Here is a 71,629-nt window from a genome sequence, read left to right on the forward strand (position 1 = left end):
CACTACCGCTACAAAGCAGATGATTTCAAAGTGCAGGAAGGTGGTGAGCTAATTCCACTGCAGCATCAAGGGGGGCAAGATGCTGTGGGAGAAACAGGCAGAGCTGAACATCCCACAGCACAAAATCATGCAGGATGTGGAGACTTGGTGGAACTCCACATACCTGATGCTTGAAAGGCTGGTGGAGCAACAGAAGGCCATCCATAAGATGTCCTTTCTTGGGGAGATTGGGATAAGCAGCACCCTGAACAGAGCTGAGTGGGGTACCATCTCCAAGATCTTGGTGATTCTCAAGCCCTTCCTCTAAGTCACCGAGACCCTTAGCACTGGCGATGCCCTCCTCAGCCAGGTGATCCCCCTAGTGAGGGAACTGGAGAACCAAATGGAGAGCTTCCAGGGGATCAGTGTTCCTGGCTGGGGCAGGTCGCTGTCACCAGATGTGCAGGTGCTGGTGAGGCAGCTGAAGGAGGGCATCAGGAGATGGCTGGATCCCTTGCAGTCCAGTATGGTCCACATGCTGGCAGGCATGTAGACATATATATATATATATATATATATATATATATATATATATATATGTATGTATGTATGTATGTATGTATGTATGTATTAAAAAAAGAAAAACTGGGGGTTTTGCTACACATTCAGCATGAATGGAGCCCACGTCAAACAGTACTGCATCACTGCCTGCTGTACCTGCAGCAGAACCACAGCCCAACACTGCCCCGCTCGCCCACTGCTGCCAGTGCTGTGAGGGCCAGGAGGTGGGGCAGACGCATGGTAGCCCCTGCTCAAGTCCCTCCATAAAGCATGTGGCAGGACCCAATCTGGCCCAGCCTAGCATGGCTTGCTAGCCCAGCTTTGCACCGAAGCAAGACGCACAGCTCTAGGAGTTGTGGCTCCTGTGTAAACACACACTACATGTGTGGCCCAGGCCAGATAGGGTCAGGAGGGCTGGCAGGGTGCATTTTCCATGAAGCTCAGCTGGGAACCTGGTGGGGGGGAGGGGGGGGCTGTGGCCCAGCAGGGTGGCTAGGAAACTGGGAGGATGCTGTGGCTCTGTAGGGGGGAGCTAGAGCCCTGCGGGGGGGGGCAGTCCATGTGCTGTGGGGGGACTGCACCCTATGGGGGCCAGGGGACCCATCCCTCCTAAGCACCCCCCCACAAGGTTCTCTCACACCCACAGTCCCCACACTCATCCACATCCCCCCATATCCCTGCACACTGACCCACCCACACACACACCGTCCCCCACACCTCTTTCCACCCCCCTGCTGCAAACCCCACATTCCCCCATCACATAACCATCATGTGAGAAGAAAACCAAAAACACACATCAATACAAATAAATATTTAGAATTTATTTTATTATAATGATAGAGACACTGGTAGGCTTCCAAATTTCTTTAACATTGTAAGTATACCAATAAAGCACTGCCCAACTGATTAGTCTCTATATCTATATCTATATCTATATGTATAGTGGTCTTGTGTTCTAATTGTGGAAGAACATGGATTTTGGGGTATTTTAAAAAATAGATTTGGGATGTTGCTGCAGCAGTCCACCTGGCACAAGCAGCTAGTGTCCCCAGATGCCAATTGGCTGGTCCCCAGAAGCTCCTGTCTATTTGTGTTACCCTAATGCTGTAGGTCCTAAGACCCACTCAGCTAATTCGTGGCCCCTACAGTGTGGGGCCAATGAATGAATAACACAACAAAATGCTTGGGACAAGTAATGGAAGGAATGTTGTGTGGGTCAAAGTGTCAAAATATGAAAATAAATGTGTCTGAGAAGGACACCAAGCAGAGCCCCCCAGGCCGCACCCACCGGTGCATCCAAGGAGCTGGTGGATGCTGTCCACTAGTGCTCTGCTGAGACACATGCTTGGGCAAGTGAAAGGAAAGTGCACCTGAAGTCTCTGTGCACCCTCCTGGCCAGAGCCTCCTTCCTTGTCAAGTATAGGGCCCACTTGACCAGGGCCAGGAGGTTGACCAGGAGGTCCTGGGATTTGGTGGGGCCGTTGATTGGGTGCCCAAAAATAAAAAGGTGGGGTTGAAGTTCAACCAGAACCACAGGCGGAGGTTCTGGAAGTTGGGTTGGAGGGGCTGCAGCCTGGTACATTCGAGAATCATGTGTGCCAGCATCTCCCTCTGCCCTCAGAAGGGTCAGGAGACTGGGGTGTCTGTGAAGCTCACCACATACACACCTGTGGCAATGGCTCCATGGTGGAGTCACCAGCTGAGGTCCCCAGTAGCTCGTGAGATGAAGGTGTAGTATAGGCCCAGCCACTGGGGTGCCTCAGCCATGCCCTTGCTGAGCAAATCCTACCACTTGATGTCTAGGCAGGATGCAAGGGCGGCATGATGGATAGTGTGGCACACAACGGTGTAGAGATGGCAGTGATGGATGGTGGAAAAATGGACCGGTCTGGTATCCTCCAGCTGGCTCAGGTGGTGGAGCTGGTAGTACCGTGAGGCCAGGGGAGACGCCAGCCCCACAACCCCAGAAGCTCCACTGCTTCTATTTGAGCAGCTGCAAGTGCAGATGCCTGCATGTGTGGACACACCCTTAGAGTGGTTTTTGCAGCTCAAAGTTGCATCATTCCAAGGTGGGGTTATCTCTTATCTGCACTACCCAGAGCCTGTTCCATTAAATTATATAATGACACTCCCCACAGATCTGCTGCCCAAATTGAAGTCCTCCGGTGTTCCAGCATCTCTCACACTCAGGCTTGTAGAGCAGAGATAGAAGCCTATTCTGGTTCACCAGCCCCCTTGTGGAAACTCACAGCTACAGGTCCTAGTCTTGCCCCTGCTCACCAGGTTTCTAGTGGCAAGTCACAGCTGTGCAGGTGAAGGACAGTGAGAGAAGGTTTCTAGATTAAGGGTGTGACTGCTCCAAACTCCAAGCTAGCACTTGCACCAATCAACATTTGTGTAGCTCAGAGAATAAGGCATAACAAGGACCTATTCCTTGAGCTATTATTTCTAATGGGCAAACATTGAAATGCCTCTGGGAGCTTATTAACAAGGTCAATGACTTACTACTAATTTATGTAAATCAAATATATCTGCTATAATCTTTGAATTAAGGATCCTGGCAGATCATAGACTTCACAGAGTAAAGCATGATGACAAGCACCTAGGTTTCTGCCCAGAAAGGCAGAACAGATTTCTGTTGCCTTTTGGGATACTAAGCAATTACTGCCTGCATTACTCAGGATCCATAAATCAGATGTTTTCTTTCATTCCACAGACTAGATCATCTTCATCTGGGATGAGGATTCAACATTGTTAAAGGCTATAATGTTAGACTAGAATTTGCAAGGGACCTATGAGCATAGGACTTGAGAAATGTACAGGAAACTTTCATTCATTGAAATGCTGTTTAAGGTTTAAAGATTGTATCATAAAAGCAGGTAGAAGAGAATAAAGCAAAACACCATACTGAAAACTGTCAGAATCTGCAGGATTAAACAGGTGAGTTTACCAGTATGGCTGGCTTTCATTTCATCTTGCACAAATATTTTGTCTGTATGTCCCCACCTATCTTTTGTTGAAATCATATATACAGGAAATTCATAAACTCTAGTCCTGGTAGCAGTAGCTGTAGGAAAGGGCCAAGGTGGGCAAATGAAAAACTAATCAAATATGCCAATATTTTATTAACTGCTCTGTTACTTTTAATGTGAGTTTAATGCTACTGAATTTTTTAAATATATTGATAGTTAAGAAGTCTGAGACAGATTAAAATAGTCTCGGTAGGCATATAACCAGAATTTATTCAGGAGTTGGTGTTCTAAATATTAAGGGGTGCTGTGAATGGTCTTGGTACCAACACCCTAAAAACTTATGTGCTTCCATTCAAACTGCTCACTGAAGGTGTGGATGCAGGAATGTTTGGCTGCCCTGAGGGGACCCTTACTGCTTTGTAGACAAAAGCTAAAAATAATGCATATCAGCAGTTCTAATGTCTACTCAAACCAGTCATGTCACTGGTTGCACTTCTAAGGTAGCTGAATAGCAGGTGGTGAAAACCGGTGATTTGAAACTCATGAGTGGTGTTCACCAATAGCCTCATTTTTAGAGCATTCCCTCAGGATGCAGGGGGTGCATCTACACATGCTATTAGGACAGAGCAATAAACTCTGGCACATATTGCACTTGAGTTCATTGCTCCTGGGCACTGTGCCTTCACATATGCCCAGGACCGCAACACGTTGAGCTGGGTTGGAGCAGCCCTGGCTGGAAGGTGGGGTCAGCCTGCCAGCCTGGGGTTGCTCTGACCTGGCTCAATGTGCTGCAGAGGAGCTCTCTGGGGCACGAGGGTGCTCTAGTGCGGGGCTAGCCAGCAGGCAGCACTGCACTAAAGCACCCTTGTGCCTCAGCCATCCTTGTCAGCATCTACATGTGCATTGCCGCACATTAAAGAAGACTGCCACCGGATAGTACTTGTATTTACAAGTACTCTGTTGTGGAGTTAATTGGTTTTCTGCAGTCTAATAAGGCCACACATGTAGACACTGAGACTTTACTGTGGAGCTAATAAGACAGCTCCACAGTAAACATCTTTTGTAGATGCACCCAGGAAGTCTGAAGTCTAGCCATTCTGGTCCTGAGGAGATTTGAACATACACATTTTCCTTCATAGGTGAATGTCCTAACTGGTAGGCTATAGAAACAATGGAAGAAAAACTGTCTTCAGCTTTGCTGAACAAGTTGGGTGAGTGAGAATGCAATGACTCATGAAGTCAGAAGGGTAAAAAAAAGGAAAGCACCTACTTTGGTAGCCTAGTAGTTACGGTACTCCATCCAGAAAGGGATCTCCTAGGTCTATTACATTGTTATTAGTAAAAAGGAAGTAATAAGTATTGGAGTACAGGTTAGAGCCCAGGACTTCCTTCTCACAGGGGAATCTATAAACATGAGGCTATAGGGTAAAGATTCTTATTTGCTCCTCTTTTGATCCTCATGCTTGTATTTTTTTCTACCCAGTGTTCTACCTTCAGTGGGGGCAAGGGCAGGGAGACTTGTTAAATGTGTTCTGTAGCTGGGTAGTTAAAGCCTGCTTCTAAAATGTGGGAGATGTTGGTTCTAATCTCCCCATGGGAGAGCTCCCTAATAAGCCTTTTCTGTGTGAATGCTAAACCATTAGTCTATTGGTGAAAAAGATTTACACCGCCACAAACAGTTCTGAATTGTGTGTCTTCAGAAAGCTGCTTTCCATTGATCTCAGGTGGCCTGCTAGAAGCAGTGAATTGCAACCAGTCACAGGTGCATAATGGGTATTTCAAGAAGTGTGGGAGTTTAGTTAAGCCCCTATGCTTGTGTACTTCCCATTAGTTACTTCTGAGCATCTCACCCTGTGCACAGCATCTAGATACATAAGCCTAAACTGGTTTAGGCATCTTCCGCATCTCTCTGTTGAGGTTGCTATATACCTAACTAGCTCACATTGAATCACCTTTTTTGGAGTAGTATTGTAATGCTCTAGTGATTGTGATAGCTCAGAGGATATCCAAAATAAAAGTCATATATATTTTGGACCACCTATGTAGTTGTTCCACAGGTTTACTGTGTATATCTTTTCTTGAGTAGCTACCTTTATTTAAAAAAGTGATTTTTTTTTTTTCTTCTGTCTGATGTACCAGCTGCTGGCCAAAAGTAGAGGAATGTTGTGGCTTTTCTAATCTCTCTCTCAACTATACAGTTTCCTCAGCAAAAGATATTAATAAATAAATCCTTCTACTGGGGCAGGTATTTGAAAGTTAGCTAAGGCAGCACCTAAGGTTAGATGTAAAGAAACTGAAAGGACTTGATTTCTATCTTCTTTATGCAGAATAGGTAATATCAACCCAATCTCTCAACAGATACATACCCATTCATGACTTAGCAGGACCCCCACATCTGGATAAGACAGAAAATCAGTGTCTTTGGATAATTCACTTCTCAGTCTCAGTGCCTAGAATAATAACTGGAATTGTGTTTGTGTAACTGGTATATCACTGAAATAGATGGAACCTGGCGAGTCACTTTCTGCCAGGAACTGCACAGCCCAACACAGCTAAATTCTACGAGCTCAGCTCTTCACTGTCTGGTATCTCTGGGAAATACTTAGACTAGTGCCATTGGAAGGACGGGGTAGCTAAAATACCAGCTCAAAGCCTTTCTAACAATCCCTTATTTTCTGGGATACATTTGAAAGGCTGACCATTAGTGTAAATTTGCACTTCTATCTGACACTGTTTAAGTTGCTCCTGTTACAAAGTCCACCATAGATCATTATAATAAAGGAAAAAAAGTTCCACCCAGTTTTACTTCTGTGCATTTGACAGCATTTTTATGTATTCTCAGTTTCTGTATTTCCCCAGTGCAGACATTTAAGTTTTTGTTCACACAAAAGCATTTGATTGTGTTGTAACTTGAATTAGATGCCAGTGAACTTGAGTTAAGTCATATCATTTTAAATGCTAATCTTGACTGTACAAACACTTGTTCCTGACCTTGCAATTTTCAGTGTTTAGATAGAGCTATAATGTTGTTTGTTAACTTCAGTTAACTGGAAATCATTTAATTTGAGCTTCAGGACAAGTTCTTAAGCCTTGATTCCATGCATTTTTTCCCCCAATATATTTAAAGGGGATATTGAAGTTGATGTTTTTTATGTTTTTATTCCAATGTAACCTTCCCTGCTAATATTTTTATTCTGGTAAAAAGAGTGCCTTTATTTTGCTTTTGCATATGTCACTTGGAAAGTGGCTTAGATAAATGACAAAAGTAACACTTGATTATACAAATACTAAATGACTTGGCAGTAACAGCTGTACAGTTAGTGTCTCATGTAAACACAACCACTGTGTTGCCTGCATCCACTTATGCTCCTATCTGGCCCTCTGAGAGTGTCAATAGTGAGGTGAGATTTTAACTGTATCTGTACACCTGTTAAAACTTTTCTGTATAGACCAGGATTTAGCCACCTTCCACTGGTGTTTATGTGGGCCTTTCCCACAGCAAGTAGGCAAAGGAAACATCTAAAAATAAGAGAAAATGATAGTGTGTGTGTGTGTGTGTGTGTGTGCAATTTATAATGTTATAATTAATTTATAATTATAATGTTACAATTAATTTATAATTAATTTAATTTATTGTAATAATTTATTAGTTCTAATTTAATTATTTATGAATAGCTTCACATGCAATGGGTCATTTGAGCAAGTTGTACTAAGTCCCTAAACAAATTTTGGATGTGCATAGGCACTCATTCCATAGATCAATACCAATGTCTGCTTATGCAACCATTGACATTTCATATTTTCATAGTTTCATAGATGTTAGGGTTGGAAGGGACCTATTAAATCATCGAGTCCGGCCCCGTGCCCCAGGCACGAAAGAGTGCTGGGATCAGATGACCCCAGCCAGGTGTCTGTCCAATCTCCTTTTAAATACCTCCAAGGAAGGGGACAGCACCACCTCCCTTGGAAGTGTATTCCATATTTTGGCAACCCTCACTGTAAATAATGTTTTCCTTATGTCCAGTCTAAATTTTCCCTCTTTCAGTTTGTGGCCATTATTTCTAGTTACCCTAATGGGTGCCCTGGTAAATATTGTATCCCCTATTTTTTGCTGACCCCACCCTGATGAGTTTGTAGGCAGCCACTAGATCACCTCTGAGCCTCCTCTTGTGGAGGCTGAAGAGGTTCAGGTCTCCCAATCGGTCCACATAGGGTTTTCTCTGTATGCCTTTAACCAGATGAGTGGCCCTCCTCTGAACCCTCTCCAGGCCATCCACATCCCTCCTGAAGTGCAGTGCCCAAAACTGGACACAGTACTCCAGCTGTGGCCTGCCCAATGCCGCATAGAGGGGAAGTATCACCTCCCTAGACCTGTTTGTGATGCACCTGCTTATGCAGGAAAGGGTGCAATTTGCTTTACTTATTATCTCATTGCACTGGTGACTCATGTTCATTCTGGAGTCGACTTTGACTCTGAGATCCCTTTCCATAGTTGTGCTACTTAGAATGGTACCTCCCAGGCTATAGGAGTGTTGATGACTCTTCCTCCCCAGGTGCAACACATGACACTTATCCTTGTTAAACTGCATCCTATTCTGTTCTGCCCACTTCCCCAGCCTGTCCAAATCAGCCTGGATTCAATCCCTGCCCTCTAGTTTGTTTACCTCCACCATAGTTTGTTGTCATCAGCAGACTTGGACAGGGTGTTTTCTACTCCCTCGTCCAAGTCACTAATGAAGATATTGAATAGTACCAGTCCCAAGACAGAGCCTTGGGGGACTCCTCTGCCTACATTTCTCCAGGTAGCAACTGATGCATCCACCACCACTCTCTGGGTGCATCCCATAAGCCAATTTTCTACCCACTGGACTGTGCAATAATGTACATTGCAACCATTTAGTTTACTTATAAGAATTGGGTGTGACACTGTGTCAAAGGCCTTTTTAAAATCTAAGTAAATAACATCTACCTCTATTCCTTCAGCCCAGCATTTTGTGATCCTGTCATAAAATTAAACCAGGTTAATCAGACAGGATCTGCCTGCTATGAACCCACACTGATTGCCCCTTAGCATTATTTTACTGGCTGGTCCCCCACAAACATGATCCTTAAGAATTTTCTAAAAGGTCTTGCCAAGGATAGGGGTAAGGCTAACTGGCCTATAGTTACCCAATTCCTCCTTTCTCCCCTTCATGAATGCAGATCCTTTTTCATTTACATAGACATATAGGTAATTTGTATATAGAAAACCAGAAGTGGATCCAAGGGGATGCAGCATCATGTCCGCACACCCCCTTCTACCGCTACTATCTTTGGTTGAGCCTGGCACCCCTTGCAACTCTTCAGTCAGAGATCCTGAGCAAGTGGGAGACACTAGGGGGTTGGGCTGAAAGCAGACACAGGAAGATGGGATCAATCTGCAGCCGTTGTTGTCCTGGCCTAACCCAGGTATTGGGGGAGTCCCAGAACTGCTCATGCCCTATTCAAAGCTTGAGGTGCCAAGCTTGACAGGTGATAGTGGCAGTGGTGGGTGGGCTCCCTCTTCCTGCACCTGTTTCCTGCTGCACGCCCCCCCCCCCCACCATATGGTCCCCACTGCCCAGAAAGAGACATAAAAAGAGAAAACCCTAGGCCTGCCATCACCACTTTATGCAGCCAACACTGGCACAGGGGAAGCCTGAAGCTACTCCTTCCCTGCTCCAGTCAGATTATGAGAAGCAGTTGCATGTGTTGCCAGGCTCAGCTGGGGACAGTGGCAGCAGCAGGGGGCAGGTTCCTCCTTCCAAGACCTACTCCTGTCCAATGGGAGAAACCTAGCAGAAGAGTGGGGAGCAGGCACAGAAAGGAGGAGCCCAGCCACCACCACTGTCCCAGCTAAGTCTGAACCCCCACACAACTGCTCCCCAAAACTAACCCTCTTCCAATTAGGTCCAATGAGATGAGAGAAGCAACTATGGAGCTCCCCCACATGCCCACCTCAGTCAGGGACAGTGGCTCTGGTAGGCAGTGCCACTTTTCCTGCACCTCCTTCCTGCCCAACCTGCTAGTATTCCTTCTCTGATGCTGTCCCTCCCCCCACAACTGTTGGTTTTGATCTGAAGGGTGGTACACCACACCTTCCTTTAGTAAATACTATATCTGCCCCTGTGTAAAACTGGACTCGATATCTTGAATTCATGCTTGACTTATGAATGACCATATATATGATGCAGCAGACTCAATACTTGGAAGACCTACTGTGTATCTGCTTAAAGGGTTACCCAATGCTTTGGAAAGTGATGTTGAAACAGGTAACATTATTTATAGAAATGTATTCACTAACAGGTCTCTTGCTGTAAGTAATGAAGTGGGCTTTCAATTTGGGGGTGGAGGGGGAGGAGAAATAAGTGAATAAATGCATATAATGGAAGGAATGTCCGGCATTTCCAAACTAAAGTTTTAAATATTTCACAGGTTGTAGTAGTGTTGTACTATTATAGCTATAATGGTCTTGGACAGTCATTCTAAACGAGGGGATATTTTGAAGGATGTGAGGAGATAAGCATATGTGAGAAGATAAGTGCAGACTCAGGTTCACCCCTGCTTGGCCACTGCCCAGCCCTTACTACCTAGACCCTCCACAAGGAGAAAAGCACTATAATAAATAAATTACTGTTTCAAAGGGGGTGCTGCTTAATTTACAAAAGTTATGGATGGGCGCTGAGTCAAACGGGTGATGCCTCAAATCAAATGAAGGGTGTCAGGTCTGAAAAGGTTGAGGACCCTTGCTCAGGGGAGCATATAAGAAATGAGATGTGTTTGGTAATATCTGTTCTACCTAGTTTTCATCCTTGGTTATACCTGCTTCATTTCCAAACTTGAGAAAGGGCATGTGTTCCCAATAACTTGTCTAACATAAAATAATAGAATCATAGCATCATAGAAAATTAGGGTTGGAAGGGACCTCAGGAGGTTATCTAATCCAACCCCCTGCTCAAAGAAGGACCATCCACAACTAGATAATTTCAGCTAAGGCTTTGTTGAGCCGGGCCTTAAAAACCTCCAAGGATGGAAATTCTATCACCTCTCTAGGTAACCCATTCTAGCTGGCAGGCATCCCCACATCATAGCACCCTCCTGCCCCAACCAGCCCTGGTCACCATTTACACATGTGTTTCAGTACACTAATAACTCAGCTGTAAGATAGTATTTTCCCCATGACTGTAATGCAAAATGCACAATGAACAGTAAAAGTAAGGAATCACTTTTTTTCTTGCTTGATCCTTTCCTATGATTCTTTTCCTCTTGGCTGCTTAGTGGCCAGGTTTAAATTGGAATGTGCTCTCTGACTTAGATCCTAGTGATTGAAGTACCAGCCTGTGATGTGAGAAGTTCATACACCGTAGTCTTTTGTCTCCTGGGCTGGTTCCATAATTATTGGGCAAAAGCAGTGTCTAGTCATGCCTTTTGGTTACCAACAATTTTCAGGGTTTAAACAGCATTTCTGCAAATCCAAGGTGAAGTTGAACTGGAGTACAGATGGATTTGGATGCTTCATACACAGCACTGAATCTCTTCCAGTCCTGCAGAGCTATGAAAATATTAGCTTTGTATCATAAGAATGTAGCTACATACAGGGGTGGATCCAGTGGCAGAGATGCACCCTCTTTTTAATCAAACATACCATGGGAGCATCAGATGGGGACCTTTTTAAATGCCCAAAGCAAGTAAGACTCCCCTTCTCACTTCCCCTGTTTCCTCAGGTACATGAGTATGTATGCTCAGGTACTGGGGAGAATCAGAGCCATTTTTGCACACTTCAGCCAAGATCTACAGAGTCAGGCTGAAAAAAGAACAGCAAAAGCAGCAGACCCTCTTTCCTTTCTGGTCCCCGGAGGTGTTTCCTTTTATCCTGGGAGCAGGTGTGGGAGAAGAGAACCACTCCTGTTGCTGCTGTCTCTGGCTGAACCTTGCTCCATATGAAGCCTGGCTGGAACAAGGCAGAAACATCTCTATAGCCATGCTCCCCCCACCAGCCCTGTATCATCTGGGGACAATGGCAGTGGCAGGTGGGGAAACGAGGAAGGGGAAGGGTTGGAATGTGCAAGCAGCACAGAGGAAAAGAAAAGGGAAGAGGGAAGATCCTTATCTTCTTGAAAGACTTAAGAAAAGTTCCTCACTGCTGCTTTGGCAGTGCAGTCTACCCGCCTTGGTGTATGTGTGGGAGTGGGAGTGGTGGGATGTAGACACTTCTGCAATTCCATGGCTGCATAAGGTATTGAGGAGGGTAAGCATAATTTAGGTTTTATGAAAAGTAAAAAAAGAATTGCTCAGACACCCCAAAATTTGTAAGTGTTACGTGCACATCTTAGCACTAAAATAGAATTCTGTTCATACTTCTTAGCTGTGGCCACCCCCAGGCATTTCTCACAGGGATCTCAATACCATGTATGTGGAATGAAGAACAATTCTGTGATGTGTTGTCTTTCTGCCTAATCTTAGTTGAGCTGTATGGTCATGATCTTTATCCTCTGCTTCTGGCTTGAACTCAGCTAATACAGGCTCACCCAATTTTCACTTATGCTCCTTATGAGGATTCCAGCCCTCAGCAGTACCCTTACAGAATGAAGTGAAAGTGGAAGTGATTCAACGAAGGTAGCTGCCATCCGTTTTGATATGGAAAGTGTGCATCTCATGAATGTGACCTGGCCCCTGGTAGGTCCCATTTCTTTTATTCAGTCTTACCTTTAAATGTTTTCACATTTTCTTGGTGCATGCTCCAAAACAAAATAAAATCCATGGGGGATACTGCAGTGACTGCAATGAAGACTGGATCCACAAGGAAGATGGTTGTGTCCATAACATTAGCCTGTTTGAGAAATATGATTCCTTTCAAAATGACAGAGCTCCTACACGATGGTGCAGTTGTTAAATACTGGGTGCATCTACATGTCACCAGGCGGCAAGGTTGCTGTGGTGCTGTGATTTAGTACTTACTTTATGGAAGTACTAAAGCATGGCACAGTAACCACCCATACTATGCCACTTGGGTGGCACATGGGTAGATTCTCCTCCTAAGTTAGTGTAGTGATGGACTATAAGAAGGAGAAGCACTACCTTACACCAAGAATCTGGCCCTGAAACCTACTGAAAGGGTCAAAAACTTGTTAATTGTCCAGAGCCTTCCTGATCACAACCAATTCAGTCAAACTGCTTTAAATGGATATTAATGCCCAGATGAGTTAAATCCTGGCAACATGTTTAAGGCTTTAAAAATCCCACTGAAAGAGTTGGCACTTTTGCTAAAATTATTTTTTGTAATGCTAACTAGAATTTTACTCATTTTGTCTATACTAAAGCAGCTGAAGATAACCTTTAAGTTCAAGCACACAAAAAAAAAGGATAGACACATATAAATCATAAACTGAAGTAAATTTGATGAACTTAAATTGTTAAAAATGTGCTCCACCAATTAGCATATTAGTATTAAAGAAAGGTGGTCCCAACATTTTGAAGTTTGGGAATACTGATAGACAAGACACTGCAGGCACTTCAATTAGAATGGATCTCAGAGTTGGTTTAGTTGAAGCACCGCCCCTCCTCCCCCCCCCCACACACACACCCCCCAGAAATATGTACAAAAGCGCCCATGCTGCAGTAAAGTCCACATGTAGATGTGCCAATTATGAGGTAATGTAATGAAGTAAGAGTAATCCAACTCATTGGAGTGAGACAAGGCCCTTGTACTCAGGGGGTTTTCTCTCCATGTCTGTTTTTAATCCATTTTCTTCCAAGCACTATATAAAATGAATTCCAAAATTTTCAAAAATGTTCTAGGTATTGTTGGGCAGATTCCTGTTGATTTTGATGGAAACTGAACAACCAGAAAGGTCTCATTGTCATTAGGATTCACAAGTTTGTCTAACATGATTTCAGAAATGAGGCAGTGACTTTACAGTGGTGGTTATTCTTTATATTAAGGTGCAGACAAGGTTAGGTTTAGAGTGAGTGTGCATCTTACCCTACTTCAGCCAGACTTCACAGGTGGGCACCTTGCTCCCACTGCTCACCTGAACTTTCCATTCAGGTCCCTCATCCAGCACACAACTCCATCTGAGTCCCATTTCATACTTTCTGTTGATTTTGGTGACAATCAGGAAATATAAAAGCCAAACTTTCATAGATTCATAGGTGTAGGGTCGGAAGGGACCTTGTAGATCTTCTAGTCTGACGGGACACAGTACTCCAGCTGTGGCCTGACCAGTGTCACATAGAGGGGGAGTATCACCTCCTTGGCCCTGCTTGTGATGCATCTGTGGATGCACAACAAGATACGGTTAGCCCTACTGACCGTGTTCTCATATTGTCAGCCCATGTTCATCTTGGAGTCAATAATGACTCCAAGATCTCTTTTGGCCACCGTGCTTTCGAGAAGGGAGTTCCCCAGCCTGTAGGTATGCTGCTGGTTCCTACTGCCCAAGTGCAGCACCCCACACTTGTCAGTATTGATTTCCATCCCTTTTTCATTTGCCCACCACTGTAACCTGTCCAGGTCCTGCTGTAATCTGTCCTTCCCTTCTAGCGTGCCCACCTCACTCCAAATCTTGGTGTCATCTGTGAATTTAAACAGGCTGCTCTTCACCCCATTGTCCAAATCACTAACAAATAAATTGAACAGTTCGGGCCCAAGGACTAAGCCCTGGGGGACTTCACTGCCCACTTCCCTCCAGGTTGAAAATGACCTGTCCACCACCACTCGCTGAGTATGACCCATCAGCTAATTTGCAATCCATCTGACCGTGTAGGCATCAATGCCACAGTCACCTAGCTTTTTAATGAGAAAGGGGTGGGAGATAGTGTCAAAGGCCTTGCTGAAGTCCAGAAAGACGACATTCACTGCGACACCTGCATCCAATGCTTTTGTGACCTGATCGTAGAAGGCAATCAGGTTGGTCTGACAGGACCTGCCCCAATGAAACCATGCTGGTTGCTCCTGAGCATCATCCCTGCTGCTGGCCCATCACAGATGTGCTCCTTGATAATCTTCTCAAAGAGTTTCCCCAGGATTGAAGTAAGACTAATGGACCTATAGTTGCCTGGGACCTCCCTCTTTCCTTTTTTAAAGATGGAGCTCCATTGGCCCTCTTCCAGTTGTCTGGCACCTGGCCAGAGCACCACAAGTGATAGTAAAGCCATGCCAGGGGCCCTGCAATAACCCCTGCCAATTCCCTCAACACCCTGGGGTGGAGAGCATCTGGACCTGCTGATTTGAACACATCCAGCCCCTCCAGAAGTTCTCTAACATGGTCCTCCCTGACCCTAGGCTTGGCAGAGTTTCTTCTGAGTCCGTTCTGAATCTCAGTAGGGGAGACCCGGTCCCTGCACAAGAAAATAGAGGCAAAGAAATTGTTAAAGAGGTCTGCTTTCTCCTCTGGTACAACCACCAGATAGCTAAGCATATCCTGCAGGGGCCCCACATTACCCAGGGCCTTCTTCTTTCTCCCTATATATTTAAAAAAGAACTTTTTGTTATCTTTGATGTTAGCCCTAGTTCTGTATCTGCCTTAGCTTTCCTAACAGCCCCCCTACAGACCTGAGGAGTGGCGATATACTTCTCTTTGATGATAGCCCCTCCCTTCCACTGAGTGTACGACTCCTTTTTTGCAATCAGGCATTCACGAATGCCCTTGGTGAGCCGGGGGGGGGGACTTTTGGGCACTCTTACCCACTTTGCTTTTTGTTGGGATTGTCACCCCTTGGGCTCTGAGTATCATCTCCTTAAGGACCGACCACTCATCCTGGGCACCCAGTTCCTCAACTCTCCAGGACCCTAGTGCCTCTCCCATTAATCTCCTCAACTCATTGAAGTTGGCCTTCTTGAAGTCTAAGGCTACTGCCTTACTGCAGGCCCTTGACATCCTGTGCTGGATGGTGAATTCCAGCAAGCGATGATCGCTATCACCCAGGTGGTCAAGGACCTGGAGTCCCCTCACCAAGTCTTTGCCTGTGGCCAGGGCCAGGGCCAGCAGAGCATTCCCCCTCATAGGACTGTGCACCTCCTGGGTTAAGTGGAGGTCCTGTATCTCGGCCAGGAACCTCCGTGAGCGGTCAGACCTGGCTGACTGCTCCTCCCAGATGTCTGGGTAATTTAGATCACCCATGACAATTTCATCCCTTGCCTTAAGTGCCTCTGCAAGCTGACCCAAGAATTTGCAGTCCAGCTCTTCCCCTTTGTTGGGAGGTCTGTAGTAGACCCCCACCGTTAAGTCCCTTTCCCCCTGACCTCCCTATATCTTGACCCAGAGCACTTCAGCCTGCCCCTCCTCTGACCCCATCCTGCTGGTTGAGGATGTGTATTGCTCTTTGACGTAGAGCACCACACCCCCACCTTTCCTTCCTATTCTATCCCGCCTGTATGGCCTGTAGCCCCTAATGTTGGCTGCCCAGTTGTGAGATGAATCCCACCAGGTTTCTGTGAGCCCTACTACTTTAGTGGAAATTAGATGTTTTTACTTCTCACAAAATCTATGTAGTTCTGATTGAATGGGATTTTTTGGCTGATTTTTTTTTTCCATTTTGTTTATTTATTTTTTTTACAGAAATGTGTTCAATTGGATGAAACTATAATAGGAATAGAATGGCTTTTCATGTCCAGGATAGAATTTATGATCAGAAAAAGAGCCATCCTAGAACAGTCAGTAGCTCAATGTATAAGTCCCTCACTTGAGTTGGAGCTTAGACATTTAAGCCTTGCTTGACCTGTCTTGAAGATTTAAGTTCTACCTATGTTCCCCTCATTCCATACATATTTGTGAGCCAGTGGGCTACAGAATACATCTTGCCTTGTTCTAATAAGTAATTATTAATTTACCCAAGAGGGAACAAATACAGAAACCGATTGTGACCTAACCTTACCTTCATGTTGGTCAGTATCTACTTCTTAGGTTCATAAAAGTAGAAAAGTAGAACCATTAACACAATTATGAACTAAAGACATTTCTTATTTGGCAGGTGAATTACCACTGTACTACAGAATAACGACCTAAGCAGAACACATGGAGAATATTAACAATGTCACTGAATTCATTCTCTTGGGCCTCTCTCAAAATCAAAAGGTGCAGAAAATATGTTTTGTGCTGTTTTCATTCTTCTATATAATTATTGTGGTGGGAAATATGTTAATTGTTATCACTATAATTAGCAGCTGCCGCCTGACCTCCCCCATGTATTTTTTCCTGAGCTACCTGTCCTTTGTAGATATATGCTATTCTTCTGTCACAGCCCCTAAAATGATTGTAGACCTCCTCACTGAAAAGAAAACCATCTCCTTTGTAGGCTGCATAGCACAGTTGTTTGGAGTCCATTTCTTTGGTTGCACAGAGATCTTCATCCTCACAGTGATGGCGTATGATCGATATATAGCAATCTGCAAACCTCTCCACTATACAACCATTATGACCAGGCACCGGTGTGGCCAGATGGTTGTGGCTTCCTGGCTGGGGGGGTTTATGCATTCCATCATACAGACTGTCCTGACCACCCAGCTCCCTTTCTGTGGGCCTAACAAGATCAATCACTATTTCTGCGATGTGCACCCTTTGCTGCAGTTGGCCTGCACTGATACCTATGTTGTTGGCATCATTGTTGTTGCAAATAGTGGGATGATTGCTTTGGGAAGCTTCTTCCTCTTGGTTGTGTCTTACATTGTTATCTTAGTTTCTCTAAGATCTCGCTCCTCTGAAGGGCGTCTCAAAGCCCTCTCCACTTGCGGGTCTCATATCACTGTAGTGGTTTTATTCTTTGGACCATGCACATTCACCTACATACGCCCTTCCAGCAATTTGTCTGAGGATAAGAGTGTTGCTGTGTTCTACACCATTATCACCCCAATGCTGAATCCATTAATCTACACTCTGAGAAATGAGGAGGTGAAAAGTGCCATGAGAAAACTGTGGAGCAGAAAAGTTGGAGATACAAAGGGTGATATCTAGATTTATGTTAGGTAAACAAGCTAGGAAGGAAGCAGTGGTAATACTCAGCCAGGATTTTAGGAGAATAAGTTGTTTTTGCTTTTAATTATTTAATTCATTTTTAGTAGTTTATTCTCGGTGTAGATCTGAAAAAAATCCAGTTATTGCTCTAATTGTATTTCAATACTAATATTGGTAGGACAGATGAGATGATACTGGAGCATATTTTTTAAGTACCAATTAAACAACTTTCACTATTGACTTGAACACATAAATAATCTTATGATCACTGTTTTAGGTGGACGCAATCTTTGAATTTGTCTAGTGGGTATAAATAATAATAAAAAATGTTTTATGAAACCACAGCAATTAATTACAGCATTGTGCCATGATGGAGATACAATCTCATGCCATTATAATGCTGAAGTTAAAACAACCAAAATAAGGTCAGAATTCCAGATTTATGACACATTATAACTTGCCTAACATCTGACTCCCCAGATAACCTCTCTACTACTTACCAGCTATATATATATTCCCCTTCCCCACCTCCCCTTCCTCCCCCTCCTCCCCCACTACCTGTCTCTCACCTTGTAAAACTGACTACCTTGATTTACATTTTCACTGACTGGCTTTCTTGCATGCATACTGGCCTCTGGATTCTTTATTATTCCATCCAGGAAGAGCACAAGCCAACTGTGGATGCTTCCTCAGCCTAATTAAGGGTATTTGTATCTGAAAGCTTGCAAATAATTTTTTTTCCAACTATTTGAGTTTGTCAAAAAAAGATATTGGATTTACCCAAACAACCTTTGTCTGCCTATATCCTTGGACCAACACAGCTACAACCTATACCCATAAACAGCCCATAGATTTTACATTTCAATTTGGAACACTCTACCATCCTAATGATCTCCACACCAAGGTGCTGAGGGAACTGTCAGGGGTCAGAGAGAGGCTATGGTACCTGAACCTGTTCAGCCTCCACAAGAGAAGGTTGAGAGGGGATCTGGTGGCCATCTATAAACTTACCAGTGGGGACCAGCAGGGAACGGGAGAGTCTCTGTTCCCCTAGGCACTACTAGGAGTAACTAGGAATAATGGCCACAAGTTTATTGAGAGTAGGTTCAGGCTAGACATTAGGCCTGCATGAATAGGCAGCTATTCAATTCAGCTTCGGATCCAGCCGCTTTGGATGCCAGTGATCCAATCTGGAGCTCCAGATCCATTTCGCACTTCGATTAGCCCGAAGCAGCTCTGAAGCTTCGGAGCCGCTTCAGAGATCCAGCCACAGGGTATAATGGGAAATCAATTAAATATCTATAACTTTGTTGTTTTTTGTCTGATTTGAATGCAGAAGTGGTTTGTATTGTATCAGGCCTAAGAGGCAGAAGGCAGAGTGTTTTTTAGGTGAGGAATGTGCCCCCACAGGTAGTTGGATTTTGTCTTTGATAGATTCTGGTGTGCAGTCTGTGGGTGTACTGGAGATAGTTGGCAGGTTTTGGGTTTTGAGCTGTAAGAAGTTGGCTTCAGTTCAGGTGATGAGGTTAGGTGCTTGTTTGAATGTACAAACCACTTTTCAGAGCTGGGCCTATGAACTGCACTTCATCAGCCTCCTAGGCAGTAGGTACAGAAACTCATGGACTCAATATACACAGTGGAGTTCTGGCACACTGCGACCTGCCGGACATCTGACACCCCAGGCACCTCTGCACTTTTACCTGAGCTGCTACATCCCCCTTTCCCCCTCTACCCCCCACCCCAGCCTGTCCCTCACCCCCTGACGCCTCCATTTCCATTTTCACTGACTGGCTTTCTTGCCTGAATTGTGCGCCAGGCCAGCCTCTGGCTTCTTTACTATTCCTTCCATCCGGGACCAACTGCGGGTACTTCCTCAGCCTGACAAAGGGGCTTTCAACCCTAAACCTTTCTACGATATATTTTTTTAAGTACTCCTTTTTTCATAATAAACATATACACATAAAAACTCAAGATAAGCCATAACGCACCATGAGTAACATCATATGTCCAATACAACACAAAATCTTTACGTCTTGCTGTCAATTCCTTTATAAAACATAGGCTCTGTGACATTTCGGTTTGGGTACCTTTGATGCTGCTGCTGATGCTACTGGTGTTGAGCCAGCTAAGTTATTTTACCTGTTGTCATGTAAAGTGGTGGACTGGACCTGAGGCAACAGGGGAGGAGGAGGCCTCAGTGGGGCACACTGCTGTGTTGTGCAGAGGCCCCAGTACCAGGAAGGGTGCACCTTAACACACACACAGTGTCACCCACACACATCATGAGTTTTGCCTGTTAGCTGCCAGAGGAGCAGGGTCCCAGAAGCCAGACTCCCCCAGCGAAACACACATACAGCTGGCAGGCTTCATAGCAGAGCCCAGCACCCAGGCCTACAGTACATTTCACCCCTCTTTGCCCCAAGACAGACGCAGTCGCGCAAGCACCCACCCACATCACAAGGTTTGCCTGTTAGCAGACAAAGGGGCAGAGCCCCAGAAGTCAGACTCCCTTTGCACCTATCTCCATGACAGCTGGCAAGCTTTGTGGCCTCAGCAGGGGCCACCATCCCTGCAGTTTTCAGCCCTCTGTGCCTTAACACATACTGGGTGATCCATGTCATGAGTTTTGCCTGTCAGAAGCTTGAGGTGCAGTTCCCCCCAAACTCCTGCACTTATCTCCTTGAAACTTGGCAGACTTCATGGCCTCAGCAGGGGCCACCACCCCTGCAATTTTCACCCCCTCATGGTGTAACACATGCATGTGACATGAGTTTTGCTATTAAGAAATTTGGGTGCAGTTTCCCCCAAACCCCTTAACCTATCTTCTTGAACCTTGGCAGGCTTCATGCTCTCAGCAGAAGCTACCACCCCTGCAAGTTTCATCCAAATCAGGCTAAAAAGAACAACATTATAGATATTTCATTAATTCCCCATTATACCCTATGGCCGGATCTCCAAAGTGGCTCCAAAGCTTTTCTGAAGCCGTTTAGAAGCCCCGGAACATGCTGCTTTGGCATCCGAAGCATCCAAATCTTCTCCAGATCTGAGGAATGGTCCTAAGCCTCACACAGCCCCACTAAAGATCAGGAAGCACTACTTCATGGTTAGGACGGCTAGGATCTGGAACCAACTTCCAAGGGAAGTGGTGCTCACCCCTACCCTGGGGGTCTTCAAAAGGAGGCTGGATAATCACCTAGCCAGGGTTATTTGACCCCCAGCATTCTCTCCTGCTCACGGCAGGGGTCAGACCTGATGGTATGCTCAGGTCCCTTCCGACCCTACCTACTATGAAACTATTATATACCCTAAAATAAAGGACTAGAACTCAGAGAGACCTAGAGAAATTGGATGATTGGACCAAAAGAAGTCTCATGACATTCAATAAGGATAAGTGCAAAGTCCTTGACTTAGGATCAAACAATGCACCAATACAGGCTGGGGACTAACTGGCTAAGCAGAAACACTGCAGAAAGGGACCTGGGGGTTACAGTGGAAAATAAGTTGAATATAAGCCCACAGTGCGCCCTTGTTGTTAAGAAGGCTAACAGAATATGGGACTGCATTCGAAGGAGCGTTGCCAGCAAATCGTGAAAAGTGATTCTTCCCCTCCATTTCACACTGCTGAGGCCACACCTGGAGAACTGTGTCCAGTTTTGAGACCCCCACTACAGGAAGGATGTGGACAAATTGGAAAGAGTCCAGCAAAGGACCTCTGTGGCTGGGCGGCAGTGCAGGCTCTGGGGCCTGTGCTCAGAGGGGCTGAACAGCCAGGAGCTGCTGCCTAGGGAGTGGGGGAAGGAGGGGGTGGGGATCATGACCAGGCTGCCCACAGGGCACTGAAGCCCTATCCAAGGGTGAGGGTGCCACAAGCCTCCCTTCCTCTTCCCTCCATCCTGCACTGGGGTTGGACACACTCCACCACCATCTGCATGAATCAGAGCCACTGCACTCTGGCCCGGGCAGGACAGGTACAGCTGGGGCCCTCTGGCAGGGCTGGGGGGGCAGGTGCCTGCAAGTCAGGAGTGAGGGTCATTGGGGTGGGGGACTGAGGGTTGGGAGTGCAGGGGCCACTGGCAGTGCCAGAGGCCTGTGGGTCAGGAGTGAGGAGCACCAGTATGAATGGGGAATGGGAGACTGGCTTTGGAGTGATGGGTACCATCAGGGCCCAGGGGGCAGGGTACTGCAGTTTCATGAGTGATAGGCAGGGCTGGGGTCAGTGTGTTGGGAGGGAGAGACAGCTACCAGGCTTGGGGGGGCTGTGGCTTGGGAGTGTGGGGCACCAGGGTGGGGATCTGTGGGTTGGGAGTGCGGGGGGCACTGGCAGCCAGGGGCCTGTGGGTCATGATTGAGGGGCACCAGCAGGGACTGGGGTGGGGAGGTGCAGGTCAGGAGTGAGAGACATTGGGTTGGGAGTGGGGGACTGTTCATGGCAGGCAGACTGTTTGTCTCTGCATATCCATATGCAGAGTGAGTGAGTAGAGTGCACACCAATCTGCATGTGTGTGTGTGTCTGTGTGTGCATGCATGTATGTGTGCATGCATGCATCTGTGTCCATGGCAGGATGTAGACTGTTTGTGTCTGTGTGTCCATGTGCAGAAATTGAGTGACTAGAATGCACACCTGTCTGCATGTGTGTGTGCATGTGTCTGTGTGTGCGTGGATGTGTCTATATTCATAGCAGGAGGGAAACTGGAGTTGTACTGTACTGCTTGTCCTCAGTGTACAGAAATTGTAATGATCTGATACTGTAGATAGTCTTATGTAAAAGTCTTCCTATTACATAGTTATTAGAAAACATTTTTAGGGAGTAAAGGATAGCAATATATGACCACCTTGTCTTAAACATTTTATTCATAATTCTGAAAGAGAATATTTCCTAAGAGGTTGTTTTTTTTTAATTTTTCCAAACTTTTTCATTTTTTTCAATTTTTCAGAAAAAAACAAATAAAGTCCTCAGAAAAAAAATTAACAGGAAAAAAAAGTTTTATTCTGAATTTATCTGGGGTTTTTTCTGGGCCTTCACATCTCTAGTCTGTGGGTGTGTGCATGTGTCTGCATGTGTGTGCATGCATGCCTGCATGTGCATACATGCATCTATGTTCATAGAGAGTGTGTTTGTGTCTGTGTGTCCATGTGCAGAGAGTGAGTAGAGTGTGCACCCGTCTGTGTGTCCATGTGTGTCTGTGTCCGTGTGTGTGTGTGTGTGTGTGTGTGTGTGTGTGTGTGTGTGTGTGCGCGCGCACACGTGCATGTATCTCTGTTCATGGCAGGGAGAGTATGTTTGTGTCTGTGTGTCCATGTGCAGAGAGTGAGTGAGAGCAGAGTGCGTACCCGTCTGTGTGCACACCTATGTGTGTGCCTGTGTGTGTATGTTTGGCCATAGGGAGGCAGGGGGGTGGGCAGGGAGCAGGGAGAAGAGTCGGGCATGTGCCCTCTCACCCTCAACTCAGCATGGTCCCCGCAGCCTTCTTTGCCCACACCAAGAGTGCCCCCCCCACCACCACCACACAGTCCAGCTCCCATAGGGGTAGGGGGCCTCCAATTTTGTTTTTGCCCAGGGCCCCAGTATACATTAATTTGCCTCTGGGCACAGGTCTGGATGCAGATCCGGGGGGGAGAGGTTGGTGCGGGGCTGGACATGGAGCAGTGGGTGTGTGGGGCGGTGCATGGCGCCGGATACATAGTGGGGGGTGGGGTTGCACGTGACCGGATGCAGAGCGGCAGCAGCACTGCATCCAGACATGCACAGTGGGTAGCGGCAGTGGGTGGTGGCAGTGCTTGCCACATGCAAGTTCCCTGCCCACCACCCACCATGTTCCTGTGGTAGTGGCAGTGGTACTCCATCCCTGCCTGCCCCACCATAATTGTTGATGGGTAATTCGCTAGTATCCTAATATATGGCTGACATCTACATATTGTCAAAATGGAAATCATGCACATTTCATTGTGCAGCCAAGCTTTGAAAACGTATCCCATGCTTTGTGAGTCATTGTAATTCACTTTTGGAAGACGCTGTCCAGGCTGAAGAGCACTCAACCATATAAAAATATAACTGTAAGTGGTTGGTGACATGTCTCCTGGAACTAGGCTTTGTTCCCACTGGAATTGTAGTATTCTGTTCTTCCAAAAAAATCACCTGCCACATCTTGGTGTTAATGAGATAGGTACCAAGCTCTTCTGGGTAGAAAGAAGGAGCAATTAATGCTCAGGAGGTCCGCTTATCTTCACAGGGCTCCACCATCCCCATACCCCATACCAGATGTTCCAGGTTTGATGTTACTTGCCTCTTGGACTAAAGGTCTGGTCCTAGTCTTATGGACTCCTTATTTGAAGAGTCCTCCTGTAGGCTGGCTGATTGCCCCATTCTTCCCTGCATGAGTCCCAAGACAGCCGCGTCTTAATTTCACCCTGCCCTTACCTTCAGGATCGGGATGAACTTACCCCTTCTTGGGGTGTAATCTCTTCTGTGTCTCTCTCTTCCCCTAGGATCCCAGATGAGTTATCTCTGTCCCTCAAGACTGGACTCACTGGCAGAGTGGTCCCCTCTGACTCTTTGCCAGTTCTTCCCAGGTAAGTCTAGAAACTGGGGCTTCCCTCTGAGCCCCAAGGTTGGTTCCTCCTTATGTCATCTCTGTGTGTCTTCTCTAGTGTCATCCTACTCTCCCTCTTCTTGAACCAGCCCCAGATGCTTCCTTGGCATCCGTTTAAATTCTCCCTCTTTTCAGCTGTGTTCCCTGTGGCAGCATGTGCTTCACTACCTCCCTGACTCAGCTGTTCTGATTTTTCTTTTTCAGTGTGGCTTTTCCCTTTTTCTCCTGCCGTGCTGGTCTCCCTGTCCTGGTCTCGAACTCTGGCAGCTGGGCTTGCTGTGGCAGCCTTTGAACTGCTATGGCCCCAGCTGCTTTCCTTAATCAGTCAGGGTGTGGTGTTTTCCCTGCCTTGGCATGGTTTCTTCATTGTATCCCGGTAAATCTTGTCTCCTAACCTTCTTCACGTTCTTGTGGCAGGGCATTTCAACCATCCTGTCACAATAACACTGTCATTTTTGCTATGCAATAGACTGAGAATAATTTGCTTTTTCCCTTATAAAAATATATTCTAATCTTTTTTGGGAAAGTAATTTTCCAAAGAAGGTGGAAAGCCATCTTTACTTGAAAACAATGGAAGAAAAAGGTATCTAAGCTATGGAAGAAACAGGACATTACGGGTAGAATTCCATTTCCATGAATGTGCCTAATTGTGTATGTGGGGGTTCTTGCCCTACCTCTATGCTGTGTATGTAGACTGAGCATACATCATAAGCTATGCACAGCCTGGATATGTACATGCATGCATGCGCATATACCTGAGAGTAAGTGCCAAAAAAATAAGGTGTCAGTTCTGAGCTTTCCTTGCCTACAAAGCTTTTGAACCTGTATTTTTCTTACTTGCTGGTATAGTTTTCTAAACACCATACCACCTGCCAGGCTTCATTTTCCAGACCCTGGTATTAGCCAGACCCTTCTCCGGTGTTTCTTTTGAAGCTGAAACACTGTTCTTTGCATTTAATATTAATTGGGTTAAAAAGATATAGAGTAACCCAGAATTATCTATTCTACTAGGAGAAAGGCTTTTGGTTATAGTTCAGAATAGCAGGTAACTCACTAATCAGCCACCCTCCATCTAGTCCTTGTCTTTCTGGTCCTCTTTTGGTAGACCAGAGAGCCAGATTAAAAAATTAGTAGCAGCAAGGGGCCTGGATAATACCTAGGTTTCTCTGAGAGCACTGTATTTCAAACCTCTTCTTCATGAAATAGGGCTTACAACCTGGGTAAGTACCCAAACCACTCACCTGTTGGGGATGAAACATGGGAGGGCCTCCCCCTCTCTCAAATACCTTCTAATTGTTGGTATATGGACAGTTCTGGTTTTGTGACTTAGGTGCACATATGTAGCTGTGTATGCAGATAGCTAATACTCAGCCTACAGTGCCTGGTCATTAACCTTAGGTGAGTCTACATATGACATTAATGTAACACAATAAACTTGTGCAACTTGCACCACAGTGTTACTTTGACCTGATTTTGCAGCATCTGTATAGATTGGGTGCTTCAGCTGCATTTTTTGGCATTTTTATCTAAAACCGAGTCAATAAGTTATTAGATAAAAGTGTCAAAAATGTCCCATTAAAATGCCTAATCTATACAAATATTTGGTAAACTGGGTCCATCCAACACACTGCCTCTTCTGGGCATGTGCTGGTCTCAGCACAGGAACATGGCAAGTTTAAAATAAAGCACCATTTATTTGCAGGCGGGGAGGGTTATGTCTGCAAGCAGCCATTGGGTCAGTGGGTGCATCAACATAAGAAACTCACTGTGGAGTTGTCTAATTAGCTCTACAGTAAAGAGTCACTGGTCTACACGTGCAGAGCTATTAAGCCGGAGTAAACTAATTAACTCTACTGTATGTTAGTACTGCTAGATACAAGTATTATCCTATGGCAGAGTTATTTAGTTCACTGCAATGCATGTGTAGACACTGACAGAGTTCGCTGGGGCATACAGGTGCTTCAGTACAGGGATTGCCTGCCAGCTACTCCCCTCATTGAAACACATTCATGCCATAGCCAGCCCCTTCACAGCACATTGAGTCCAGTCGGCGCATCCCTGGTCCGGCAAGCTGACACCCAGAGCTAATGCCAGCTGGGGCTGCACTGCCCTGGTTCAATGTCCTGCAGTCCCAGAAGCATGTATAAGCACTGCTCCTGGGAGAAATACATTCTGGCACAAACTGCACAGGAGTTTTATTTAATCAAATTAATAAGCACATGTGTATGTGCCCAGTATGAATAGGTAATACCAAACGGGAGTTAGGAAGTTAGCTGCTTACATTGGGATGGTTCTGCACAGAAGCCTACATTAAAGTATCTGGGGACCTTCACAGCCCAAATGTGGATATCAAATTAATTTGGATGCCTAAGGGTTTGTTCAACCATTTGAGCAGGATTAATCTCAATCAATGTTTTTGATGTAGGCACTTAACTTCCACCTAAAAGCTGGGTAGATGTGTTTCTTAGCTTTTTCTTCGAAAAACTTTGTTTTCTTCATTTCTTCATAATAATTCTCCAGGCCATACTATAGCTAAGAATCAAGAAACGGTGAAAAGTTTAATATGTATGTATGATTTTTACTTAAATTATTTAATGAAACTTTATTTTATACCACATCCTTCTCGTACAGAATTTAATCCCTCAGGATATGGTAACGCACAGGACACAAAATCAAAGAATATTATTGAGGAGATCAGCACAGGACTCCTGTAACCTCTTTTTTTGTAGGAAACTATAGAGTGTGATCTGGTCACTTTTGTTAGCAATTAAAGGTTCAAGCCATATTGTTCCATGGAAAACCTTACATCTAATTTACAGGGGGCATGCATGCGAATTAATTAACATTTGTTACTGGGGTGCAGGTTGTAGCTGTGTTGGTCTAAGGACAAAGGCAGACAAGTTTCTTTGGGTAAATGTAATACCTTTTATTAGACCAACTAAACAGTTGTAAAAATTGTTCTTTTGAACATTTTTTCCAACTGTTTAGTTGGTCCAATAAAATATATAACATTTACCTAAATGACCTTGTCTGCCTTTGTTACTGCACATTAAATTTAGTGCCTCTAATATGAGGTACTAACTAACTGTGCAGTAACTGGTGCTACTGTGCAGTAGCACTAATGCAGTCTTTTTGTGATGCTTAATATGCTGTACAGGCAGTCCTCAACTTATGACATTTCAAGTTCGAGTGACGACTGGCACTTCTGACCTTTATAAATAGACACACTGTTTCAAGGTTCTGATGCAGGTTTCAACTTTACAATGCTCAATACAGCTGCATCCAGCTGGTAAGTCTGTTGTGATGGAAGGGGAAGGGGCAAATCAGTGCCCCGGGAGCAAAGGAGGGATTGGGGCTGGGGCAAGCACTGCCCAGATGGGGCAGAGGGGTGCAGGACGAAGGTGCAGTTCATCGGGGGGGGGGGGGAGGTAGGGATGCGGAGCAGCTCCCGCCGCTGTGTGCCACAGGTCTAGGAGGGCATGGGGGGGGGGGGGGGGGCGTATGCCTCCGGATCTGCACCTGGTGAGCAGGTCTAGGGATGCACCATGCTGAGCTCTGGGCTGGAACAGCAATGCTGGGAATGGGGGCTATGCCCTGCCACCACTGGCCCAGCCAGGGCAGTGCGGGGTGTGGGCCAAAGGCACAGTTCATTCCAGGTGGGTGCAGTGGTGCTGGGAGCAGGGCCTATGCTCTGCCGCTGCTTGCCCAGCCAGGGTGGGGTGGGCATGGGATGGAACCTCTGTGGTGCCTTTGGATGAACAGTGCTGAGTGGCAGGAGGGCATAGGCCCCACTTCCAGCACTGCTACAACTTCCCAGAGCAAGCCACGCCTTCACTCCCCCCACCCCACCTTCCCTGGCTGGACCAGCAGTGGCAGGCATAGCCCCCACTCCCAGCACTGCCGTGCCCACCTGGAGCACAGCACGATGCAGACTCAGCTCCACCCACCCTGCACAAATCTGGGGGCACATCCCCCCCATGCCCTCCCGGACCAATGGCACGCAGTAACAGGAGCCACCGCTCCCCCAGCCCCATGATCCCTGGATGAGCCGCGCCTTTGTCTTGTACCCCCCCCAAACTATGCCCCAACTGGGCAGTGTTTACCCCAGCCCCAATCCCTCCTTCACTGCTGGGGCGTTGATCTGCCCCCTCCCCATCCAGCACAACAGACTTGCCCACAGGACACAGCTGTATCAAGCATAAAGGAACCAATCCCCCATTTGTAACATTGTTCCTATGGGAAAATCGGTTCTGAGTGACTATGTTTTGACTTACCGAGCAGTTTTCAGGAACCAATTGTTTCATAAGTCTGAGGACTGCCTGTAGACTAATTCTACAGTGCATTAGCACAGCTTTTGCCATGATGCACTAATGCACAATAGAATCTGTCTTGTGTAGACACAACCAGGAAATATCACGGAAGAGCTAGAGAGACTCATTCCTCACAGATGTGAATGGTTTCCTCAGGCGCATGCCCAACTTGATTTTTGTTCATTGTATAACATATAGAAGCTTTGAAACGCTTTGTGGGGGAGGGCAAGGGGGTCATTAAATGGGGCAATGACATGCTATTGATATGGAGTGTATTTTAAATACATCTGCAGTAACTACCCAGTAGGCAGAGAAGTAATGATCCCTAAGGATTCTGTTGGAGCTTAGATTGTTTGGATTTAGGGGGCGGAGACACAATCTTTAATCATTTTCTGACAATAAAGATAGAAATTCACTCCCAAGCTTTGTGAGTGAGAAAGTATGTAGCTAAGAAAGTATTGGCCCCTAGTTTCAGGTAAACATCTCTAGTTTATATATCAGATCTCTTAAGAAAAAACAAGGGATACTGAAGATAAGGGCTTGCAAGAACTGGACTATGGGTAACATTTGCAAACCATGCTGAAATATGTATGCAATGCTGTAAGTAACACTGTAAGAAACTGACCATTGTGCTTCATACCTGATACACTTGATCTCTGGAGTAGATTTCAACTGAGAAGAAATAACCAAACACCATCCAGGTAACTACTGAGCCCAATGGCTATGGTCAGAATATATATTTTTTTAGTCTCGTTTAATTGAAAATTAAGCAAAAAAATATGCCAATGAATTTGAAACACAAATTGGTTTGTTAATACATATTTCAAGAACACATTTTGGAGTTCTGATTTGTGTCTGTAAATCATTATTTATTTATTTAATATTTATACAATACTTGGAAAAAAAACTATTTAAATGATAGTAAGGCTGTCAACAGTTAGCACATAAGCAAAAGGTTAATTAAGGCTCCCGATCCTCTATTCATGCTTCCTGGAAGTGTATCTATTATATGATTTTTTTAGATACATAATACTATTTTTTTTCTCACAGAAATTTTCAGGGCACAGGGGATGTGTCCAATGAATTAATCTGGTTAGAAAAGATACGATGATAGAGAACAGGAAAAAAAGATTGGGGAAATGAGAAGGATGGTTTTGTAAGTTATAACTTTACAGCAGCAAAAATCTGAGTTCTATTCTTTGGGCTTTTAAAAACTCCTATGTGATGTTGGGTAGGCCACTTGAACAAGGATGTTTCAAAGATGGTCGGTGCTCCTAGCATCCCCAGGGCTGGACTTTCAAAAGTATTGCAAACTCACAGTTCCCACCAAATATCCAGACTGCTTCAGTCTGTCCATCTTCTCAAACAGAATGTCAAAATGTACCTTATTATGGTGCCTAGATATCTTAATTGATACAAAATATCAGTTGCTGAAGTTGATCCATCCATACAATAATCATCAATACAAGGGGAAATCTTCACATCTGGACTGGATACCTTTTAGAAAGACATGTATTAGTCAGCCACAAGTTATTGGGCTCCCTACAGAGATATGCATGTGAACTTCAAAGGGATCTGTGTTTTAAAGAGATCATATTAGATCAGTGATTCCCCAGCCTTTGTGATCCATGAAAAATACCATGGAGTAAATGTGCTGCAGAGATGAGATATTGCTCTCTCTGTCAATCTCAGTCTTCACTTTTTTGTTTTCTGTGGTGGTGACAATGCTGGTGAGTTTTTTATCACTGCTAAACTAGAATAGCTAATAGTCCCTTAAATCTCTGCATTCCTCTATGTCTGATAGGGCTGCAACTTTTTACTGAAATAGTCACAACTAAAAACTCCCAGTATGGACATGGCTATACTGGTATAAAAATTACCTTAAGCTGTGACATATCATTTCCCTTCACCTAAAGGTATAAGCTATTTTTTATTATTATTATATTATGTCACTATACCCACATTCTTACCTTGGGTTGTATAACTTTACAATCGAGTGAGTTAGTTAAAACAGCACAAGCTTTGTGTGTGGAGAAGGCTGGAAATGTCTACCTAGAAGGGAGGATGCACTAAAGTTATAATTACTTTCGTATATCTGTAAATACTTTGCCAGATTCATGAGGCCTTGATCAGTTTTTTTGTAGTTGCACAGGTATTTAAAAAAACAAAAGGAAAAGGAGAAACATTAACAAAAAAATTGTTAAAATACCAAATAAGGAAACTTAGGAAAGGTGCAGAATCTGAACTTGTTTTCAGTGTGTTCAATTCAATTTGATATTTCCCTGTCAATTTGTTCATTGACATGTACGTTTTAACATATACAACAGAAGGGATTCATATTAAGGAAGCGATGCAGTTACATATGCTGGGTGTGTGTATACAAGGCGCTGCTGCACAGTGATTACTGTGCATTTGTATAGTACTTGTGTAAGCAAGTACTAAATAAATGTGCAGTAAATAGAGTTACTGCACAGTAGTGCCAGCAAATGTCTTTTAAGTGACTTTACTGTGCAGTAGCCAAATAATACGGTGCAGTAGCATATTAGCCCTGTCTGTGCTGTGTTGCGCTACTGTGCAGGATTATTGGGCTACTGCTCAGTCAGCATCTCCTGTAGACACACCCACTGAGTAGTTGTAAACTGTGGGAAATTCTTGAAAGGCAAGGAAGATTTCCTCCATACCCTCCCCTCGGTTTTGGCTGAAACCCCTAATTATTCCATTCTGGCCAAAAAGCTTAATATTTTTCTGGGAAGAAGCAATGTTTAACCGCCAGGGGAGGCAGGATTTCCTTCCAGGGAAGCTGGCCCAGATGACCTTGTAAGGTCCCTTCCAGCCCCTAACAATCTATGAATATATGTTAAACCTTGTTTTTCTATTTAACAATGGCTTAGTCAGAATATTTATTAAAAGGCATATTAGGAATATATTATTGTTAACATTTTATTTTAGTTTTGCAATAGAAGGGCATCATATATGTAAGCAAATAGCAGGAAAGGGAAATAGAAAGTTCTGTAAACTTAATATTGACTATAATTTCAACTTTGTCAGTATCTACCTCTTGGCTTAATAGTTGTTGAAAAAATGACTTTTTTATTCGGCAGTCTATGTACCCTATTAATTAAATCTCTTATTTTGACAGGTGGATTACATCCATACTGCATAACTGCCACCTAACCAGAGAATATGGGGAATATTAACAACATAACCGAATTCATCTTTTTGGGCCTCTCCCAGAATCCAGAAGTGCAGCAAATATGTTTTGTGCTGTTTTTAGTCTTTTATATATCTATTGTCCTGGGAAACTCTCTTATTGTTGTTACTGTAGTTAGCAGCCACCATCTCAACTCCCCCATGTATTTTTTCCTCAGCTACCTATCCTTCATAGATGTCTGCTACTCCTCTGCCACAGCCCCCAAATTGATTGCAGACTTCCTCGTTGAGAAGAAAACCATCTCCTTTGTTGGATGCATGATTCAGATGTTTTGGGTCCATTTCTTTGGTTGCACAGAGATTTTTGTCCTTGTGGTGATGGCCTTTGATCGTTATGTAGCAATCTGCAAACCCCTCTACTACACAACTATCATGACCAGGCGTATGTGTGGTTGGTTGGTGGTGGCTTCATGGCTGGGGGGTTTCCTGCATTCCCTGTTACAGACCCTCCTGACTGTTGGGTTACCCTTCTGTGGGCCAAACAAAATTGACCACTATTTCTGTGATGTGCACCCTGTGCTGAAATTGGCCTGTACTGACACCTATGTTCTTGGCCTCATATTTGTTGTTAATAATGGGATGGTTGCTTTGATCTCTTTTCTCGTCTTGATTGTTTCCTACATCATTATCTTAGTCTCTTTGAAAAGTCAGTCTTCTGAAGGGCGCATCAAAGCTCTTTCCACTTGTGGTTCCCACATCACAGTAGTGATTTTATTCTTTGGGCCATGCACTTTTACTTACATACGCCCTTCCAGCAACATGGCAGAGGATAAGAGGATCGCTGTGTTTTACACCCTTGTCACCCCCATGTTGAATCCACTGATCTACACACTCCGAAATGAGGAGGTGAAAAGTGCCATGAGAAAATTATGGACCAAAAAGATGAATTCAGATGGGAAATAAAGTGTGACTATAAAATTATGTTAGGTATACAATCCGAGTCGAACTTTATGACAAGGAATGTTTTTATTGGAGGAAACAACATTCTTCTGGGTACTGTTGTGGTTTGATTTTAACAATGGTGGGTGGCATTTTTAACATTTTGACAGCGCTGGTGAGAAGATATGGACTACTTAAATAATAAAGACTCAAGACTTAATAAACCCTCAAGAAATCATAAAGATCATAGAAATGTATATCTAAAGAAATCAAAATATCATCTACTCCTTGTACTGAAGTAAAATCAATTATGCCTTAACCATTTTTGATTAATGTTTCTCTAATCACTTCTGAAAATCTCTAGTGACAGGGTTTGGATACTCTGCCTAAACATCCTTTTCCATGATTACTCATGCTTATAATTTGAAGGTTTGGGTCATTTTTTTTTTCCTTCATTTCTTACCTAATTCTCTCTTGCTGCATATAATTCTGTGAAGGACATAATGTAGGCATCCAAACATTAATCAAATCTTACTTAAATTGTAAATTCATTTGGATGGTTGTTTCATTGTGTATTTATGTCGTGTATAGCACAATGGACATTATTTCCAAGATTCTAAGAGCTTCTGGAGCTCTCAGGTACTGCTAAATTAAATCAAATAAATGAATGAAACTGTGAATCAGAAGACTGCAGTCCAAATTAAGCATCTAATCAGTAAGAATTTTACCTTGTTTACCACAGTACTTTCTACTGTTTCTAAATATAGTGTATTTACTATATTTTAAATAATATATAATAAATATATATCTCTATGTATTTATTTTGGCCACAAATATTCTAAAACACAGTAATTATACCATCAAGTGAAAAATAGAAGTTGAAATGTTCTTTCCTGCTAAGCAAACCATCTACAGCAGTCTGTTCCAATTGATAAATAAAAATGTTTAGTATATTCCAGTTTAGTTTGGAAAAACTGAAACCCTGGAAACAATATGAAGAACATTTTTTTTTTCTTCCTTTAACACCATCTCAGCACCTGAATTGTAGCAAAGAATATCTGTCAATTCTGACATGAACTTCCAGGGGGGAGGGAAGTGATGGTAATAATATCATCCCTGTCTTGATAGATTCATCCATTTCAATTTTCTGCAGCACCCAGCAGTCCTCCTCCAAGGCCTCCACTGCCCTGGCCACCAGGGCAGCATGCCACTCCTGGGCCTCCAGGTGCTTCTCCAAGAATGCCAGGAGCCTGTCCCTGAACTCCTGCTCCACCTGGTCCCTTCACCAGGCCCTCTTCTCCTCACATGTGTCTCTCTCCCATTTGTGGGCCATGTTGTCTTCCTGCCAGAACTGTGAGTCCTCCAGGCACTCAATGGCCACTGTGACCAGCCAGTCCAGCAGCCAGATCCAGTCCTGGGTCCTGCAATGCCAGAACCAGTGCTTACAGAGGGCCCTGGCTAAGATTGGCAGTGACCCTGAAGGTGCATCCAGCTGCCAACTGGTGCCTATTTCCCCATAGGGAACTGCAGGTCCTACAGAGCCAGAAGAAAACACTGTTTGTGAGAGTTTGCAATGTTTCTGAAATAACATGTTTTATAACAGGGGGCTGTGCACTGTCTGGCCTCAGATTGGGAGTTATGCATTCAAGGGTGCCCAGGGACCATAATAAGTTGGCCAGGCAGACCATGCCAGAGGCAGCTACTGGCTAAGCCCCCTATCCCTGCTCACTCTGCAGAGACAGGTGGGCCACTGGGTGCTGGTCGCAGGCAGCCTGCCTTCCCCTTCCCAGGCTGGAACAGCCCTGGCTTCTGGCAGCACCCACTGCTGTGGCTCCAGGGCCATTCCTCCCCTTCTCCTCCTGCAGGCCAGGATGTCTCCTGTGCTTCTGCCAAGCCCACAGTGCCTAGCCTTGTGGGGCAAAGGGCTACAGGCTGAATAGGATGTGGAGCTGGTGGCATCCCTGCCCCCCACAGTGGGCCTCTCCAGAGTGGCACCCCGGGGCCAGCCCCCCACAGTGCCAGCTCTATGCCCTGAGCATGCCCTTGCTAAGAATTTCCTGGGTGCACTGCAAGACATTGTTTGAATGGACTGAGGGGTTCCCCATCCACTACACAATGCTGCTGCTGATAGCTAGGGTACCACAGGTGTACCTGCTAACCTGGTGTGGAACCCTGAGCTTCAACAGTGCAGAGGGCAAGCCTGTGCTGCCCCATAATGTCTGCCACTACCTTGAGGGCTACCTGTGGCTGTGCTACATGTTCCTGCCCCCCAAAAGCTGGGGAAGACACTGCTGCCAGCATCAATATACTCCTCTACATGTGGGAGGCCCTTGCCTGCCTGGATGAGCATGGCTGGATGGGGTGGGAAGCAGGGACAGGGGCAAGTAACGGGTGCAGGCAGGAGCAGGAAGGGTCTTCCCTCCAGTTCAGGGCTTACGAAGTGTGTGTGGAAGGCATGCCTAGTGGCCCAAGTTTTTGCCGGCTGGTGGCAAGGATGTGGAGCTCCCAGCAGTGTTCTGGGGCACAGGGGCATGGCGCCTGGCAACCTAATTAGAGGCCCCCTCTGGGAAGGAGCTAGAGCAACTGAAGTCTGCTGGTGCTATGGCCAGCCTCAGTGGGGGTGCACAACCAGAGCTGATGGGGCAGGTGCTGGCCCAGGCTCCCAGAGCTACTTGAAAAGGCCAGATGTGGGGAGCATGGCAGGAGGCATCCTGAAGGGCCCTCCCCCAGTGACACATGACTGCAGGTGCCAGGCCACAGTGGAGGCTTCAGCAGTCTGCTCGTCCTCAAGTAGACGATATGGCACCAGCCAGAGTCCCAGGGTGCAAATATGTCATCCATCTGCTGCCTAAAGGACATGGACTTTCAGGCAACACCCAACTGGTGGTGGTGGTCAGTGATAGTGGCCCACTGTGCCCACAAGGCCTGAACCATTATGTAGCACAGGCACGCTGACCAGTCATGCCCACGTTCCCACATGTGGTCTGACAGGCCCTCATCAACGTGCCTGTTAGAGCACCCACTCTGAGCAAACTGGCTGAGGACCTTGGCCTCACCCTACAGCACGACTAAATCCATGGTCTCCTCCTGGGACCAGTTGTGTCCCTACCAGGTGGCATATGGCATCAGGAAGGATGCCAGTATGACTTCCTTGATGCCTCGCTGGGCCTCCACATGGCAGTTCTGGTGCTGCTGAGCCTGGACAGGTAAGTGGAGTGCCCAGACCAGGGGCTCGGTGTAGAACAAAGAGCCATGTGGCAATGGTGTGCCAGGCACTAGTGGCAGGGTCTTGGTAGGCTGCTGAGGCTGGCCTGGGGCCTCTGCTGTGACATACAGTGGCCAAAGGCTGGCTGCAGGTGGCCCAGTGCCCTGGCATCCCCACAGACTTTTAAGGGCCTGGGGCTGGAGCAGGCAAAGGGCCACCCCAGCCCTGGGGCTAGAGAAGCTCCCAGCCCCATGGCTTTGGGGCTAAACTGAGAGTGGCCCCATGGTGTTGGGGCTTACCGGGAGCAAATTTGCTCCTGGTCAGCATCTACATGTGCATTACTACACAGTAACTACTTGGGAGTTAATTTGCTATTTGAATTTGAAGGTAGTAAATTAACTCCCAAGTAGAGCAAAGTACTGACTAGTAAGTGTCTGCAAATGTAGACTGTGACACTTACTGTGCAGTAATATGCTCTACTGTACAGTAAAGCATCTTGTGTAGACACAGCCACTGAGACCACTCTACCTCCATCCTCTTTGGAGCCATCCTTTAAGTAGTTGAAGGCTGTTATTAAATCCCCCTCTGTCTTCTATTCTCCAGACTAAATAAGAATCTCCTCAGAAGTCATGTGCCCCAGCCCCTTAATCATTTTAACTTCCCTCTGCTGGACTTTCTCTAATTTGTCCAAATCCCTTCTGTGGGGAGAGGCCCAGAACTGGACACAGTATTCCAGATGTGGCCTCACCAGTTATTAATCATCCCTTCAATCTAATGGCAGCACTCCTACTAATGCAGCCCAGTAGCCTCCAGCTCTTAGCCTTCTTTACAACATGGGAACACTATTGGCTCATATTCAGTTATTGGCTCACATTCCACTGTAACCCCCAGGTCCCTTGCTACAGAGCTGCTGCTTAGCCAGTCAGACCCCAGTCTCTATCTGTGCATGGAATCATTCTGAACTAAGTGCAGGACTTTGCACCTCTCCTTATTGACCTTCATGAGATTTTGTCTTACTGTCCTTTCCCATTTTCCAGATTGTTGGTGAAAATATTTAACAAAATTGGCCCCAGGACTGACCCCTGGGGTTCTCCACTAGTTACCAACTAGACATCCAGCCATTGATTACTACCCCTTGAGCCCAATAATCCAGCCAGCTTTCTATCCACCTCACAGTCCATTCATCCAACTTGTACTTCCTTAGCTTGCCTGCAAGAATGTTCTGGGACAGTGTATCAAAAGCCTTTCTAAAGTGAAGTATGTCATATCCACTGCTCTCCCCACATCCACAAAGCCAATCATCTCATCATAGAAGGCAATCAGTTGAATACTTCAACCTTTTCTGCATCACCTGTCATTACTCTCCCCCAGTCAGTAAGAGAACCACACTTTTCCTGATTTCATCTTGTTGCTAACATACTTGTAGAAATGCTTCTTGTTACCTTTCATGTTCCTTACTAGCTGCAAGTCCAGTTGTGCTTTGATCCTACCAATTTCAACCCTGAATGCCCAAGTAATACTTTTATACTCCTCCTTAGTTGTTTGTCCAAGCTTCCACTTCCTATAAGCTTCCTTTTTATATTTTAGCTCATTGAAGATGCCAAGATGGTCTTCTGCCATACTTGCTAGTCATCCTGCATGTTGGGATAGTTCATTCCTGTGCCCTTAATAAGGTTTCTTTAAAGCACAATCATCTCTCTTGGACTCCTTTCCCCCTCAAGTAGGCCTTCCAGGGGATCCTGCCCATCAGTTCCCTGAGGAATCAGTCAGCAGCTTTTCTGAAGTCCAGGGTCTTTATTCTAACGCTCTATTTCTTTCCTTTCTTCAGGATTCCAAACTCAATCATCTCGTGGTTGCCGTTGTCCAAGTTGCCATCCACTTCTACATTACCCACTTATTCTTCCCTGTTTCCAAGCAGCAGATGAAGAAGAGAAGAGCCCTTAGTTGCCCTATCCAACCCATGTACCAGAAAGTTGTCCCCAACACAATACAAAAACTTATTGGATTTCCTGCGCACTGCTGTATTGCCCTCTCAGTAGTTGTCAGATGTCAGGGTGTTTGAAGACCACAGCCATGAGAACTAGGGACTGTGATCCAGAGTTTTCCACTAGCTTTTTCAAGAAAGCTTCATGCACCTCATCCTCCTGGGCCGGTGATCTACAGCTGGCACGCACCGCAACATAACTTTTCTTGCTGTCCTTGCTGACCCTTACCCAAAGACTTTCAACAGGACTGTTTCTAGTTTGATACTGGAGCTCTGAGCAGTCATACAGCTCTTTTACATGAAATCCAGGTCTTCAGGCAAGGTTGAGGCAATATTCTGGTCAGGGTGGAAGGTAGAGCAAAGGCGTCCAAAAAGAGTAGAGGCAGGAACTGTGGTGAGGCTGGCATCAGGCAGGAGCAAACAGAACACGACAGAAGCAAAGCCAGAGCAAGGCACACATACAAGCAATGTTGCTGGGAGTTGCAGGGGCCTGAAGTTCCTATAGGTTCCCTCTGGTCACCTGACTCCTCATTAATAGTCTTATGGGAGGAACCAGACTGGGCTGGAGGTAGTGTTTAACAAGCTGCCTGCTGGATCCAGCTGCCAATCGCTGACCCAGTGACCCTGGGTTTATGGGAATAAGGCCACTTGAAAACTCAAGGAAGCTCAGGAAGGTGCACGTGTTTCTCTGCCTTCAGTGTTGCAAGAACCCTTTGATGGGATATGGACAAATGAGATACCTAAGAAGGGCCAGATGTCTCAAGTCCAATCTTTTTATGCCTGGGTATGTCTGCAAAAAATACTGTCTATATACATTACTTCTTTATTGGCTGTTTTGGGTGTTCATAAGCTTTATTTGTGCTTTGTACAGCCTTGCAGAAGTATAACAGTATCATATGGAGCACTTCTGGAAACTATAAATCAAATAAGTTGACCCAGTCAAGACCAGCTGGATTCAGGAATTCCCAGAATACAGCATTACAACAGATAGGTTCTCCACGCTTTATTTGTTCATGTTAGCATACCTTCATAGCCCTTGGGGCTGCATGTACAATTAATGAGCTCCTTTGTTTATGGTTAACTGCGTAATGGTTAAAGTAGAACTTCAAATCTAACAATGTCATTTCCTTTGTTATTGTTCTTATTCCTAATAAATATCAAAACAAATACTAGTGTTCAGAAATATTTAAAATGATTTCCAGTGGGCATAATTAAAACTTACTTGAGAAAGAATTTCAGTAAGTGATGCAAGCTGTAAATTACATTTTGGCTTTGCACACCATTAATAACTCAGTTACAAACAGAGAATATGACACTTATAATAATAAGAGAAGGAGCTACCCAAAAAAAAGTTGGAAAAGGAGCATTACAAAATATTCTTTTATACACATAGGTTCTTAATCTTCAGAAAGCATATACTAAGTCATTAACTGTGATTTTACTAAGTTGATTTTTCTCTTATTTGGGATATTTGTTTTCTTCTCTCACCTTAGCTCAGCTCAGAGGCCTGGTCTAATTCTTGGGGGAAAAAATACAAATATAAGAAATACCATACTGGGTCAGATCAGTGGTCCATCTAGCCCAGTATCCTGTCCCCAACAGTGTCAGTAGTGGATGATTTACAGAGACAGATATGCGCAGGGTATAGCTAAAGTTATCTATCCTCTGTCATACTCTCCCTTGCATTCAACATCTTTGGTTTAGAGGTGCTAGAGGATCTATCTCTGAATGTTCTGTTTATTAGCAACTAGTGGATGTTGCCTATGGATTTAGGACCCAGATTCCTTGTTTTGGCCACCAATGACCTTTCCATTCGATAATAGGGAAATTTATTGATACACAGTGATAACAGGATGGAAGTCATACAAACAATCAATTCAAGCAATTCAATGTGTCTGCCAATCCTAGGGCTGCTATCAGAGTCAAAGTACATCTGGCCAGGACACAGTCTTCATTCTGAGGCTCCATCTTAGGTGTCAGATGTCAGCATGTCAACAGCCTGGAGGTGGGATGATGTGGCCCACCCCCCCACCCCCACAGTGGGGTGCATGAGATGGGCTGGTGGTGTGCCCTGTGTCCATGGTGGCCTTGGGGTCCCTCCCAGGGGATGGGGACCCCTCTCAGGGAGGAGGACAGGGAGGAGAAGGACCCGGGTCGGAAGAGGAGGGACGAGGAGGGAGAGAGGGAGGGATGGGGAGGAGGGACCCTTTGTTACTCTCAAGTCTTTTCTTTTGTATTCTCCTTCCCTTCTGATGACTCTTGATACGTGACTGTCACTGGTTGTTCTCTCTCTGTGTTCATCAAACTGTCAATGTAGCTGATCACATGTACCCATACTAATTTGGTCTTTTTGGGCCTTCTTCTAATTTGATCTGTTCCCCCAAAACCAGGACTCAGCCCTCACTATTCTGGGGCCTTGTTAGCTGGTGCCATCCTTATCTCATGTTATGGAACAGTATGCTACATGCTCCCAGTTTCTCAAGCTGTGTGCATATCTGTTGGCCTTGTTGTGTTATATATGCCAATTCCTAAAAAGCAAATCTTTAAATACCATTCTTAAGCCAACAGTGGATCTATCATTCATGAATATGTCTAGTCCCTTTTTTAACTTGTCTATACTATTTAACCTACATCCTCCTGTGATATTGAGTTCCACAAGTCAACTACACACTACATAAAAAATTATTTTTTCTTGTTAGTTCTAAACCTATCTCCTTATAATTGTAGTGGGTGGCCCCTAGTTCTAGTATTCTGGGATTTGGTAAAAAACAGTTCCCTATTCATTTTGTGCACATCCTTTATGAATTTATGGAAAACAGGGGGGAAAAAAAACATTGGAGAACATTTTTTGCATGTGAAAGCACCAAGTTTAGTTCACTAGGATACACAGATTTACAGTTATAGTATTCATTTTTGTGCAGTATCACTGTTGAATGATCACTATGGTATTTGTGGAAAATGTTTGCCAATCCCAAACTTTTCACAAATTATACCCCCAGATCTTCTACAGTTGGGCCATTCTAACTTTTCATTGTTATCCTATTTAAAAAGTCAGATAATGGGAACTAGGGCTATGCAAAGTTTTGGTCACTGATTCAATTCAGTGGTGATTCGGCCTGATTTGGTAGTCAAATCTCCAAATCTGAATCAAATCAGGAAACCCTTTAAATTCTCCGAATCAAATCAGAACCCTCCGAAGCGATTCAGAGAGATTTGGAAAGATCTGGTGATTTGGTCATAGACACAGCTTTAAATGTTTTTTTCTACATACCTCAAGGTACCAGGCAACTCATGAATGCTGTGATGCTGGGGCAGATGGAGCGTCCCACAGGAGTGCAGGGCACTTTCCAGCATACTTTGCAACAAACCCAAAAGTGGACCAGAAGCACTTCCAGTCCACTTCTGGGTTCAGCGGGGAGTGTGCAGTCCCCCCCCCCCGACCCTCTGGTGCCTCCTGGGTCTTGGGGGGCACCCAGGGTCCCCCCGTGGCTGATTGTTGAGCTAGAGAGGGTATGGGGGGGCATGGCGGGGGGGGGGGGCAGCATGCTCCCTGGTGAACCCAGAAGTGGACTGGAAGTACTTCCAGTCCACTTCTGGTTTTGCCGCCAAACATGCGGAGGGTGGGGGGTGTGCTCCTGTGGTACCCTCCATCAACCCCAGCATTGCAGCATTCACAAGCCATGACTGGTGCCTTGAGGTATGTAGAAAACACATTTAAAGTTGTGTCTATGGCCAAATTGCTGATTCTCTGAATCAGCATCAAATCTTCAGATCTGGATTCAGCTGAATCGAATCAGGGACAGTGATCCAAATCAATGAATCAAATCACTGTCCCCAATTCAGGCCAAATCTGAATCGAATAGGGACCATTTTGTACACCCCTGATGGGAACTATACTGCATGATTTTGTGTCCTGTCCCACAGAACATTAAGAGCAAAATGTGACTGTTTATATATCAGAAGCCAATACAGCACATACTTTCACAGAGCTCTGGGTAATATAATGTTTGTAAGATCTGAAAAGATAGAGAAGCCCCACAACTCCAAGGGAAGTGGTGATGGCTCCTACTCTGGGGGTCTTTAAGAGGAGGATTGATGTCTACCTGGCTGGGGTCATTTGAACCCAATTTTCTCTCCTGCCCAGGGCAGGGGGTCAGACTTGATGATCTACAAGGTCCCTTCTGACCCTACTTCTATGAATCTATGAATCTATTAAACTCTGCTCTTTCCCTGGTGTTTAGCATGCTACTGTTGAGGCCTGTAACTTCATTCCATGAGCATCTACCACAGGAAAACAGGTGTGTACAGAAGTTCAGGCATCCTACTGGGGAGTTAAAACTCAAGGTGCTTTACACAAGGCCTGTTAGGTGGGGATGCTTGAACCATGCCTGTGCTGGCCCAAGCCAGCAAGTGGGGGTGCTCCAGCAGCCTCCCAGGGGGCTGCCAGACCCATCCCCCTCTCCCCAGCCCCAACCTCTGCATCAGCTAGTGACTGTCAGCAGTGGCTGGGAGGGAAATGAAAGCATAGAGACTCCCCCAATGGGCACCTCCCAACTACTGCTGTGGTTTCAGGGGGAGCCAGGCTGGGCCCACACAGTGGGGGGCTCCCTTCCTCCTGCCCTTCATTTGACCATCTTGACATCAGCAAAGGCTGCCATGACCTCCCCTGCCCCCAACTTATGGGCCTGACCCAGCTGCCCCCAAAACCTCAGCAGGGGTAGCCAGGCCAGGCCCATTAGGTGGAGGGGAGCTTCATTTCCCACCCCACCCCCCACCCCAGCTCCAAGTCCTGCAGGTACAAGGTTGCTGTGGTCAAGACAGTTGCATGGTAGTGGGGGGAAGGAGACACCCCCCATTATGTGCGCCTGGCCCAGCTCCCCTCAAGACCCCAGCAGGGGTAGCTGGGGGGAGCATGCAAGGCAAGAGAAGTGGAGATCCCTTCCCCCTTGCCCAGCTGCTCAGGGTGGAGATAGAGCTTTTCTGTCTCCTGTCTGTGACAGCTCTGGGGGTGGGGCTGGGCTGGTATTCACCAATGTAAGCACCAGCCCGACCCCACATAGCTGCATGGAATGCAGATAGAATCACTTGAGATTAACCCTTGCTCGTGGTGGCTCTGTTGACAACTTTTCACGTAATCTAAGAGTCAGAACATACACCAAGAAACCATCCTTAGCCTAAGAGAATTAAAATTCTCATGGGTAGAAATGGGCTGAACACCAGACTATAAAATAATCAGCACCTATTGCCCATACAACTCAAGCTGTGAAGCCAAGAATCCAAAGTTCCTGGGTGGTTGGACTAGATGACTCTTGAGGTACCTTCCATCCTGAAAAATCCATTCTCCCATCCATAAACATCTAAATGATTCAGGGAGAGACAGCACTCAAAGAGAACCTAATTCTGTAGACCAAGGAGTAGAGCATTCCTTTGGGAGAGGGAAGTCCAAGCCATCATGGACTAACAACAGTCTAATGCATAAATCCAGAGAGCAGGGGTCAGAACTCAGGACAGCACTTATTCAAAAAATTCTCCTCATCAGTGGAATAGAGTCAGGATCTTTCTCACTGGGTCCCTTTCTAGCCCCATTATTCTTGTACAGGCAGTCCTCAACTTATGACTTTTTCAGTTACAACAAACGGCATTTATGACATTTATAAATTGACACCTTTTTTCAAGGTTCCCATGCCGGTTTCACTTTTACAATGGTTGACACAGCTGCATCCAGCTGGTAAGTCTGTTGTGGTGGGGGAGAGAAAAGGGATGTGGAGGGGCAGATCAATGCCCCAACAGCAAAGGAGGGATCGGGGCTGGGGCTGGGACCTGGACTGGGGCAAGCTTTGCCCAGGAAGGGGGTGTGTCGGCTTGTGGTGCTGCATGCTGCCAGTCTGGGAGCTGCTTATGTGGCACTTTGTCCAGCGGCTCTTGCTGCTGCTCCCACCACTGGTCCAGGAGGGCATGGGGCAGGGACACATGCCATAGGATCTGGGTGGGGTGTATGGGGCCAGGGCTGCACTGGGCTGAGCTCTGGGCAGAATTTGGAAGTCAGAAGGCACTCAGAGTGGGGACTATGACCCCACCACCCCCACCACTCACCCAGCCAGAATGGGGCCAGCATGAGACTGAGCCACTGCACTGCCTCCAAACAAGCAGTGTGCAGTGGCAGGAACCATCCCAGCCTCCCTGCACATCCCAAATAAGCAGCAGCTTCACCCTGGCTGAGCGAGCAGTGACAAGGCACAGGGGGGGGTCGTGTGCCACCCAAAAAATTGCTGCAAACCCCCAATAGCTCCCGCTCCACCACCCACCCAACCCCGATTCAGAGTCACATACCCCACCCCCATGTCTTGCCACTGCTTGCCCAGCCAGGGAGGTGCAGGGATGCCAGGCCAGCTCCTGTCACTGCACGCCGCTTGTCCAGAGGCAGCACAGTGGCTCAGTCTTGCACCAGCCCTGTGCCGGCTAGGCAAGCAGTGTGGGGCATAGCCCCTGCTCCCAGAAATTTCCACCTTCTGCCCGGTGCAGCCCCAGCCCTGCCCAGCCCGCTCAGATCCTAGGGCACATGCCCCTGCCCCATTCCCTCCTGGACTGGTTATGGGAGCAGCAGTGAGAGCCTCCAAACAAGCCTATACACCAGCAGCTCCTGGACTGGCGGCGCACAGTGGCACAAGCCACCCCATAACCTCCCTGGGCAGCACTTGCCCCAGTCTGGGTCCCAGCCCCAATCCCTCCCTCACTGTGGGGGCATTGATCTGCCCCCCCCCCCATTCCCTCCACCACAACAGACTTACCAGCTGGATGCAGCTGTGTGGACCCTCGTAAAGGAACCAATGCCCCATTTATAACATTGTTCCTATGGGAAAATTGGTTCTGAGTTATGGCATTTCGACTTAAGACACAGGTTTCAGGAACTAATTCTGTTGTAAGACTTAGGACTGCCTGTATTCTTAATGGCCCAGGGGCTTACCTTCAACAGCAGGGTTGGATGCTGTGCTCTGATCCAGGCAGGCTGCCTTATAGCATGGAGGTTAAGATACTCTAGCAGAAGGGCAAAGATGTAAATTTTAATTCTCTCTATCTAAGAAGTATCTTATCTCAGAAAAGGTCATTGAAGAGGTGATCCTAATTGCTTTTGAAAAAAGATACTTAGGTTCCCAAGGCAGTTAGGTGTTGTGATGCTCAACAGAATCACACTAAACTACTCTAAAAAGTCTGGGTAATCCTGAGTCCAAGAACAGCTAAAAAACTATTTGGACAGCCTGGACCTGGAAACACAATATTCAAAGATTGCCTCATATATGTGTACAAAATGATAAAGTTCAGCTGTGTTCTCACCCATTTCTCATGCCAATGCCTGAGAAATGCCTCTGGGGGCTCATTAGCCAGGGCAGTTATGTTATACTGCTACGTGGCTGACTTTAAATATGTTTGCTATAACTTTGCTGTCAGAAGGAAGGCATTTTTTTTCCCAAGGATCCTGTTGCAACCTGTATTTTCTCTGAATGAAGGGTCCAGTTTTGGATCAGTTCCTGCCCGTTAAGGCAGAAGGTGGTTTTCTGAACTGGAAGAAATGTGGATAAGAATCATTCTGAAGTCAGAGCAAAAAATTATCTTCCTGTTTGTCTAAGCTGTCCATCACTTATCTTTATAGACAGCATATGACAGAAGGCAAAATCATCTTCATTGTTAGTAAAAGCTGGGGAGTGAAACTCCAACCAAGAACACCATCCAGGGAACAACTGTAATCTGTACATACAATCAATGTAAGTTTTCCAGTGCTACTCAATATTTTATAGTAACCCTTTAAAAAACTTGTATCCATGTAGTATATAAGAAAGGAAGCATTTCTTGGGATTCAAATGTCCAATCCAAACCATTAATCTTTCAGGGATGATTATAAAATTATGCAACCTAACTTCCTCCTTTGCAAATGTTAACTAATTATTGCACTGCCTTGGAAGTCTTGGGGCCACAATGATTTAGTTAGTTAGTTATTTGTTTGTTTGTTTGTTTGTTTACTTATTTACATAAATGGATTAAGCATCTTGGTGTGATTCTATTTTTGAGCTCCTTACTTTCTCATTGCACTTATTGGTACTACATGAAATCAAGTCTTCCATTTACTGCACTGATATGGCCTCTCTGGGTGCATCCAGATGAGCATGGTCGTGGGGTATGTGGTACCACAAACATGTCTGTAGTGTCACATACCACACAGGCTGGTGTTCTCTGCACTGAAAGGGCATGATACCGGAGCATGCGCTTCTCTGTTTTTTTCCTGTGGGTTTTTTTTTTTTTTTGGCCCCTGGATATCCGGGGGGTCAAATAAAACTGTGGGGAAAAACAGAAAACAGAGCAGTGCATGCTTGGGTAGTATGCGCTGCTGAAAAACAGAACTGGGCCACCTGGAGCCATGCTGCAGCTGCTGGCCAGGCTCTCCAGCAGGATTGTCACAGCTGCAGCCCCAAGAGGCCTCCAGGACCCCAGGTAAAGCTGCTGTGGCCAGTCCAGAGCTCACCCCAGTCTCCCCTACCACTCCCACAGTAACTTGCCACACATGAAAGTGCTCATGGCACAGGTATTCCCCAGGAAAAAGTAGCTGTGGCACAAGGTACACTACTTCTGGTTGTTCCCAGGAAACCAAAAATCCATGCACACCTGGAAACACCCTCTGCATCAGTGCAGAATCCAGCTGAAAACAACTGGAGCAAGGATGCAGAAGTGGGAACTCAAAAATGGATTCTGAATGTGGAATCTTCATTGGGGCTCCTTCCATATGACAGTGGATGGCTCTATCTGTTTGCGGGGGGCAGAAGCGGGGCCATTATGGCATATATATTTTAAATTTACATCACAAATATTGCTGTTGGAAAGTAATAAAATTAATAAGATTTTGCCTGAATCCTAAAATTCTTCCTTATTTTTGCACCTATTATTAGTCAATTCTTATTTGTCAGAGATGTGTAAAACAGAATAGTCTCATCCAGTTATTTTCTAAAACTAGAAGAAAATTAGAGCATGTCATAGAAAGAGTATTGCTGCATCCAGGTGAAATATGGCCATACACTGTTTTTTGTTTGCCCCACCCTCCACCCCCTCCCCAGAATTATACAGTAAAATACCATGGACAAAATGATTATGCCAATTTTCCAGAATATCCAAAATAGGAACATTATGGTGAGAAACATGTTACATATATCAGCATTGTAACAAATATTGACTGTGGTTCAGTTAACATGTGGGTTGATAATCTCCATCAAGTGTATATTGTCTAAGATGAAGCCTCTGTTGTGAATAGTTTATGTTCTTTTTAGACAATAAATATGGTATACATTTTAAGAAAAAAAATTGTATTGCGTGTTGTTTGTTCAAGAGGAAACTCCAGGATCATGACTGCTGAAAAAAAAATCACTTGACAAATTCCCATCAGATACCTCTTCAGCATTTGCAAACATTGAGTTCTGGAAGAATGGTACCTGTATAAAATCATGGAAGTTACTCTCTGGATCACCCACCCACACCCACACACACACACACACACACACACACACACCTCACCACTACCACCATGGAAGTAAAGTGAACTTCTGTTACAGTTAGTAGAGGTTAATTTTAAAAGGCAGTTCTCTCTTATATTCCTAAAAAAATATTAATATAAATCTTTTTCATGACCACAGTGGATGGATTCATGATATTTTCACTAGAAAACATGTAGATCCCCATTTGCAAATAGGAGATTTCATTCCTATTTATCTGTTTAAAAAAAAATCGTACCAGTTATATGCCTAAAATGGACACTTAAGAGCCCAAGGGACAATGCAAGGAGTCCCCTACTCCTCTTCTTCCCTCCTCCTGGGCAGCCATCAAAGGGAGGTATGAGTGGCAGGAGAAGGGCTAAAACTATGGAGTTCAGTCTTCATTTGTTGGACACTGGTTTGGCTCAAAGAGCCTGTAAATTCTAATCTGTACTCATTCTCCCACTTAGGGAGAAACCTCCCCAACAGGCTGCTCTCCCTCCATTTTATTCAACAAATCTTAAAAGTAAGATGTTGAGGCTCAAGATCAACATGGAATATTGATTTAGTCTCTTGTTGATTTTTCATTGATGATAATGGTCTCCTTTTTTGTGTCATGGCAGGTGACTTTGCTGTGAAGCTCGAGGTCATTACCTATCCTGGATACATGGAGCATATACATAATGTTTCTGAATTCATTCTCTTGGGACTCACCCAGAACCAGGAATTAGAACAAGTGTGTTTTGGTTTGTTTCTATTATTTTATATTGCTACTGTATTAGGAAATCTCACCATCATTGTCACAATTCAAAGAAGCCAGACTCTGAACTCCCCCATGTATTTCTTCCTAAGTTACCTCTCCTTTGTAGATATCTTCTATGCTTCTGTTACAGCCCCCAAACTAATGGCAGACTTACTCATTGAGAGGAAAACTATCTCCTTCCATGGCTGCATTGCACAGCTGTTCCTAGTCCATCTCCTTGGTTGCACTGAGATCTTCCTCCTCACAATGATGGCCTACGATCGTTACATAGCAATTTGCAAACCTCTTCATTATACTACCATTATGAACAAGCATGTATGTAGCTGGATGGTAGTGGCCTCATGGACAGGGGGCTTTCTTCACTCCATAGTACAGACTCTCCTGACCACCCAGCTCCCTTTCTGTGGACCAAATGTAATAGATCACTTTTTCTGTGATGTGCACCCTTTGCTGCAACTAGCTTGCACTGATACTTACATCATTGGTATCATAGTGGTTGCCAATAGTGGAATGCTCTCCTTGCTTTGTTTTGTTGTTCTGATGATATCTTATATTGTAATATTAGTCTCCTTGAGAACCCATACCTCTGAAGGGCGCCTCAAAGCTCTGTCCACTTGTGCCTCCCACATTACAGTAGTGCTTATATTTTTTGGACCTTGTATCTTCTTCTATTTAAGACCTTCCACTACCTTCTCAGAAGATAAGACAGTTGCTGTTTTCTATACCATCTTCACCCCTATGCTGAACCCATTGATATATACACTGAGAAATGAGGATGTGAAGAATGCCATGAGAAAATTATGGAGCATTAAAGTAAATTTCAGAGAGAAATGAAAAAAAAATGTGTAGATCAATGTTAGTTGATCATGACAGTGAATAAGAAGAATAGTGTTCAGCAGAGGTTTTAGGAAAATCTTCATTACCTTATGTCAATTCTTCAGTGCAAATTCTGAGTATTTTTGCCTGAATTCAGGGTTGTATACTTCCATCTTACAGTTACTTCTGAAATGGTTTGATTTTCATATTATATTTTAGAAACATTGAAAATTAATTATGGACTTTTTAAGTACTTTCTTTTTTGGGAATAGTCATGGTTGAGCATGAAACAGTCACAAAGTGCTAAGAAGATGTTGCTTCCTATTGTAGTTTATTTCATAATTATCCAACAGATTACTCATTTCATCTTTCTTGAAAGCAAAGATTAGTGGTGACTGCAAGATATGGCTTCTGTGGCAGACAGGACACATAGGACATATGTTAGTTGCATTGCCTTATATTAATAAAGGTGCTTAGATGTCAGCCATGTAAGAGAACCTGAGTATAATAGAATTTTCATCTGTTAAAATAATATATATGTATTAATTACATTTAACAATTGCTTTTAAATAAATTCCACAGTACTGTAACAGGGCAAAATTGGATTACAAAATAGAAAATGTGCTTATGTTAAAAAAAAAATTACTGGAAAGATCACCATTAGGCATCAGAAGGCATTTTTTCATCCCAAGGAAATGTGGGGGCTGGAATTCCTCGGGATTTTAGAAAACTGATGAGTTGTTAGCATTAAAAATATAAATTTGAGGTCTTATTTTAGGTATTGAGGGTTCTTTTTTTTTTTTTTTAGTTTGTTTTTATTTATTTATTTCAGAGACTGAGGTTTTTTTTAAGGAAGTAACTGCAAAATACTTGTAATCCCCTTTGACATTTGAACTCTTATTATCATGCCAAGAGTACTAACCATTACAGCATCGTTCAACTGTTCATGTTCCTACTTGCACAACTTCATTACATAGCTACCACAGAAACCTCTTCACTCTGGCCCAAACCTAAGTTTAGTGGTTATGGTTACGCAAATATATGCATCAGGCTCCCCCCTCCTCCCCCCCCCCCCGCCCCACACACCCCTTTTAGATCCACACTGTTACAAATATTTGTTTATTAAATGAATGGGAGGTTTTTCTTCACCTTCTTAATTATTTCAACTGTGGATTGGTTCAACAGTAAGGCCATGATTGCTTGCATAAGAGAAACCCTAGTGTCATAAAGTAGCAAAAAAGCCTACACTTTGGGGGATATTTTGAGCTTGGTAGTCTATGTTGATCACATCATCACAAGCATTAGGGCTCACTGCCACACCTTCCAGATTTCCTCCTAAACATTAGAGGTTTATTGAGAAAGGCATCCAAGTCTTGCCATGCTCATTCAAAAAAATAATACAATTAGCCAGATACTAAAGGACATTTCCCTGTTTTGTAGTCTTCTAAACTTACAGCACCATGATTTAAAAGATTGGTTACTCCAGAGGATTTATCTAGTTCTTGGGACATTGATCAAGAACCCAAGTCTTCATGCTGCATTTTTTTTTTTATATTGGGCTGGGGAGATTAGTCATATTTCCTCATAGCAACCTCATTAGGTTATGGCAAAGCTGCTATTTTCCTATTGCCTATCTCAACAGTCTTAGCTCTGTTGAGAAGAAAGGAATGTGTTATCCATTTTTTTAAGGTGAATGTTTGCCTTTTATTTGAAGCTTAAGAACATAACTCCCTGGCCCTTCTTTACATTCCACTCCCATTCTCTATTCCATGACCTTTGGTCTGGCTATTCTCTAAGGGCACTTTTACACATGACAATGTTGCCATGTAAATATAATAAAAATCCCCTTTCGTGTGGCTTAATAGCATCATACTTTATACAAACGTGAGGTTTGGGTGTCTTAAATTATTCTCATCATAACAAACTAAACAGCATCCTGATGTAATTTAGTTTGACACATAACAAATTGCAATGATGCAGCCATAAATCTGTCACGTGTACATGGTAATTCACTGAATTGTGTGTACTGAGCCCCTTTGTCCACTGTGTTGCTACAATTTTTGTGTAGTGAGCCCCCTTGTCCAACAACTGTTGCTACAATTTGCAGGTATTTGAAGGTAATTTACAGGTATTGGTGTGTAATGAATGTTTTAACACACCGGGAGTAGCTGGAGAGCCCAACATGGATCAATCTTCTGCTGACCTCTTTTTTTCTTAGTTCATTAAATAAATAGTGCAAAGAAACCATTTTGCATTAGTAATCTCCAGTTTCACTGTACTGACAGCTAGGGTGTGTTGGGGGGTTGATGACTGAGGTGGTTGAACAATGCCAGGCATCCAGAAGCACAGTAGCATTCAGTTAAATTGCATTACCAATTTCCCTAAGTCTACAAGCACCCCCTTTTACCTGAGACTCATTCAGTGGCAAAAAATGGGATGCTCAGCAGAACACTGAAATGGCCAAACCCTGAATTCCAGATCAGTTGCCTAATGTGGGTGTCAGGTCCCCATGCCAATTTTCTCAATAGGTCCCATTATCACATCCACTAGGTCCCATGTCTCAATAGGTCCCATTTTCACATCTAGGTGCTAGAAGTAACCAATAAAATTGCACTTCCAATTTCCCCAAGTCTACAAGCACCCCCTTTTTACATGACGTGCATTCATCAGCAAAAAATGGGGCACTCAACGGAACAGTGAAGTTACCAAACCCTGAATTCAGGCTCAGTTGCCTAATATGGATGTCAGGTTCCCGCAACCTTTTTTTTGATAGGTCCAGTTAGCACATCCAAAGCTAGGCCAGGCATTGAGGCATCTTTGCAACAACAGAGGAGGACATCTCTGGCCTCATTGGAAGTATTCTGCTCTGTACATTTAATACCTCATAGGACTTTAATTGCCCCCCCCCCCCCAAAGTTTGCTAACTGCTCTCCTTTGAGAAACACAGAACTGCATGTTTGGGTCAAACAGCCTAGAAGTATACACACACTGACCCAGAGGACATCCAGCTACCCACCCCAGCCATGGAGTCCAGGCAACCAAGGAGCTCAGGTCCAGCAAGGAGGCCTGAATACTGCCACCCCTCCATTCTCCACCACCATCTCCCCCCCCCCCCACCCCATTCTTGTCCCACTTTCCCCTACACCCTTCACCACTCCTGTACTCATTATCATGGTGGTAGATGCTACCACCACTTACTGTGTTTAAGCTTCTGCCACCCACTGCGGTCATGATCTCCCCCCACCCCTCCCCACTTCCCTCCATCACACCCCCACCCCCTCAGCCCCCCCATCATCAGCCACAATGTTGGAAACAGGAGCCAGAGGCAGAGGTGCTGCCAGTGGTAAGTCTGCCATTGTGGGGGTGGGGTTGGGCATATGGTAAGAGGGGAAAGCATAAAACTATAGGTTAGGGTACATTGTAACATTTCAGGCTATCTGCTGTCTCTCTCTTCCAATTGTCTTCCAACTGTGCCTCTCTTGAGGATGGCCAATGCGTTGACCCAGACTCCTGTATGAGGATATTTAGCCACATGAGTGCATAGGTGAAGAAGGTCACCTCTGGTCTGTGGAAGAGGGTTGCCCCTTTTCAGCTGGGACTCCAGTTTTTGAGAGGCAGAAGACTTGGGCAGGGCTATTTTAGATCATACATTTATTTTTTATTGCTTTCCAGTTGTGGGGTAGGGGGAGTGGGTATTCAGCAGTGTTTCAGTTTTACCACTTGTTGGTTTTATTATTTATTTATATTTAAATTAAAGTTTTATTTTTGTAAGTTTGTTTTTTTCAATCAATGTATGCAGTGCTTTAGCGATCTGTGGGGCATCTTTTTGTGGGTGGCAACTGCTGTTGGTGGTGGGAGGTCTCCCTCAAGGGGGATGCTGGTGTGATTTTAGTGTGGGGGATGCTTTTGGCCATGGGGGGTGTCCCATGACATCCATAACCAGCATGCCAGAAGATGCACAGAGTGGCTGTGGATTCAGACAGAGTCTCCCACCCTGGCTTGACCCAGTCTGGCCCCAAAATGACCCAGGTGAACCACTCAGTCTGGCACCAAAAGTTGTATGACTGGTGGAGCAAGTCTATGTCAACTGTCAGCACTTTGCCCAGGCACTATGGGGTCGGGGCAGCTGTTGAATTTCACTAGACCCCAAAACCTTTTTGGCTGTCTGCAGCTTGACTGCTCCCCCTTAATGCCATAAAATCTCTGTCCAACTTTATGTAAAACTAGCAAGTGGGGTTCTGTGAAGCTGATCACAAACCTAAAAGGAGAACTACTTTATGAATAGTGGGTAACCACTGACCCATGTGGCCCCTTCACTAGTTTGACTTATCTGGCCCCAAAATAACCTGGGTGAACCCTTTGGTCTGGTGTCAAAAGTTGCAACAGTTGTAGAACATGTCTGCTGTTCAAACTTTTACCAGGCATTACATGGTTGGGGGAAGGGGGTGAACTTTTATTATCCAGGTCACCTCAAGACCTATAAATTGAATGCACAGCTCCCTAGGGTACCCCTTATTGATCTGAGATGTCTGACATTCATGACAGAACTGAGCAGCCAGCAGCATTTAGGTCTAGGTCCACTTGGACCTTCACTGAAACTAAGAGTCTGGTAGGGGTGGTAGCCCCCGTGGGGGCCATTTGGCCCCTGTTGGAGGGTCTGTAACCCCTGGGGGGGGCTGTAGCCCCTGTTGGGGGGGGGGGGGGCTGTGTCCCCTGTTGGGGGGCAGCAAAACATATAGGTATTTAGAATTCACTTTATTATGATGATAGAGATACTGGTAGATTTCCAAATTGCTTTAACACTGTAGATATATCAATAAAACATTGCCCAACTGATCACTGTCTCTCTTTCTCTCTCTCTCTCTCTCTCTCTGTCTATATATAGTGGTCTTTTGTTTTAATTGTGGAGGAACATGGATTTCGGGGTATTTTACAGAGTGATCTTGGGATTTTTTTATCAGGGATTTTTCAGTGTTCAAATAGGAAACACCAGAATTCCTGCCAGGGAGGCCAGTGGCAGGACCCTGCCTGCTCAGAGCTGGCACCTTGGACCTAGCTGGAGGTGGCCAGGAGGACATGCTTTGACAGTTCAATGCAGGCCACCACACCCAGAACATCTTCCAGGTGATAGCTGCCAAGATCGTGAGCCAGGAGGAACACAAGGCAGTAGTGCTGCACAAAGGCCAACTCTGCAGCCACAGCCCACTGGCAGCTGGCCCAGAGGGGCAGATGCCTCATCTGGATCTGGCAGGTGTGCAGCAGGTCACAGCCAAGCAGAAGCCCCCACTGCCAGACTGCTGCAGTGGGTAAAGGGTGCAGGGAACTCTCAGAGCTGTTTCAGCAGTCCAGCTGACACAAGGGGTAGTATCCCCAGCTGACACAAGGGGTAGTATCCCCATTGGCTGGGCCCCAGAAGCTCCTGAGAGTGAGTAGCCCTGAGCTACTTGCCAGGGCAGCTTTTTATATTGCACAGGTGCTGGCACCAGGCTCTAGCTGCCCCTGGCTGCAGAACTGGGAGGAGCCAGGCAGGGTTATTTTGCCCCAAGTGGTACAATTTGTTCCACAACAAAGTGCATGTCCAAGCACGTGCACTGAGGCAAAAAGCCCTGGCTCAAATTTTCACTGCTTCTATTTGAGCTGCTGCAAGTGCACGTGCTTGCATGTGTGGACACAACCCATGAGTTGAAGCAAGACCTGGCTGCCCTGTGCCTCATCAGCATATATATATATATTTTTGAAGCATCCCAGGACTTGAGACAAGAAAACCTAGTTCTAGCCATGAGTGGGAGATAATTAGCACATGGATCCTTTATTGGGGGGTATCCAGAGTACACAAAAATACTGAGCAGTGCTAAATGATGGGGTCACCATGGTTTGAAATGCAATTGACTCTGCTTGGGCCCAGTCCAGTGAACAATATGGTAAAACATGACCCTTTTGGCTTTGGACTAATAACACACATAATTTTTATTATATACAAGTAGTTACACAAGTATTACTTAAAATCATGTTAATAGAGTACTGCGCTAAAACTTACAGCAGTTTCAAGAAAGGTAAAAAAGAAAAAAAAATGTCTATTCTAGATAAACAAAGTCTATGGGTACCTGTAGTAACTTACCTATATGGTAAAATGTGCATGCTTATTTCACATTCAGAGTTTTCAATTTTGCCCCTCACTTCCATGTGCTCAGAGACAGCAGAGTTTGACAATAAGCTTGGGGGGATGAGGGCTGCAGGGGGAAAGAAGGTATGGAGCAGAGTGAAAGGGCAAGAGGGCTCTCTGAACTTTCAGATTTATTTTCCTTGCCTTAGCAGTGAAAGGGAGACAAATTTAAAGCAAACTTCAAATAATTGGATTTTATGTTGGAAAAATATGACAAATTCATACATTTTCCATTAGATTGGGGGGTCATCTTATATTCAAGCAAATATGATAAAAAATATTTTATTTACATGTGCTTGTCTAAGTAGCATGTTTTAATTCTCTAAGGCCCCTAGCACATGTTCTAGTAAAGAAACCATGGGATCTAATTTCTGATCCCAACAATTGTGCCTCCTACTATGACACATGAGCATTGCAGGAGGCACAATATTGGCATGAGATCAGATCTCAGTTGTACCCTTTCTACTTGCTGATACAAAGGGATCCTGGGATCATGATCATGATCATGATCCTAAGCTTGCCCAGCATCAGCATTTTGAAAGCTGGGTGTCCACAACACAGCATAACCTATGGCTGCTCCAGGGCTCAGACTGACAATTGTCTCCCACCCTGGAAAAGCTCTTGAGCTGTCCTGAGGCTGGGGCTGAGAATCAGCTGATTTTAAGACCTTGAGCTGTCTCAGAGCCAGGGCCAGGGCTATTCAAAGGCTTTCCACCAGGGATTTAAATGCCATCTTTGACAACTTTGACAAAAATGCCATCCCCCAAGCACAGGGGATTAGGGAGATGAAGGGACTTCCTCACTGGGAACTTTAAATTGCACATGTGGGTCTTAAAGTTGAAAAGTGGGGAAGCCCTTTGGCTCCGCACACCAGGAGCCTCTGATCCTCCACAACTGGAAGCCAAATAGCTGCAAGCACTGGGTTTAAAGTTACCAGCGAGGGAAGCGTTTTGACTCTCACCTCTGGGACATCATCCCCTATGTGTGGTATTTTGGGTGCAGGTATTAAACACGTTGGCAGGGGAAACTCATGGTTTTGGAAGCCAAAAAGACCTCAGGGCATCCCCAGGCCCAGTTGCAGAACCAGGTCTCCCATGTGGGCTGGTGCTAACAATCAGCTGTTTGTTGGCACTGACCCTGGAGTGGTTCTAGATGACACATGTTCATTTTAAGACACTGTACAAACCAGCCATAATAATGCGCTACATTATATGTGAACCATTTTTATGGCTGGTTTGCCATTTTATGGCAGTTTAACTTGGGTACATATGTAAACAACTTTGCCGTTTGGTCTGCAATTAACATGTTAATCATAGCATAAATGTAACATCTAAGAGGCTGTAAGTGACATTTTTTGTACTTTCAAGAAGATAGGGATTCTATTTTCCAGATGTACAGCCTGATGTAACACAGAGCCAATCCCCAGCCTCTGCTATGTGCAGGACTACGGTGACAACTGGGCTTGCTGCCTTTCAGGCTGGAGACCCACACCAAGACTCTGTTCCACCCCCATGGGGAGACTTACCACAGACCAGCAGAGAACCAATCCCTTTCCAGAGACAAGTGAGGGGACTCAGAAACCAACTAAACCTGCATCCCGCTTAGGGGGTTCAATGGCTATGCCCAGCAGCCATGTCAGGTGGCCTGGAGTGAACCTGGAAGTCCCAGAAGCTCCAGGACTGGCAAATCCCTGGTGCTGTGGAATCAGGTGGAGGAGAGAGCTGAAGATGATTGGACCTCACAGAAGCAAGTTAGTTCAAAATTTAGAGGGCAAGGACTCACTCTTCCCCATAGAGGGGACTGAGAGCACCACCTCCTAGACAGGAGTAATGCATACCTGTATAGAGGTACAGAGAGTGAGAGAGAGAGAGAAAAGGAGGTCAGTGGGTCAATTGGGACTGCTGTGCTATATGGGCTGGTGACTGAAACCTAATTGAGAAGTATATTGGGCTAAGAAACATTGGAGTTGAGATTCTGACTACAAGTACTATCGTACTTGTAAATTCCTACAGGGCTAATTCAATTCACAAAATTATTATAGACCTTCCTAAGCACTAGTAGTAAATTGAAGGACCTATCACAGGATTTCCTGTAAACTCTTGTAAGGCTAAGAGGTATCTGTACAATGACCCAGATACAAACATTGCATTGCATAGGCTAGAGGGCCTGAAACCTTTAGCGCCATTGCTCAGCAAAGTTGTGAGAAGCTGAGGGTATTAATATCTAATGGAAAGCATGGAGTGGGAAGAAGATTAAAAAAAAAAAATGAACAAGCAACAACAACAAAATTCTGATCTTAGCTTTGAAAGTTTTCCACAAAGAGGTGGAGACAGCAACATAGTTTTATGAACTTTTTCCAATAGAGAAACCATGGATGCTTCTGGGAGCTCATTACCTGGGACAGTGATGTGCTACAATTACTTGAATTTCTTTCAATATTTCTGGTTTCTCATGACAGCTAGGAGACGAATGCATTTTCCTAATGACCCTACTGAACTTAAGATTTTGCACAGAGAAGGATGGATGCAGAGTCTTAGATCAGACTCAGTTTTGGCAGAATAATGGCCTAGGAGTCTTTCTGGCCTTTCAAAGGCATCTACTTGAAAAGATATTTTGGTGCTAACTTGAAACAAATCACATTTATAATTTACTAAAATCATTGTTGCACATCTTGACAGGGCATGAAGGACATCTAGAAACTGGGCCTGCTAAGACTCACATTTGGATCAAATATAACAACTACAGCAACTGTACTGGCCTGAATACTGAATCCTTAGGTAAATTGTCCTTAACGTTCTGGAAGTGCTTAATTCAGTACGGACCTGGACACCTTCAGCTATGGAGCAGGCTGCAGGACAGAAGCTGTAAAGAGGCTTCATCTGTGAAATAGGTGGATGAAACCTATCATCATTCAGGTGAGTAATGAGGCTGTGCATATAGTTCATGTATAATACGTTCTGTTATGGCCATGTACTTTACCTTATCATTATGTTCATGTGTAAAAACAAAAAAGAACAAAAAAAGAAACATTTTTAATGGTTCATTTCAGCTTGATTCTATCCGCCAACCCATTAATCTGAAGTTAATTGAGCTACAGCCTGGTGGATAACTATAAAATTCTGGTAACTAGCTTGTTCGTATATTTCATCTAACAAGTTCCTTTTTTATTGGCCACTCTTACCTTAAGTTTAGTCTTAAAAATTCAAGTATGAGTGCTTAGTCATTAAATGTTGGTCACTATACTGTTTAATATGTATATATTTAATAAATGAAATGGGAATGTTTCACCATAGTGTTTCAGCCTATAGCAAAAGGTGTGATAAATATTAGACTAGCAAATTTAAACATCAGTTTAGCTTGACAAAATTTATACTAGTTTGTAAAATGTGAAAGAATTAAGAACAAAAGATCAATGTTCATTTAGAAATTCCTTGGCTTTTTTAAATCATGTCCAAGAACCAAAGATGTGTTATTTCCTTTAGACTTAAGATTTTTATATGTATGCCGGTTGCTTTTTTATGTCAATTGGGTAATGTAGTAACCATGTGTGTAAGTAAAACATTTTTGCTCGTTATAAGCATTCTAGATTTTGTCTTGATAGGTCAAATGCATCTTAGGCAAGAATAGGAACAAATACATATATATTTTTTATGAAAGCAGAGGTTACAAGAGATTTGACAACTACTGAGAAGCTCAGTGGAACAGAATTGTAACTTCGTACTGCTCAGAATCTGTCCCGAGCAAGCAATTGAAATGCAATTAAGGAGACCAAGCCTTCTCTTTATTACATCATTTGGTATATGCACTAATGCATTAAAATCCTTCAAACCTCAGATGTACGTATGCTATGATACTTGGTATAGGCCTTAGTCCTTTGAACAATTAAGTTGTCCCTTGGACACCATAAAAAGGAAGAGCCGCTTGCCTAAACCTTATGGCTTTTTCATACCTTCTTCTATCAAATATTTATCCCGTAGATCAGTACAAGGTACTGATATTAGAGCAAACATGAGATGTTCTGTATCATACCGCATAATTACCTATTTATGCAGCCTGGATCTGCAAGTGAAAGACATCATTTTATTTTCTTATAATTTTGATAAGCCATTCCAACTAACACAAAGAGCTGAACCTTTAACCTGTGCTTCAGGCCTATAAGACTTGGGGACAATAAAAGTATGTCATCTGTGTAAAGCCTGTTGTACCCACTTTAACAAGAAATATAAAAATATAGCAATAAACACGTACTGTGGTGGATATAACCTCATCTTTCTATCCTACCCAAACCCTGGCCAACGCTTAGCAATGAAGAAAACTCATATAATCAAATAACATAGATCTGAGACCTGTCCTCACAAGTTTCTATTAGAGGTGACCTCTCCCAATTTCAAATAAACAGAGACCACAGAATATATTTCCCTTTTCCCTCATTGCAGAAAGAGTATTTCGAAATCTTATGAGAGAAGACAAAAGAGTCATCATTAGAGAAGCAGAAATCCCTAAAAATTGGTTGTTCCGCTGCATAAAAAATAAATCTCAGCTTTAGTTGTATGTGTACCAATTTAAAAAGCAAATCTAGGAGGATGAACAGCTGATAATTGCCGGGGTATTTTTTTTCTTATTTTTGAAAATGGAAGTATATTTCTTCAAAATAGTATAAGCTCATAACTCTTATCTTTAGAGGAATGGAAATATAATTCCATTATTTCAAGTTTACAAGATAATATGTGTGGTGTGAAGTGTACCAGTAGGTTTCCAGTGATTTCCAGTGGTCTGGTAGTAATTTAACAGGTCTTGCAGAAAGGATGATGGTTTCTTGTGTAGATGGAGTAACACAAAACAGCCAAAGTGTATTAATGAATATGCTTCAAACTGTTGAGTCAGTCAAGTGGTCAATAAAGTATGTCAAAGCTTTTCCAACAAATCTTTTTCTCAAATGGCTTCAGGCTTGATATATATTTTCAATCATGTTTGTCCGAAATTATAATGGTGGGGCAAGGGGTTAAATAATTGAAATCCCCCCGACCCCCAATTATCTTGTGGTGTTCTTGGTTTCTGAATTTGGATGAATATTCAAAGAAATTAAAAGATGGTGAGTGCAGGGGATGGAACAGGGGGAGCTTTTTTTGGAGGGGGGGGGGAGGTTTGATCCACTAATTTTGATTGAAGAACATTTGACTTACTTTATACTTACATTGAAGCTAGTCAGTGGGGTGAACCTGAATCTCAGAGATAAGAAATCTTTCCTGAGGTGTACTCAGAAGGGATTCACAAGGCTAGCATAGAATGGCACGTTAAAATGAATCTGAAATTCCTCTTAATGTTTGAAATGATGGTCTCCTAGCTACATAAGTAGCTCTTAGGCACCTAAAGTTGAAATATTTAGATTTGGTGTAAAGTTTCCATGGTAGTGTTAGGCTATCACAAGGAGGACCACAAAAGATGGGGAAGAAGGTAACGGGTTGGATCAGGTCCCTATAAGATGGGGCTTCCTTCCTGGGGCAAGGGCAGTAGTCCCCCCAAAAGTGCCTTCTCTCACTGCTCCCACCTCCCAGACACCCTGGAAAGAACACTCAGCACCCCCCAGACCTCAATCCCAAATCCCAAGTTATGAAAACATGAGACCTTCTTTAATATACATCCTCTTTATTTCATTTTAATTATTTTCTTTTTTTTACTGTTTTATCCTTCAGTGGCTGATTTCCTTCATTTCCTTCCTCCCTTCCCCTACCCCATTTCTTTTCTACCTCCCATTTCTTTACCCAACCCCATCCCATTAACTCTCTGCCTCCCAGCTTCATGTTACTGTCCACCACAACTCACTACTCACACAGCTCCACCTAGACCAAAGATAGAAGCCTGTCCTGTCTCACCAGCCCTATAGTGGCACCTCACAGCTATGCAGGTAGGTGACAGTCAGAGAAAGTTTTCAGTCTTAAGATGTGATTGCTCCAAATTTGAGCTAGCACTAACACTGATCAATATTGGAACTGTTCAAAGCGCAATGTGCAAAAAGGCCCTTAGACCAGGAACTATCACATACTCGCATTACCCTGATAGGCTCCTCAGCATTTTGTTTATTGATTTAACACTTTTCCCCATTTTTTTACAATTCTAATCTCATTTCCTTAATGGAAAACTAATTTTATAACTGGTCTTGATTTATTACATTCATGACATTACAGAAAGAGTCCTGAAGTATCGTATGTGCACACTTAGAAAATTTGTGGATGTCACTGAGTTGGATGGAATTATAGACTCTGGAGGGTAGGGCTAATATTCAATATGATCATGATATGGGAAATTATTAGAGGCCTGATAAATATGAATTATGAAAAAGGCTGAAAAACCTAAGATTATTTAGTCTAAAGAAGAGAAACCTGAGGGGGGCAGGATTTGGTAACAGTCTTGAAATACGAGAAGGATGGTTATAAAGAGGAGGGAAATAGACTATTTTTTGATGTTTTAGGGTACTGGACTAAGAGCATCCATCTCAAATTGCAGCAGATAAAATGACAGTTGGATATTAGGAAGAACTGTCTCGCTATGAGGTATTGGAGAGATTAATAGCTTTCAAAGCTCCTGACAAAGTTGTGTGGAGTTCATGAATGACACATGCACCCAGTGGCTGGGGGGGGGCACAGTGGTGGTGGGAGTGCAGTGATGGTGGGGGCATGGTGGCAGTAAGTGGGAGCTCTCACAGGTGCCACCAGTGCTGTCATCAGTGGGAGGTGGCCAGCAGGATCACAGACCGCCCACAGATACCACCGGCAGCCTTTTTGTACGGGGTGCACCGCCATGCTCAGGGGGTGCACCTGTGTGCACCCCTACATGTCGCCCCTGGTGGAGTTGCAGATAGTTTGGAGGGTAGGGTTAGGATCCAGAATGACCTGGATAGACTGGAGAAATAGTCTGCTATCAACCAGATGAGAGTCACAAGAATACAAGGGCAAGTGCAAATTCCTTCACTTGGGACAAAACAATTACATGTACAAATACAGATTGGCTAGGCTGAACTACTTGAGAGAATGACCTGGGTGTTACAGTACATCATAGGCTGAATATGAGCCAACAGTGTGCTCTTACTGCAAAAAAGCCAACAGCATCCTGGGTTGTATTAACAGGTGTGTCACTTGCAAATCAAGGGAAGTTTTTTTTTTCTGCCCTGTTCAGCACTGGTAAGACCTCACCTGGAGCACTATGTCTAGTTTTGGACCTCATGCTTCACAAAAGACATGGGCAGATTACAGAATCTAGCTGAGAGCAACAAAAATTATTAGAGGCCTGAGAAGTAAGACTGGTGAGAAAAGGCTGACAGAGCTAGGGCTATTTAGTCTTGAGAAGAAAAGAATGAGGGGGTGGGATTTGAGAACAGTCTTCAAACCCTGAAGGACAAGTATGGAAAGGATAGAGAAGGGCTTTTCTTTAAGGCCATAGGGAACAGGATTAGAAGCAGTGCTTTCAAGCTGCAGCAGAGAATATTTATGATGATAAGTGTGATCAACTACTGGACTAACTGAGTAGTGCCAAGCACAGATGAGGTGGACATGTCTGCTAAAATTCAATATTTTTATGATTCAGCCTTCTTTTTTGTGTGTGAAGAATATGGCAAATTCTGAAAAATCTAACATGATTGATTTCCTTAGTAGGTAATATTTATGTACATTTTTAATTTAAGCTGAACATTAAACTTTGTTTTTCCTATGGCATTTACCTTGCTAGTATTATCACTATTCACCAGTATCATTGAGCATTTATGTTCTTATTTTGTTTTTGGCAGGTGAATATTCTTTGCCCTCTCTGTCTTCACCTATTGTGGATTTATGGAGCATGTACATAATGTGTCTGAATTCATTCTTTTGGGACTCTCTCAGGATCAGGAGTTAGAGAAAGTCTTTTTTGTGTTATTTCTGTTCTTCTATATACTCATTGTGTTTGGAAATCTCCTTATTATTGTCACTATAAAGAACAGTCAGAATCTGAACTCTCCTATGTATTTTTTTCTTGTTTACTTGTCCTTTTTAGACCTCTCCTACTCTTCCATAACAGCCCCAAAGCTGATTGCAGATATGCTTGTGAAGAGGAAAGTCATCTCCTTCAGTGGCTGCATGGCACAGCTCTTCTTAATGCATTTCCTTAGCTGCACTGAGGTATTCATACTCACAGTGATGGCCTATGATCGTTACATTGCAATCTGTAAACCTCTCCATTACACTACCATTATGAGCAAGCATGTGTGCAACCGGATGGTGGTGGCATCATGGGTGGGGGGATTTATTCATTCTATCACACAAACTCTTCTTACATTCCAGCTCCCCTTCTGCGGGCCTAATGTGATCGACCATTATTTCAGTGATGTTTACCCTTTGCTGAAGCTGGCTTGCACTGATGTTCACATTGTTGGCATATTAGTTGTTGCCAATAGTGGGATGATTTCTATTGTTTGTTTTCTTGTCCTATTTGTATCTTATGTTGTCATTTTAGTTTCCCTGAGAACTCACTCTTCAGAAGGGTGTATCAAAGCCCTTTCCACCTGTGCCTCACATATCGTTGTAGTTGTTCTATTTTTTGGACCATGTATGTTCATCTACCTACGCCCTTCCATCACCTTCTCAGAGGATAAGATGGTCTCTGTTTTCTATACAATTATTGTTCCCATGCTGAATCCATTGATCTACACCCTGAGAAATGAGGAGGTGAAAAGTGCCATGAAAAAATTATGGAGCAGAAAACTGAGTTTGGATAGGAAACAAAAAATATCATGGGTAGAATGATGCTTCTACAACTACAAACTGGTAGAGAACCAATAATAATACTTTGCAGAGGTTTCTGGAGACATAATACCTCCTTATAGAATTTATGGAGACATTCTAAATGGTTTCCTTGCATTTCGCTTTTACTTCTCTATTTTCATATGTATGCTTACAGTATTCAATGCCAAATGTAGAATGTATTTTTTTTTAATTCTTCTTTAGATTTTACAGCTAACATCTATGCAATGGTGAAGTCAATGTTAATGATAAATGTGGCCCTTGTTGCAATGTTGTATTGTTCTCTAATAAATATAGCCAGACAACCAGGTTAAAAGTTTGGCTCTCTGGGAGTGTGGGTAAGGCACTTCTGGTCTGTGAACCTATATTCAACTTTTGCCAATATCATTTGCCAGGTCTTTAGGGAAGGCAGTATTTCATACTATGGGTTAAATAGCCCCCATCACACTAGGGCCTACTCTCAGGAAGATCGATAGACAATGCATGACAATAACTATTGTACCTATTAGTAGATTTTATGTTTTTGTCACATACATTTAGGCATGTGCATACCATAACACTGTAAAAACAAAATTGTGCAATTTTTTGTAAGTTTGCATGCAGGGTTTTTGTTATGTTTCTTTTCCAAAACTTAAAAGTATAAGTGAGGAGGAAGCCAGGCTTACTGCAAATTATGTGCAAGAAGTAGAGTACCATATGACCCAGGTTTTCATTTATGTACAGAACAATTTAGGCCATATCAGTGCAGCACATTTTAGACAAGCTACCCACAAATGGATTTTTAACACTGGGTGTTGTTGCAAAACAAGTGGTATACAGTGGATGATGACATGTTACTCTACTCAACTGGAAAGACTTGAACAGTAATGACAGAAGGTTAAGGCATCCAGTGCATGACCTGTAACAAGCAATTCTACACAAGTTTGAAACAACAAAAAACTTATTTCAGCTATAGAAAATTGTGTGTCCTCAGCTTCCCATCCAGGTAATGAAATGGTGTTCTTTATCCTCACATAGAAGCTGAATTAAATATGGCACACCTCTATACCAACAAACTATTGCATTTTTTTCACCCTCTAAATGAGCATAAGTATTTCAAAGTCCCAGAATTTCCCATAATAGACCCTATCCATAGACATGAGAAACCAAAGCCCACCTAAACAGCATTTTCCATAAGGTATCTACCAGGACGATTCCCTAAAATGAGAAACCCCATTCCAAATCCATGTATTATTCTCTCTCACACATTGGAATATTATCCCCCTCTAATGTGAGAAATAGAAGCCATCCAAAAATAGGGCTCTGTGAGTAATTGGTTATTAATGCCTTACATTCGCTGAGTACTTTTCATTTTAGGTAAGTCTTACAATTAATGCACATGTGAACTAAGTATGTGTAGTGTGCTACACACTGGCTGGCTATGTATGTGGCTGCACATATGTGCAGCTGCACATAGGTCATGGAAAAAAGAACAGGAGAGGGGAAGAGATTCTTCTTATCATTTAGGCTCAGCAACCAAGCAGTTAGGACACTAGTCCAACGTCACAGATTCCCACAAGGGAACACTTGCTTGGGACGTCCAGTGTCTCTGAGTACCCCATGAAGCCAGTCCAGGGGTAGTTTCTAGGGAGGATGAAACACGGCTCCTGGACTCCAAAATCCAACTTTTGGGCCCTGACCTCCCTGATTATCTCTGACCACTCTGGTATGCCTACACATGCAATTAATATGACTGAATTGAGCTGGAGTAAACTAATTGGGAAATTTGTAAAATGAATTGACAAATTGACCTGGAGTAAACTAATCCTGACTTCATCCTCTCCTCATACGTTTCAGTACAGTAATTTACTCCATTATCACGTAGTTACTGTGTCTGACAGGGCTATTCTACACCGAAGTAAACTAATCTACTGCAGCCTAATTGGGGTGAACATGTAGACAGTGACTCTTTACTACATAGTAAATTAGTCCACTGACCAGTAAGCTACATGTGTAGATGGCCCTCAAGGATACCTTCTGACTCAGCTCCTAGAGAACAGGATGGGATGGAAGGCACCTGATGTCACAAGCAGCATAGAAGGACACTCTTTTTAAAGCAAACGAACTTTCACTGGTCCAGTGAAATAAACTATTCAGAGTACTTCTTCTCTGAACCCTCAGCAGTCTGTCAAGAAACATAGCATTAGCTGTTTTCTTTTAAGCTTCTCAGGCTCCTCTTGTCTAGTTTCTCTTTCTCCTCCTTTGCCCACCTATCCATAGTTGTCTTTGGGCTGCTCCCATTTCAGGACCTTCTCCCAAAAGTGCTGTCCTCCTCTGAAATTCCTTCCTAATTCCAGAAACACCAGGATGCCTTTTTATTGTACCTGCAAATACCTCCTCCTTCTAGATGCCAAAAGTGGACAACTTCAGAAGGAACCCTGGAGTGTGCATTGGTTATCATCTGACCAGTAGTCTGGTGTGTGGCAGAAATGCCACCATGGGTGCCCCTCTGCAGAGATCTGTCTCCACCAGCCTGGGAGGCTGCTGTTGAATCCCTCAGGGCAGGGATCTCCCACCTTGTCTGCATGACAAAAGCCTGGTGCCTGGGAGGCGATGCTCTGGTCACCTGGGCAGGGGGGGAAAGACCCGGCCCTGCGCGGGCCCAGGTAGCCAGGGATGCTTGGGAGATTGGTCGCTTTGTAGCCAGTATGGGCAGCTTCGATTGGACCGGGCTGCTGAGGTCAGAGAGGTTATTTAAGGGCTTGGTCCAAGAAGAAGTCAGCCATTAGCCATGCGGTCATCCAGGTGAATCTGAACCTGGTTCTCTCCTCATCACCTCATGCTCCAAGAGTGCCCTGCCTCCAGAGGATACAACAACCACCTCTGGATGATGCGTGTGAGTAAGCTACTCGAGATCCGATTAGATATTTAGCTTCAGTAACTCAGATGCGTGTTTAAACGGCTACCTCAGCCACCCTGGTTTGCTCTATGGATTCCTTTGATATTCCTGTAATATTTCTATGATTTTGCTCTACCTTTTACCCTGTTTCCGCCCTACCCCCTGTAATCAATAAAGTTCTCCTTTGTGACCGGTGTGAGAGACTTATTGAGGGGTGGGACTAAATTATGCCAAGGAGGCCCCTTAGGTCTGTGGACTAAGGGAGGCTTCCTAATAAGCCCCTGACTTGGGGAAGTGCCCCAAGTGCTTGTATTGGGTCTAGGACCCATTGGACGATCAGGTCTGTGTTTTCCAAGTGCGCAGAGCCAGAAGTGAGTCCAGAGCCTTGGATGGTGGCAGCGGGAACCCCAGGCTAGCGGGTGTGCTCCAGGGAAGGGGTTGGCCGGACGGGAGGCACCCCAGGGAGGCACTCGGAGCCTGGAAGGTGGTCGGGCGCAGGGAGGTGGGCGGCTCAACGCAGGAGCGCCCCCTACTGGCCCGCCACATGGTGGTTAAAAGATTTGGCTGGGAAATCAGAGAGCTGCACAATGAAACCTCCTTTGCACGAGGGAAGACAGTGGAATAGATTACTGTATCATTGCTCAATAATCATAGAATTTATACCAGAGCTTGATAGAATTCAAGAGTCCAACTCCTATATTTTTATGCACCTAAGTGCCTTTTACAGGCATACAAGTAATGTTTTGGGGAATTACGCAAGTTTTCAATTCTATTGCCAACAGCATAGTTAAGCTTGCCCTGTGCAACCCTTCAGAGAATATAGAGAAGGATCCAGTGTAACTCCAAGGTGGAAGAGAAAAATCATGATTAAAGACTGTTTGACATGGGAGAAAAAAGGAAGAGGAAGGGTGTGACCTTTCTGCCTTTTGTCCCAATAGCTTAATTATTAAGGCACTTACCAAGGGAGTAGGAGACCCAGCTTCTAATTCCCTATCCATCCAAAAATCCAGTGGTGTTTTAAACTGCTGTATTAACTTTAACATATCAGTGCTTGATGGATAGGGAAAATATTTGAAGGCAGAGGGGAAGCAGAGAAGTGGCTATTCTGTATATCAGTTGAATATTTCTTGGATAAAGTAAATAAACTGCAGTAGATAACTTCTGCCTAGTTGGAAGGAAGGATAAGGACCAGGACCTTTTCCATGGCAGCACCACTATATCTAAGCAACACTCCTTTTCCCTTGCTCTCTTCCAGTCTGCACATACTTCCCTGTCTTTACTGTGCAGTGGATGTTTCATAAGCTGGATGAATGTCCTAACTACTGGGATTCAGGAGCCCCATCACTATCCATTCCTCATTCCTGGTTTAGTCAAATAGGGCGCATCCACATGAGCCCGTGCATGCCTTGTGCAGCATCTCAAATCCCTTTGAGATGCTGCAAGAAGCACATGCAGGGAAAAAAAAAATGTTCCCCATGCTGCAAATTGTCAGTGCCAGAGCATCAGTGGCACTGATTTTCAGTAACCAGCCAGAGCATCTCTAGCACGCTGCCTGCTTGTGTGGGTCAAGCAGCGATGCAGACTGCAGGAACCTGGACCCAGCTTCATGGCAGGTAAGTAGTGGGTTGGGGAGGCTGGAGAGGGGAGGGACCATGGGAGGGCTCCGCCTTGCCCCTGCCCCCATTTGTTTCCCCCTCCTCCATTCATTCCCTGCACCCCTGTTTGTTCCACCAATTCCCCATTAGTGTCCCCAACTCCCCTTTCATTCCTACTGCCCCCCAATAACTCCCCCCATCCCTGTTTGTTCCCCCAACTCCCCATTTGTAGCTCCTGCCCCCCGAGGCTGGAGACAAGCAGAGGAATGGCTCCAGGTCATCTCCAGGGACTTGTCTCCAGCTCCCTGCTCATTCCCCTCCTTGCCACTCATTTTCCCTGCTCTCCCGCTGTCCCCTACTCTCCCCTCATTTCCCCTGCTCTCCCCTTGTTTTCCCTACTCACCCCAGCTCCCCAGTTGCTTCCCACCGCCCCGGCCTTCCACCCCCCAGCCTTCCCCCCACACATGGCCTGAGCTTACCAGCAGCGGCAACAGTGATCGGGGCCACTTGGAGCCTTGTGACAAGAGCCCCCACACATGGCAGGGGACAGCAAGGCTTGGCAGGGTGCGATGCACCACCACACTCTATCTGGCAGCTCCAGCTGTCACCCAGGCTAGTGCCACTCAACTCCAGAGGCCCCCAGCTGCCAGACAGTAAGAAGCACCCTGCCAAACTGGGCTGCGCTCACATGAGATGCAGCACTAGCAGTGCATGCTAGGCAGCCAGGGCCAATCCCCGCTGCTGCCCACTGCCCCCTGCTGTGTGGGGGGGGCTTTGCCATGAGGCCCCAGTGGCCCCAATGGCCGCTGCTGCAGCTGGTGAGTGTGGAGATGCTGTGGCTAGGTGGGGCAGTGATTAGGGGCTGTGACCAGGTGGGGAAATGGTTGGGGGGCTGGGGGAGTGAGTGGAGCCTGGGTCCAGGTAGTAGGCATGTGGGTCATGGTGGGGAGGGGGTGATAGCCCCTGTGGGGGGGCATGTGGCACCTTTTGGGGGGCTTTTGGCTCCTGATGAAGGACTTTGGGCCCTGTTGGAGGGTCTGTAGCCCCTGTTGGGGGGGTTGTGTCTCCTGTTGGGGTACTTTGGCCTCTGTTGAGATGCTGTGGCACTGTGGGGGAAGCAGTCCATGAGCTGTGCAGAGGGGCTGGGTCCTGTGGCGAGAAGGGACCCACCCATCCTGAACAGCACCCATATGCCCTCCCCACACCCACAGCCCCCCCCCCCAAAATCCACCCACAAACCCCACACCACCAAGCCACCCCCACAAACCCCTCAAACACCTACCTGGCCCTGTGGGTCAGAAGTGAAGGGACTCAGGTGGGGGACAGGCTGTGGGTTGAGAGTGAGAGAAGGAGCCATTGGTGTGGAACATGTGAGTAACTAACCAGACAGAGATATGGAGATCTCTCTGGAAACTCACTGACTCCATGAACTGCCTGCCTCCAGAGGAAAGTCCAATCAGCCTCTGGATGATACTTGTGGGTAACTTAACTGAATCCTGCCTAGATATATAGTTTACTGTGCTATAGATGTGTGCTCAATGGCTACTTATCCACACTGTTTGCTCTAGAGCTGTTCTTTAATTTTTCTCTAACCTGTACCCTTCCCCAAGTCTTCCCTCTTTAAACAATACAGTTCTCTACTGTTCACAGCATGGTGGCCTGTCTGGGAGAGGGACTGGGTTATGCCATGGTGCCCTCTTGGTCCAGCTGACTAAGGGAGGCTACTTTTTAGTGCTTCAGGTAAAAGAAGCACCCCAAGTTTTTGCAGCGGGTTAAGCACCCTCTAGGTTTACTAGGCCTGTGTACACCAGGGGGAACAGGGCCAAAAACAGACCAGATCCCCTCAGTGGTGGCATCAGTAATTCCAGGCTTGTGGGTGTGCTCCGGGAAGGGGGCTGGCCACATGTGAGGCACTCCAGGGAGGCACTCAGAGCCTGGTAGGTGGTTGGGTGCAGTGAGGTGAGTGGCTCAGAGCAGAAGCACCCCCTACTAGCCCACCACAGTCCCTATGTGGGTCTGGTAGGTGTTCAGCCTTGGGACAACATGCTGTTGCAGGTGGCAGCAAGTCACAGCCAGGCAGAAGCCCGCACTGCCAGACTGCTGCATTGGGTAGAGGGAGCAGGGAACTCTCAGGGCTGCTTCAGCAGTTCAGCTGGCAGCAGGGTTAGTGTCCCCAGGTACCAATTGCTGGGCCCCAGAAGCTCCTGTCTATTTGTATCTTTCATATTAATGTGGGCCTTAAGGCTCACCCAGATAATTAATAGCCCCTTTGTAGGGCCAAAGGATGAAAGATACAACTAATTCCTTTGGACAACAAAAGCAAAAACAGCATAAGAGTGTGGTGGGGGGTCAAAGGGTCAAAATGTGAAAATAAGTTCTCTGGAGGGGGACACAGAGCAAAGCCACCTGGGCCACACCCACCAGTCCTCAAAGGCATCCAAGCAGCTGGTGTACACTGCTCACTGGTGCTCTGCCTGGAAACATGCTAGTACAAGTGGTAGGAAAGTGGCCACACAGTCTCCAGGCACCTTCCTGGCCAGAGACTCCTTCATGGGCAAGGCACCAGCCCCATGACAAACTCCACTGGGCTGGAGGACACAGCAGGGTGGGGACAGCCACTGTGCAGGACCTGATCAACAACAGCAAGAGCATTGGGAGGTAAGGCAGATTTCACCTCTTGGAACAGACAGCAGGTTGGATGTGTCATGGGTAAACCTATGCACCAGCACAGCACAGTGGGGTCCACCCACTCCTGCCTCTTGTAGTCCAGGAGGTCTCTGATATGGGTGACACAAGCCAGGATCAACCTCTGTTGCAACTGGGGCTCCTGTGCTGTCATCACCTCCAGGGGGTTCCAGAGAAGGGGCTCAATGCAGGTTGGAGCCCTGGGCAAGTGTCACAGGGGACCTGGAGGTGGAGACCAGCCCTTACAGGATTTCAGGGGGCACAGGCAGTGTATGTAAGTGGTGCCATAGTGTAAACAGGGCCAGCTGGTTCAGCACCAGCACTCTCCCACGCAGGGAAAGACACCTCAGGAGCCCTGCCCATGCCTGGAGCTGCTCCATCATCCTTGCCTCCAGCTGGTGTCAGTTTTCCAGCAGGGATGGGTCTGTGGGGGACAGGTATCCCCCCAAGTAAAGCAGTGAGCCCACACTCCAGAGGATCCCACAGAGGACAGGTGGGAGTGAGCCCACTTGCCACCCATCACCCACCATCAGGCCAAAGCTCTTAACCCAGTTGACCCAGGCAGAGGAGGCTGCCGAGTACAATGCCTGGCAGGCCTCCACCTGTACCAGGTCACCTGAGTCCTGGACCATGAGGAGTACATTGTGAGCATATGCTGACAGAAGTAGCTGCACTGCCAACTCCTGGAACATCAACCCCGCCACCCATCTCCACAGGAGGATGAGAAAGGGCTCCAGGGCCTGACCTGGCCTGACCATGGGCAGCCTTGACACACCCCTCTCCTG

The 71,629-nt window shown here is 45.0% G+C and overlaps 4 protein-coding genes across 6 annotated transcripts; all 4 read left to right on the top strand.

The window, feature by feature from the left end:
• The first annotated feature begins 3,138 nt into the window (after positions 1 to 3,138).
• LOC102574251 (olfactory receptor 4S2-like) lies at positions 3,139 to 17,526 on the top strand. Of its 2 annotated transcripts, XM_059721376.1 has the most exons (3): positions 3,139 to 3,480; positions 12,044 to 12,206; positions 16,503 to 17,526. In XM_059721376.1, the coding sequence occupies exon 3, from the start codon at positions 16,547 to 16,549 to the stop codon at positions 17,480 to 17,482; it is 936 nt and encodes a 311-aa protein (XP_059577359.1). In that variant the 5' UTR covers positions 3,139 to 3,480; positions 12,044 to 12,206; positions 16,503 to 16,546; the 3' UTR covers positions 17,483 to 17,526. The 2 variants fall into 2 exon arrangements, with proteins under 2 accessions (XP_059577359.1, XP_019352307.2); XM_019496762.2 differs by lacking the exons at positions 3,139 to 3,480; positions 12,044 to 12,206 and adding an exon at positions 13,053 to 13,064 and having other exon boundaries at positions 16,553 to 17,526.
• Positions 17,527 to 23,973: 6,447 nt separating this feature from the next.
• Positions 23,974 to 32,791, top strand: LOC132248662 (olfactory receptor 4S2-like). 2 transcript variants are annotated; one of them, XM_059722452.1, is made up of 2 exons: positions 23,974 to 24,053; positions 31,523 to 32,791. In XM_059722452.1, the coding sequence occupies exon 2, from the start codon at positions 31,567 to 31,569 to the stop codon at positions 32,494 to 32,496; it is 930 nt and encodes a 309-aa protein (XP_059578435.1). In that variant the 5' UTR covers positions 23,974 to 24,053; positions 31,523 to 31,566; the 3' UTR covers positions 32,497 to 32,791. The 2 variants fall into 2 exon arrangements, with proteins under 2 accessions (XP_059578435.1, XP_059578436.1); XM_059722453.1 differs by lacking the exon at positions 23,974 to 24,053 and adding an exon at positions 27,279 to 27,362.
• Positions 32,792 to 45,207: 12,416 nt separating this feature from the next.
• On the top strand, positions 45,208 to 49,296 carry LOC102573771 (olfactory receptor 4S2-like). Its single transcript, XM_006278500.2, has 2 exons — positions 45,208 to 45,421; positions 47,797 to 49,296. The coding sequence occupies exon 2, from the start codon at positions 47,841 to 47,843 to the stop codon at positions 48,768 to 48,770; it is 930 nt and encodes a 309-aa protein (XP_006278562.1). The 5' UTR covers positions 45,208 to 45,421; positions 47,797 to 47,840; the 3' UTR covers positions 48,771 to 49,296.
• A 13,442-nt stretch (positions 49,297 to 62,738) lies between these two features.
• Positions 62,739 to 63,689, top strand: LOC102573540 (olfactory receptor 4S2-like). The gene has a single exon (XM_006278499.1). It carries the CDS (start codon positions 62,739 to 62,741, stop codon positions 63,687 to 63,689), a length of 951 nt encoding a protein of 316 aa, XP_006278561.1.
• Positions 63,690 to 71,629: the final 7,940 nt, after the last annotated feature.

The sequence above is a fragment of the Alligator mississippiensis genome, chromosome 2 (assembly GCF_030867095.1).
Source record: "Alligator mississippiensis isolate rAllMis1 chromosome 2, rAllMis1, whole genome shotgun sequence".
Taxonomy (NCBI): Eukaryota; Metazoa; Chordata; order Crocodylia; family Alligatoridae; genus Alligator; species Alligator mississippiensis.

What these genes read in the sequence shown, in the direction of transcription:
- LOC132248662 (XM_059722452.1), top strand. Translation starts at nt 31,567, where the DNA reads ATGGGGAATATTAACAACATAACCGAATTCATCTTTTTGGGCCTCTCC.
- LOC102573771 (XM_006278500.2), top strand. Translation starts at nt 47,841, where the DNA reads ATGGAGCATATACATAATGTTTCTGAATTCATTCTCTTGGGACTCACC.
- LOC102573540 (XM_006278499.1), top strand. Translation starts at nt 62,739, where the DNA reads ATGGAGCATGTACATAATGTGTCTGAATTCATTCTTTTGGGACTCTCT.